This window comes from Sesamum indicum, linkage group LG2 (genome assembly GCF_026168435.1).
Source record: "Sesamum indicum cultivar Baizhima isolate 11 linkage group LG2, ASM2616843v1, whole genome shotgun sequence".
Classification (NCBI taxonomy): Eukaryota; Viridiplantae; Streptophyta; class Magnoliopsida; order Lamiales; family Pedaliaceae; genus Sesamum; species Sesamum indicum.
The window spans coordinates 21,197,982-21,266,670 of NC_142658.1; the positions used below are offsets into that span (position 1 = coordinate 21,197,982).

At 36.0% G+C, this 68,689-nt stretch overlaps 10 protein-coding genes across 13 annotated transcripts; 5 read left to right on the forward strand and 5 right to left on the reverse strand.

Moving 5' to 3' along the window:
• Positions 1–439: 439 nt before the first annotated feature.
• LOC105156428 (MIZU-KUSSEI-like protein (Protein of unknown function, DUF617)) lies at positions 440–2,026 on the reverse strand. Its single transcript, XM_011072549.3, has one exon. It carries the CDS (start codon positions 1,525–1,527, stop codon positions 733–735), a length of 795 nt encoding a protein of 264 aa, XP_011070851.1. The 5' UTR covers positions 1,528–2,026; the 3' UTR covers positions 440–732.
• A 2,714-nt stretch (positions 2,027–4,740) lies between these two features.
• NUDX1 (nudix hydrolase 1) lies at positions 4,741–6,285 on the reverse strand. Its single transcript, XM_011072550.3, has 2 exons — positions 6,058–6,285; positions 4,741–5,328 (listed from the first exon to the last, which is right to left on the reverse strand). Exons 1-2 carry the CDS (start codon positions 6,191–6,193, stop codon positions 5,033–5,035), a joined length of 432 nt encoding a protein of 143 aa, XP_011070852.1. The 5' UTR covers positions 6,194–6,285; the 3' UTR covers positions 4,741–5,032.
• Positions 6,286–8,002: 1,717 nt separating this feature from the next.
• LOC105156430 (mediator of RNA polymerase II transcription subunit 25) lies at positions 8,003–11,699 on the forward strand. The gene is made up of 7 exons (XM_011072552.3): positions 8,003–8,407; positions 9,002–9,055; positions 9,295–9,323; positions 10,329–10,397; positions 10,516–10,597; positions 11,055–11,141; positions 11,264–11,699. Exons 1-7 carry the CDS (start codon positions 8,186–8,188, stop codon positions 11,513–11,515), a joined length of 795 nt encoding a protein of 264 aa, XP_011070854.1. The 5' UTR covers positions 8,003–8,185; the 3' UTR covers positions 11,516–11,699.
• An 854-nt stretch (positions 11,700–12,553) lies between these two features.
• On the forward strand, positions 12,554–24,738 carry PPC4 (phosphoenolpyruvate carboxylase 4). The gene is made up of 21 exons (XM_011072553.3): positions 12,554–13,051; positions 13,920–14,083; positions 14,516–14,630; positions 14,734–14,811; positions 14,914–14,982; positions 15,073–15,151; positions 15,217–15,293; positions 15,366–15,461; positions 15,635–15,776; positions 16,641–16,769; positions 17,324–17,397; positions 17,516–17,797; positions 19,148–19,273; positions 19,363–19,464; positions 19,541–19,687; positions 20,655–20,753; positions 20,902–20,990; positions 21,653–21,779; positions 21,854–22,060; positions 22,690–24,436; positions 24,538–24,738. Exons 1-20 carry the CDS (start codon positions 12,896–12,898, stop codon positions 23,512–23,514), a joined length of 3,183 nt encoding a protein of 1,060 aa, XP_011070855.1. The 5' UTR covers positions 12,554–12,895; the 3' UTR covers positions 23,515–24,436; positions 24,538–24,738.
• A 576-nt stretch (positions 24,739–25,314) lies between these two features.
• Positions 25,315–31,303, reverse strand: LOC105156433 (putative isoprenylcysteine alpha-carbonyl methylesterase ICMEL2). Of its 2 annotated transcripts, none has more exons than XM_011072554.3 (11): positions 30,687–31,299; positions 29,470–29,546; positions 29,224–29,293; positions 29,020–29,100; positions 28,366–28,440; positions 26,971–27,072; positions 26,749–26,886; positions 26,545–26,610; positions 26,316–26,459; positions 26,053–26,143; positions 25,315–25,759 (listed from the first exon to the last, which is right to left on the reverse strand). In XM_011072554.3, the coding sequence occupies exons 1-11, from the start codon at positions 31,094–31,096 to the stop codon at positions 25,598–25,600; spliced, it is 1,416 nt and encodes a 471-aa protein (XP_011070856.1). In that variant the 5' UTR covers positions 31,097–31,299; the 3' UTR covers positions 25,315–25,597. The 2 variants fall into 2 exon arrangements, with proteins under 2 accessions (XP_011070856.1, XP_020547825.1); XM_020692166.2 differs by having other exon boundaries at positions 25,593–25,759; positions 25,932–26,143; positions 30,687–31,303.
• A 4,194-nt stretch (positions 31,304–35,497) lies between these two features.
• On the forward strand, positions 35,498–40,510 carry PHO1;H1 (EXS (ERD1/XPR1/SYG1) family protein). Its single transcript, XM_011072555.3, has 13 exons — positions 35,498–36,082; positions 36,175–36,475; positions 36,785–37,193; positions 37,271–37,319; positions 37,415–37,486; positions 37,772–37,901; positions 38,431–38,551; positions 38,658–38,907; positions 39,014–39,163; positions 39,263–39,415; positions 39,498–39,776; positions 39,991–40,127; positions 40,199–40,510. The coding sequence occupies exons 1-13, from the start codon at positions 35,858–35,860 to the stop codon at positions 40,287–40,289; spliced, it is 2,367 nt and encodes a 788-aa protein (XP_011070857.1). The 5' UTR covers positions 35,498–35,857; the 3' UTR covers positions 40,290–40,510.
• Positions 40,511–46,431: 5,921 nt separating this feature from the next.
• On the forward strand, positions 46,432–55,735 carry SUA (suppressor of abi3-5). 3 transcript variants are annotated; one of them, XM_088876120.1, is made up of 17 exons: positions 46,432–46,595; positions 48,141–48,271; positions 48,468–48,508; positions 48,808–49,017; positions 49,150–49,588; positions 49,674–49,745; positions 49,863–49,955; positions 50,034–50,113; positions 50,645–50,798; positions 51,191–51,275; positions 51,354–51,445; positions 51,522–51,590; positions 51,875–52,054; positions 52,746–52,935; positions 53,538–54,485; positions 54,797–54,981; positions 55,310–55,735. In XM_088876120.1, exons 2-17 carry the CDS (start codon positions 48,224–48,226, stop codon positions 55,490–55,492), a joined length of 3,069 nt encoding a protein of 1,022 aa, XP_088732246.1. In that variant the 5' UTR covers positions 46,432–46,595; positions 48,141–48,223; the 3' UTR covers positions 55,493–55,735. The 3 variants fall into 3 exon arrangements, with proteins under 3 accessions (XP_088732246.1, XP_088732247.1, XP_088732248.1); XM_088876121.1 differs by having other exon boundaries at positions 50,648–50,798; XM_088876122.1 differs by having other exon boundaries at positions 48,141–48,508; positions 48,808–49,036.
• A 477-nt stretch (positions 55,736–56,212) lies between these two features.
• LOC105156436 (Zim17-type zinc finger protein) lies at positions 56,213–58,963 on the forward strand. The gene is made up of 4 exons (XM_011072557.3): positions 56,213–56,530; positions 56,772–56,904; positions 57,812–57,940; positions 58,713–58,963. The coding sequence occupies exons 1-4, from the start codon at positions 56,334–56,336 to the stop codon at positions 58,818–58,820; spliced, it is 567 nt and encodes a 188-aa protein (XP_011070859.1). The 5' UTR covers positions 56,213–56,333; the 3' UTR covers positions 58,821–58,963.
• On the reverse strand, positions 58,867–59,934 carry AGP19 (arabinogalactan protein 19). Its single transcript, XM_011072556.3, has 2 exons — positions 59,257–59,934; positions 58,867–59,169 (listed from the first exon to the last, which is right to left on the reverse strand). Exons 1-2 carry the CDS (start codon positions 59,932–59,934, stop codon positions 59,065–59,067), a joined length of 783 nt encoding a protein of 260 aa, XP_011070858.1. The 3' UTR covers positions 58,867–59,064.
• A 1,873-nt stretch (positions 59,935–61,807) lies between these two features.
• On the reverse strand, positions 61,808–67,715 carry TADA (tRNA arginine adenosine deaminase). Its single transcript, XM_011072559.3, has 4 exons — positions 64,175–67,715; positions 64,013–64,100; positions 63,393–63,520; positions 61,808–62,260 (listed from the first exon to the last, which is right to left on the reverse strand). The coding sequence occupies exons 1-4, from the start codon at positions 67,558–67,560 to the stop codon at positions 61,987–61,989; spliced, it is 3,876 nt and encodes a 1,291-aa protein (XP_011070861.1). The 5' UTR covers positions 67,561–67,715; the 3' UTR covers positions 61,808–61,986.
• Positions 67,716–68,689: the final 974 nt, after the last annotated feature.

Here is a 68,689-nt window from a genome sequence, read left to right on the forward strand (position 1 = left end):
CTGAATTCTACTTTTTATATTTGGCAGAGAAGATATGTCTGGTGAACAACACAACTTCTGGAGACGCCCAGATGAACTCTCCGCAGGAAACTAAAAACATTCACTCATTTAGTCAACTTTCTTGACACCTAACAACTAACCAGAGAAGATTGCAAATTTTAGTTCTGGTGAGTTTGGTCTGAAAGAAGTTTGCAAAAATGTTGTTGTATTAAACTTGTATGTAATTAATATATAATTTAAAGACATCGATAGAACATATAATATATTTTCGATGTATCTGGTTTTGGCACGTTAATTAGACCAACCTGAGTGGTAAGAATTTTTTAAATGGAGGATTGATTGGCTTGTATATCAATTAGCCAAGTATGTATATGTCAAGTATAAGACAAGTATGTGTATAAAGTGTAAGTTTGAGATAAATTATGAAGAAATGGCAAAATCAGCGGAAGTTTGAGATAAATTATGAAGAAATGGCAAAATCAGCGGAATCAAACAGGCAGACAAAACAACTTACTGCATTTGTCTCTTTCTTTGACTGATAGAGAAGAGTATTAGAAACCGGAACCTATACACAAATATACCACCACCCCACTAACCAGTAAAATTTTGACTTCATTTCTCTCCGTACAATTCTTGGCTTCATCATTCATCACGAAAACTAACTCTAAACATTAACACCGAGGCTGTAATAGATCAAAAGAAACTTAAGTAAAACTATGATGTAAAAACTTATTAAACTCTGAGCAAATAGATGCTGAGTTCAGGGCCTCCATTTCCATCAGGATTCATCATGTAAAAAGCCTCTGAATCTTTGCTGCCCACAACCCTCTCAAATTTGGCCCTCATGTACATCATCTCCCCGTCCGATTCCGTCCCGTTTCCTGTTCCGGGCAGCACCCCTGCCCCCATTGAAATCGGGCCTATGGAGTTCAAAACGCTCCACTCCTCGGGCCCGCAGTCCCTCCTCATTGCATACCCACACTTCTTCCCGTTGCAGTAAGTCCTCCAAATGGGCTCTTCCAGAAGCTTAAACCCTTTCTTCTCAACCTTCTTGTCGCATTCCAATGCGATTCTGACCAGCCCGGATGCCATTTCCTTAACAAGAACGCTTGTCGGGGTCGCCAGTTCCACTAGAAACGCTGGATTCAGTTTGAAATCTTCTTGGAATGCGAAATGGACATGGCCGCGCCTGTGCCCGAAAAGGGTCCCCACAACTTTAGTCCCCAGGCCCGAGGAGAAATGGTTTCGGGCCCTGCCTATAGCCAGGGCCGATCTCAACTTCGAAACCGCCACAACTGAAAGCTTCTTTCTTGGAGGCGCTCCCCCTGAGCCCGTGGAGAGTGAATGCTGCAGTGGGAAACTTATTACCTCCTCGGATTTCACCTTTTCTTCAGATTTCGAGGAGTCGAAGTTCAGGATTTCTTCCATGTCGTCGTCTTCATCTTCAACAACCTTCTTTTTCCAGTGGAAGTATCTCCTGGAGAAGGAGAAGGAGTCGTGGGGGTTTCTTGCCATGATTGTCTTCATCTCTAACAAACGAGAGGAAAGATTAGAGCTTTTCTGTCTGAAAGAAAAGGGAGGAGATATATAGAGGAAGGTTTCTGGTTCTTCGATCTGATTCCTTGTTCTATGTTGTGTGCTGTTCCTTTTTAAGGTGGGATGAATTTATTTATTCTTGGCTTCTATTCCCTTATCTGTCAGGATCGGGGAGATTGAGGGAGTATAGCACGGAGAATACTGACAAAAGATGGTGAGCAGCCCCACCTAACTGAATCAACAAAATATATATTACAAACAAGAACAGATACAAAGGAACACACTCAGTACGCACAGTGACAAATAAAGACCACAAACAGAAGAGATCCGACGAACTGAGAGGAAAAAAGAAGGCAACGATGGAATCTGAGGAGACAAGGATTTGATGCTTGAATCAATTTTTCAATGGTGGGACTGATTGTAAGAACAAGAAGGGGAGAGAGGAGTTGGTGTAGGAAATGGAGAGAGTTTGACTCATTTAAAGAGTTGCATTGGAAACAGTTCAGTATAGGTAAAACCACACCTAAACTCTACCCAACCCGGACCCCCCACCCCCCTTACCCCCACAAAGAAAAAAGAAAAAAAGGAAAAAAACAGTCATTATATTTGGTTCACGAATATTAATGAGTGGCAGCAGCAGCATCTTCTCTTGTCTGGGGGAAGACATTTAACCAAAGGTGGGAAGGAAATTATTAGTCTGAAATCGGCTTGTTTATGTGCTTACAGAGTGAGTGGGTATTCCGCCTGGATTACTTTGTTCTTTGGCTTGAGACAACAAATGATTACCTCTATTGTAACAGATTGTAGTACTAAATCAAAAGAAATTACAACTACTCTACCAATATCCTGAGTTAAAATTACATTATAAGTACAATATATTTTTATATAATTAATGATAGTTTAAAAAAAATATTAATTACATAACAAATATATCATATTTATTTTGTAATTAATTTAATTAAATTAAATTCATAAGTGACAATTTATATATTTTATTTAACTGAGTGTTATTTACTATAATTTTTAATTATACCTAATCATAACGACTTTTATTTGATTTCATGCATATAGCATTTGTAAGGGAAAACATTTTTTTGAAAAGTATTAATTTTCTACTATTTCATAAAAATAATTGCCTTTCAAGCACACTCTCCTAAAAATACATTGACAAAATATAGTTCAATATATGTATATATTATTATATATATATATATAATACAAGAAAAATGAGCAAACATGAAAAAAAAAACACTTGAAATGGATTTACAAAAACAATCACAAGACACACAATACCTTAATTTCATCAGCTCCACAAAAAAAGAGACCCAAAATGTCAACAATGTGAAAAGTGAAGTAATGATGAGAAATTACATCGAGCCAATAAAACCTTAATCTGCAAAAGAATGTGCTGGAAAGTGCTACCAACAATCATTACCCACATCCAATTTGGGAGATTCTATTAGTGATTAAATTTTATCATGTCTGAATTAAATATACAATAAATATAATATATATATTTATTATGTAAATAATATATAATTTAAAATAAATAATCAATTATATAATAAATATACTCGTTACTAAACATCCTTTAAAAACACAACATAAGAGTTTGCTCCACGGAGGGCCCCTCCCTCCATTCATACACACCATATCCCAATGCAATCAATCCCTCAATGTCAAAATTCATTGAATTTTAGGGCATCATAGTACCAAAGTCTTATCAATGTTTCTTTTTATAATATTTCTTTATTTTTAAGGATGGGTTCAGAATTCTACAAATCAACTAATCATCATCTGCATCCAACAAACTATACATAGCCAAGACTAGGTTGCTTTTTAATTAATTTTGTATTTACCAAGAATCATGAGTCCATCATGCTTCCATCCAGAATCAACATCTCTATAACTCAATTTTAAATTCAGTTTAAGATATTCTAAAGTCACCCAAGATTATAGAGTGGTGATTCTGTTTTCTTGTTTTGAACATTATGAAAAATTAATATAAATATGATAAATTGATTATTGTGACAGGAGGTTCTATAGGTTACATGATTATTCAGATTAGGATAAGGGCCTCAACAAGACCCTTAGGCCCTCTTAAGACCAAGACTGCCAAGGCTTAGGCCCAATTTGGAGTGTGCAGAATTCGGTTGACAGTCTAAAAAAAATTGTTTTTTTTTTTTTTTTTTATATCGTTTTCCCCGGTTGTTCAATGATCGAATCGAATTAAAAAACTGAATTTTTTATATATTTTATTAATTATATTAAAATATATTATTATATTATATATTTTACTTTAACTTTACTTTTTGTCCTCTCTCTTTCTAACTTGTTCCTCAGTCTTCAATTCTTCATTCTTCGAATAGTTAAAATATGGTATTTTAGTTTATGTTATCTAATCAACAATTGAGTACATTTTGATAATTTTTTTAAATAAATATGTAATATAATGCACATGAATTTTCTCATTACAATTTCAATCCATTATGACAAAATGATCTATTCACTAAATATTAGAGTTTATGCTAATATTGGGTGTATTGTCATGCTTTATTACACTCTTCAAATATGTCTATTACAATCATTCTCCTAAAATTTGAATTTTTATAAATTTTTATTTGAAATAAATACTACTCAAAATTTATAATTTTTATAATGAGTATAGAATCTATATAAAATCTATAAATTTTATAATTCTCATATTTTTTTAAATAACTTTTAAAAGAAGTGCATATTTTTTGCTTGTGTTGTTATATGTATATTGAACTATTTTTAAAAATAAATTATTGATATAATTTTAAAATATTACATTGAACATACATATATATATATATATACGCTGTAAAATATGCAAATTTATAATATTTTATAATTTTTTGAATAATGATATGATATATTTTAATTATGTGTTACTTTTTTTTTATATAAAATTATATGCATTATGTACCCAAACCTATACTAGAAAAGGAAGCTAAACCCATGGTGCCGAATAACCCCTTAATTTGTCGAGTAAATAATTTATACATATTTTTCATGTATTTTTTAACGTATATAATTTACTTTATAAAATATATTTCCTTATATTGAGCTTGTAAATTTTTTTTATATTACATAATTTATAAAAAGGTATAATTTTAAATATTATTTTGAAATAATATTTGAGTAAAATTTAAAATCACTAAAAGTAGTTCTGGAAGAGAATTTCAACAAATCACTGAAGACGGTCTCCGCAGTAGGAAAAGGACTGATATTGCAACAACGCTCAACTTCCAAGTTATTGCAATAAAGTTCGTACGAGGATCATTCATAAGCTCTACAGCCTTGAATTACTGGGCTGTTAGAAGCTGCAAAATAATTCCCCCAATCAACTCTTTTTCTGAGAACCATACACTAAAAGTGTGCAATAACGATGACCATGTATAAAGGATATCATACTTGAAATTCCGACACAGATAGATAGTTAGACGGCATTCTTCAGTCGATAATCATTGCTCTAATTGGACAGAAATGGATTAAGGCCGCGTCCTATTGCAGTTTTCAGTGGTTCAAACAATGGTTGTGGAAGATCATCCCAGTCATACCAATCCCAGCCATCACATTTCTCAGGTTCAAGATTGATGGGTGCCTGATCAGAATCAGCCAGTGCTGCTCGCATAAGAACCGCAATCAACTGTACTGGTTTTGGTTCTGAAACAACGTTGTTGGTAATTGTCATATACTCAATTCCAGTAATGTCTAGCCCGGTTTCCTCCTTCACTTCCCTGGCTGCACAAGCCTCAAAGCTTTCCCCTGGAAGTGCCAAACATCAGATGTAGGTTTAGTTTTCTTTCCGTTCCTAATTTGACGACATGGCTCAAGGCTGATGCTAGTAATAACAATCACCCATAAGTTTGATATTCTTTTTAATTGGATGTAATTCATTACATCATTTGACATATCCAGACATCCTACATTTCAAAGAAAATAGATAATCCATACCTTGCAATGAAAAGTAGCTGTATACCCATATTCATGGGACTCGAATCGACAAGCTTATAGTTGTGAGGCCTCAATCTTACAATTTGAACAAAGCATCATTGGTAATAGTTTGATATTGAATTAGTAGTAGCCCGAAGATCAACAACAGTACATAGTAACTATTGATTGAAACAGAACATCATGGATTTATACACAGTCATCGAATACCAACAAAAGAAACTGTCTTTATCTACTTTCTAGTCTAATCTTAGGTGTTTAGTCCCCGGCCCGACATCGATTTTTGCCTGAGCTTTCAGCTAAACGTAGTGAAGGTTTTTCCTCCTGTCGTCCCAATTTCATTAAACTATTGATTGAAATTGCATAAACCCTCCATGGATAGTTCAGCTTATCCCAGAATTTGGTGAAGAAATTATCTTTTCTCAAAATAAAAATTACAAAATCTACAGTTTGTTTGTTTGAGCCCTAACGTATGAAAATGCGCAAATAAATAAATCATAGTATCAAAGCTATCATCAGAGAACAAGAGAAGTGAACGCTGACCGAACTCAAGGTGGCCACCGGGAAGCGCGAACGTGCCACAGCCAACGGAGGTGCGGCGGCGGCCCAGCAGCACTTTATTGCCCTTTAGCAGAAACACGCCCACCCCAACTTCTGGCTTAGGCGGCGGGGACGACATAACTGGAAGAGATACAAATCCCTCGACCCACCTCGTATATTTGCTAAACCAACGAAAACAATGTCATTTTTCTGCTCGAACTCCAAGATTGAATTCCAAGTAGCATTTAACACATGTTCTCAATCATTATTGTTTTGGGATTTTTCTAAAGTTTTGTATAATTACACGTAAATTTTTTTATAATTTGAGAAAATTATATGTAACATCAATAAAATTTACTTTTATATAATAAATAAGTTCTTCCATGAGTTAAAATTCACTGAATTTTGATATTTATAGAAAATTAAATAAAACTTGATATTTACCATCGATTGATTTATTACTACTTTATTGTGGCTCAAACTATTTGTTTTGACTAAACATGGATGAAGATATACTTCCTTATATGTATTTATGTGTGAAGATGTATGAAGGTAATTTAATCATAATAAGATTTATTTAACCTGCAATAAGTCAGTAATAAGTTAAGTGGGAAAATATAGATTTTTTTTATTTTTTGTTCATATCAATAAATTCAGTGAATTTTGACTAACGAATGGACTTATTTGTTAAACAAGAGCAAACCTTAGAGATGTGAGATATAATTTCTCAAACTATATGAAATTTACATGTAAATACACCAAACCTTGGAGATAAAAAGAATAATTATCTCTTGTTTTTATCAACAAAACTGTATCTTCCTATTCCACTTTAATATATTCATCAGTGTGTGTGGTCCAAATTGAGTCCGCTCAAAGCAAAACTAATTGAATGGTATTGGTCACTTGTGAACAAAAGTTTATTTATTTATTTATGTTTATTGTTGAAAAATTATGGCTCATGATTCATTTTTGACAGGCACAACCCATAGCACCCAACCTCTTACCTAGATGGCTCAGCTCAAATCCACCACCTTGACCCATTCCATATATTTATTCTCTTCTTTTGGCATGTGAAATCCCTAATCCTTATTTCTCGTCTCGTCTCTTTTGCTCCTCTCTTTAATCTCTTCTCGGTTTTCTTGCCTCGCCGTCTCCCTCTCTCCGATATCAATGCCTACATCTTATAAATATCCCAGTGATTTTTTTGATAAGTACAACCCAATGAAAATTTCTAAGTTGAATTCTTCTGAGTAGTCCTCTATAGTTTTAAGTGAGAAATTTGAGTGGTTTTAATGGTCTGTGTGGCTGAGCTTTGATGGCGTATTTGGGTGTTAGCAACTGTTTGTGGTTGCCGGCCTTAGTGGTTGTGGGCTACCCATACGGAATACAGCTCCCTAAGCAATTTATCATTTTTGTTGTTGTTTTTTATAAATCTGTTGATATTGTCTCTGTAATGATATTTGTTAATGGTCCATGTTATATTATTGTAATAATTGGTTTGTAATATAAGGATTTTCATAACCTACAATTCTTTGTAATAGTTGTTTTGAGTTTGTTTATTTAGGCTCATCACGTTTTCACCCAACATTTATGTTTTGTAGTTGTTTTATATTTATATTAATAATTAAAATAATCATTTCTCTCAAAATATAAACTTATTTATCAGAATTAGCATCGAATTTGAAGCATGCACTTTTCATTTGTTATAACAATATATATAATTAATTAATATTAACCGTATACATCCAGTACAAAATAGAGTTAAAAAACGAGGGACCGAAATGCAATATAGTAGTTTCAAAATCTGAAGCTACCACTTATCCTGCCAAACTATATATGTTGCATTATCGGTTTCCCTATAGCTGAAAGTGATTTGTAAGTGGTGGATTTAGTGGAGCTCCTCCAGCAATCCTACAATGAATTCCACCAAACGCTTCCCCGTCACTTTCAATAATGCAATTTTCTTAAACCCACATGTGGCGTCAAAATATAGCCCAATGGGCAGATGTAATGTATGGCCTAACCCAACTCTTTTGCCCCATATACGATCGACTTGTGAAGAAATTGAAACGGCAAGAGTAAGAGTCGTCGAGAGAGTGAGGAATGCAGGGATGGCGTGCTAGAGGTAAATATGAATCAGAATATGTTGAGTGGCAGTGGTGCTTCCGGTATGCCTTCTGGAACTGGCACGATCATGATTCCAACTCTAGGGACGTCTCAGCAAGCTGGACAACCAGGAATGCAGCAGCCTGTTGGTCTGAATAGCAACAACTCTGGGACAAATATGCCCTTGAATCAGCAGCCATCAAGTACAATACAGTCAGCACGATCAAAGTATGTTAAAGTCTGGGAGGTAAAATATCCTTATCATTGTATAAATTACAACAAAAGCGTGGATTATTCTGGAGATACTGTTTTTCTTCAAGCTTGTATCTGGTTCTGTTGAGCAGCTGTTTGAACAAGTGCTTTTTGTCAGATGTTCAGTCCACTAACCACCCTGTCCTAATCTATGTTAGATCTATGATATTCCCCCGCTCCAACAATTTCCTAACATAAAGTCGAGGCAAAGGATATTGTCAAATTGATTCCCCGTTCAGAAAGTGAATTTTTTTGTGGATCTTGAAGCTTTTACACGAAAATGATATTGCATGCTTCTTTGTTTGGAATTCAACATTTGTCTTTACTATTTTGCCTCCTCTTCACCTGTTAAATAGTAGGGTTCGGTCTCAAAACTCACAAGGTTGTAAATCGAATTAATTGTCTACAAATGCCTGGTTTTCGCTGAAAAAATCACCTCGAAGTTTGTTAAGAGGAAATTAAGATAAGCAGCATAAAACTTCTAAAAACAATCATTAGTAGATGATGACACAGGAACATCTCTGGGCAGCTAGACAATTTTAATTTGATTATCAGCAGCCTCTAAGAGTTTTTTGATTGGATGGTCCAGGGAAACTTATCTGGACCGAGACAAGGCCAGCCTGTTTTCATCACCAGACTTGAGGTATGCTTCAGTACCTGGATAAGAAGGGTGTGTGATCATGGATAATTGAATGTGGTATTATTTCAGATAATTCAGTTAGAAAAGAATTTTTGTTTAAGTAGGTTAGTCTTCCAACACTTGTGTTGTCATGCCTTATGGCAAATTATACAGGCTATTCTCTTGTATTCATTAGCTTTCTTCTTCATACATTTTCTCATCTTACTCTTTAGTCTTCTTTTAATTCTTTCTACTTCTGCCAGGGATACAGGAGGGCATCAGCTTCTGAGACGTAAGGCTGTTTCTCATTGATGCTCTTATTTTGAGTTCCCACCTTTTTGCTGCTTTACTATGGTGTTGTGCAATTTGCTAAACCATAACCATCCGTGTTGTTGGTAAAATAATTTTACTTATACTGAAAACTTCTCCTTTGGAGGCACTTAATATTTCTCAAAGAATTTATAATTTGGGCACGTATATCTTTTCAAGTGTTATACCTCATTAGGACTCAGGCTCACCACATTCCGAGGAATATTATTTTTGGGATAAATCCCAACAGAGATTAAAGAGTTAACTGCATTCTACTTTCTCTTAAAATTTGTCTCAGAAACTCATAGAATGAATGGGTTGTTCCTGTTGCATAATATGCACACAGTATTTACTATTGGCTTCAGATCCAATATACAAGTCCGCATGGCCTCTTCAGCTGTTGCTTATTGATGCTCAACATGCTATGTGTCAGTGTTGAGTGCTCACGCCCCCATCATCGGCTAAGCGTGTTGGCTGGTCAAACTCACAGCTCCGTCATTGTCTACTATATATAATATCAGTCCTCTGTTTGACACGGTTCAACAAATTGCATGCAATGTAATATACTTCCCTGCAAAATTATTATCCTTGCAGTTTGTTCTCAATATCATAATATATGGTCAAACACTATGAAGTGACATATGTTTGTCATTTATTTGTTGACACAATCACTTGAATTTTTTTCACATCTACTTTCTGCATAGGAGATAGTGCACAGAGTCCAAATATGTTCTCCAGAAACTTATCTTAACTGTCTTTCGTCAACAATCGAGTAAGAATGGGAATCCCATGACGATTAGGTCTGGAAACCGTCTCCAGAAAAAGCATGATATTATGAATCAGATACAATCATGAGTGAGGGTTTTTTAGTGTTTGGGAATGTTCCCTTGACATCACCAGAAAATTTACTGTAACTGCTGGTATATAATAGAAAATTTCTTCCTTTAGTAGTTCTTTTGTTATCTGTAACTTTTCACTCTTCTTTCAGGCTTGCCGCAAATTGGCCTCCGGTAATGCAGATAGTCCGCCTGATATCACAGGATCACATGAATAAGAAGTAATATCTGCTTGGAGAATCTATAATTCTTTACTGGATGTACTAATTATCATGCAAAATTCAGCATTTCTAGTTGTATATTTGAATAGGGGTTTGACTTCTCTGACCATTATGCTAGGCATTATGGTAAGACTGATTTTCTAGTATTTCGGGCAATGAATCAGCATGGCTTTCTTGGGGAGCTGCAAGAAAAGAAGCTTGTAAGTCTTGGCAACGTGAACCTTAATTCCCTTCTAGCATTTGTATGCATGAGATAGTTGTCACTTGTATTTCCTTGAACCAACCATTTTGGACTGGCGTACCAAAGGGGAACTTGATATCTTGATCGTAAGCATCAAAGTAAGGAATTTTACTGAATTTTTAGTGTTTGATGAACTTTTTATTTTCATCAAAGTATTTTTATAGTCATGGAATAACGCCCCCACCCCCAACCAAAAGAAGTTAAAAAAAAAAAAACAAAAACAAAAACAAGGACTCCACCCAGCCACTTCCATGCCCATTTTCTCAGTGAAGAAAAAGTTGGTTCAGGATTATGTTGAAGCACTGGTGAACATGGATTGTTTGTGACATCCCAAGAACTGTGTTAATTAATGTTGTTTCAACGTTGATAATTTTCAACGTTAATTCTCATAGTTCTCTTTTTATACGATTGTCCAGTGTGCAGTGATACAGTTACCATCCCAGACATTGCTGCTCTCAGCTTCAAGCAGAGCATATCGGTTGTTGGCAGTGCTTTTCACCGGGGTAAGACCAGATGTTGTAGCTTCAACTTGTATTCATCTGTAATCGAACATTCTATATCTTCGAACTTTCATGTTCATACCCAAGTTTTGTAAGTGCTTCTAACTATTCACTCCCTTTTCTAGGATATGGTTGCATTTAATCCGCAAATACCAAATCAGCAGCAACTGCAAGTACAACTACAGCAACAGCAACCGCAGCAGCAGTGTCCACAAATGCAGCAGCAGCAGCATTCACAACTGCAACAGCAACCCCTTCCTGTTAGGCAGCTTCAGCAGCAGCTGCCGCTTATGCTGATGCCGCAACAGCAGCAGCAACAACAGATGGTGGGAACAGGGATGAATCAAGCCTATATTCAAGGTGGTGGAAGGCCTTAGATGTTGTCCCAAGGACCAACGAGCATGCCTAAAGACGTCTTGGATACTCTCTGTTTAGATTTAATGATGATCAATTAATGTAGGCTATGAGTATTGTTTCCATGAATATTAACTGTGCTATATTTGCTGAAACTGAGATCAGCTTGGCCTCGCAGTAATCGGAAACCATAACTTTCTGGCTGTATCAAGGGATTATGCATGTCTATGGGCTGACAAAACAAAAATAAAAGTGAGTTTGCTGAGGATAGGATCAAAAAATGACCTGGGGATGTGAACGGTCCCAGTAACTACTCTGACACTTTTGAATACATATTTAGGCTCTTAATTTAAAGGTCGCATTCTGAAATCTGGGCTGTTAATTAAGCAATTAATCTACCTCTGTCGTTGTTTTTCATTATTATTCGTCTTTTTAATAGAATGATCTCCAATCAAGAGATTGTAAATTTATATTTTGAATAATTAATCTAATCATCTCTTAAAATATTACATCCAGATATTGTAGGATAGATATGATGTACTTCTCTTGAACATGTCATATAATGATACGACGTGGTTAAATTATTGGACCCCCAACCCCCCAATCAGTGGCCATCTGTCTTAGAACAAGAAAGGTTATCCAAATCTTGTGTGAGACTTTGACAGTTTGATCGAAAATGAGACACCCTCTTTATTCTGTTCAAATATCTCTGTTGTCTACCCACCCTCCAACCATATTTACACATGGAATATTCAATTTTGAAGAATCTTCTCAAATTATCTTTCTTTCTTCATATCAGTAGCATAAAAAAGCTGTGATGTTACCATAAAAATATTAAAATAAAATAGCACATATCATCTTAAATGTCAAAATTCACAAAAGTATTTTGTTTCCTATACAAAATTGTCGGTATCAGTGTGCAATCATGGCAAATCAAATAATTAAAGAATAAAACCTTATTCTTATCAAGTAATTATGAAAATGTGGGGGCCATAAAAGCAAGGAGTAATTAAAAAATCAAGTGAAGAAATAGACAAGGCAAGAAGAGTAAGAGTAGAGAGAGTGAGGAGTGGCGCAAGGGTAGCGCATCACTACTGTTATACTGTAATCCCCATCATAAGAGAACAAAAACGTTGCCAATAACTGTGCTGCTTTCGCCACGTGTCTCCATCTGGTTTCCTCCTTCCTCATGGTAAAACATCACAGCCCCACAATTACAATTGCTCCCCCTTCCATCACCATTCACCACCAAAACTCTCTTCCTCCAACAAACCGAAACAGAAAATCATACATCGTCTCGTCATACACAACACACACTGCTCTCTTTCTCTCTCTCTCTCTCTCTCTCTCTCTCTTTATTCCATCAGAATACCAATTTACGTAGGCACAGTGAAGCAGTAAGCATGACGGACATTACAGATGATATAGCCGAGGAGATATCGTCCCGGGGATTTGAAGATGACTGCAGATTACTGGGAAATCTTCTCAATGATGTTCTTCAAAGAGAAGTCGGCCCCAAATTTATGGAAAAGCTCGAAAAAACCAGAATCCTCGCTCAGGTTTCTACTGTTTCCATGCTTTTCTACTTATTTTCTGACACTGGATGCAGGTTGTACTCTGGATCTCTCCATTTCCTCCGATTATTTCCGTTTTGTTTCTTTAAGTATTTGTTTCTCTGATTTCTATCTTTTAATGGTCATTCGGGATTTGCTTGCATTTCCCCATCTTGCAGCATACGAGTGTTGCCAGGTTCTTCTTCTTCTTCTTGTTTTCTTTTTGTTTCTTTTTGGGCGTGTAAGTGTAATATATATATATATATATATATCTTTGTGTGGTTTCTTTTTCTTCCTCGTAACAGTAGTATCTTGTGTGTTTGTTGCGGTTTAAGTGTTCCGATAAATATATTATGGATTGTGCAGTAACCTTTGGTTCATTTAAGGTGTTTTTCTGCATGCATATCATGTCGTTCATGTTGAGTGTAAATGGTTTGACTCTTCGTTCTTATAATGCCTCCGGTTTTGATCTCTGGTAATGATTTCATGTTAAAACTTATATGCGCTGACCCTTTAATTGCAGAAATAATTGGAGTTTTAGTGGATTTTTGTGTTTATGTGCATGGTGCCAGTGTTTCTTCTCCAACTTATATATGCTAAGCACATTGCTCTGTTTACGCTGGTAGTTGACATCTTTAGCTTCAAACTGATATTTATATCAGTTAGCGATATTCGGTTGTGTGTATGTGCATCGACCGAAAGAAAATATTGTGGTTCAAGTACTTTGGTAGCTAAATCTATTTGTGGAATGAATCTCGTGGAGTAGTTCTTAAATGTCTTAATTTGACGGACAGAAGCGTTTTCTTATCAATAAGTGTTTGTGGGGGTCTATTTGCTTGATTATAAGTAATGAATGCATTAAATATGGATGTAGAGTGCATGCAACATGAGAATGGCTGGAATTGAGGACACAGCAGAGCTTCTTGAGAAGCAACTGGCTGCAGAGTTGTCAAAAATGACACTTGAGGAAGCCCAATCACTTGCACGAGCATTCAGTCATTATCTAAACCTGACAGGGATTGCAGAAACTCATCACAGGTATACTAAGCTTTTGCCTGTTTGAAGACACAATTATGTGTTGTACATCTTTTTGTTGAGTATCTGGTTCAGATGTATCAAGATACCTGCAAATCAGAGCAACATCAGTGGTTATCATGTTTTTGTAGATTGCTCGGCAAATCATTTTTCTTGTGGACTCATAAGTTATTAATTTATAAATGTGGGAATGATGTCCTTGTTATAGCCAATACATATATTAGCACCATCTAGTACAGAGTGTGAGAAAGATCAAGCCGTAAAGGCATGAATGATGTTTAATGCCGGCTAGTTTGTACCTAATTTTGAGGCTCATCAACAACATATATGCGACTTATTGATTATTGTCGCTTATTTCATCCTTTATTTAGCCTCCAATAAGGATGACGACATACTCTAATGATGTTTAATCATATGCTTAATTCCTTTTTGCAGAGTAACCAAGGCTAGAAGCTCCTCAAAATTGTCAAAATCTTGTGACGACACCCTAAATCAGCTTGTGCAGTGTGGTGTTTCTCCGGATGAGCTTTATGATACTGTTTGCAAGCAGGTATGCAACTGGTGTTGCTTTTTGTCTAGTTTTTAAGTTCAATAGTTAAAATTAGATTAGATTTGAAGCGATGCTGACTAATTTTGACTAATGTATACTCCAGGAGGTCGAAATTGTCCTCACAGCACATCCCACACAGATAAATCGACGAACCTTGCAATACAAACATATCAGAATTGCAGTATGCCATTTACCAAATTCGCAAAGTCTGCTAATTGGATATATTAACCACAAGAATGAGATTTTCACTTTGATCTGTATGTTACGTTGTTATCTTCTGCAGCATCTTTTGGAATATAATGATCGGCCTGACCTTGGGGATGAAGATCGAGAGATGTTGATTGAAGATCTGGTAGCTGCTTTTCTTTGAAAATTTTGACCAGTGTGAAAAAGAATAAAACTTACAAATTCCTTTGCTACATGTGTCTTTTGAATGTTGTAGGTGCGAGAGCTTTCTTCAATATGGCAAACAGATGAGCTCAGGCGGCACAAGCCTACTCCAGTGGATGAAGCCAGGGCTGGTAAATTCAATAGGGTTGGATGTGTATGCCTTTTCACTTGTGTAAAATCTTGCTTTTCTTTCCAGGCCTTAATATAGTAGAGCAATCACTTTGGCGAGCTGTACCTCATTATTTACGTCGTCTCAGCAATGCTCTAAAGAAGGTATTCTCATCTATTGTGCAAATCTTCCATTTAGTTTATGGTTTTGTCTCAAGATTGGGTCACTTTTCTCAGCATACTGGAAAGCCACTGCCTTTGACATGCACTCCAATAAAATTGGGATCTTGGATGGGGGGTGATCGAGATGGAAATCCTAACGTGACAGCAAAGGTGATGTCTCAGTGACTTCTTGTATAATGTTGAAGGGAATATTCTACTACTAGAGTAATGATTGTAACGTTTTGTTTTCTTTCTTTCTTTATAGACCCCAGAGTTCATATAGATATTGCTAATCTCTCATCCATCAGAATGCTAGTAACAGGGTTTAATTTCTGTGGTTTCAGGTCACAAGAGATGTATCTCTTTTATCCCGGTGGATGGCTATGGATCTCTATATGCGTGAAGTCGATAACCTCAGATTTGAACTCTCCATGAACCACTGCAGTGCAAAGTTATCGAGGCTGGCACATGAAATTTTAGAGAAAGGTCTGGCATGCCTTTTTGCATACCAATGGTTATACTTAACTTCTATGGTTCAGAATACCATTATCTTTAACTCTTGTACTACATAGGTGTAGCAGTACATATGTCTTTTAACTTTCTACTACATGGGGAAGAGCAGTACATGTACGATCATAACAAAGCAATACAAGGATAAGTCACTTTTAGAAGGAGAACTCTACGACATGCTATAAAAGCAGAAAAGTAAATCTTGGACCTATCATCTTGATTCTTTCTGTACTGGTGTCAATTCTAAATGCTGTTTGAGCTTGTTACAACTTGATCAAATTTGACTTTCTGACCCATTATATAAGCTAGGTGGTCTCTCTACTTCCTGCCAGTAGGTTTGAGATAGATGCTTTAAAATGGTTTCAGTGTTGACTTGTGATGGTAGTGGGAAGTCTCAGCATTTCTATTTTATCTCTTAAAACTCCTTTGCCCCTTTTGAGTCTAATAATAGGTCTTGAATAATTGTAATGCATCTCCACGTGCTTATGAGGGTCAAAACTGAAGTTATGGTCCATATAATTCTGTCCATCCTTTTGCTCTTTGATAAATAAGAGTAAAATAACATCAATTGAATTTTGAAATGTTTGAATGATTTTGGTAATCTTGCTGTGATCCTGGAGCTGATGTTCGTGCAAAATGCTTAAGTATACTGTCCTAATGCCGTTTTGCATACTGAATTAGCATTACCTAGTTAGGGACAACCGAATTGTAAACCAAGGAGCATTGCCATTTTTCCTAGGTTTTATATTGGTAAATGGCATGCTGTTCTTGAGCTATCAAGAATAGGTTGGATCGTTAACTGAAACACTGGTGAGTTACTCCTAATTTTCTTTTTATCAGAAAAATTGGAGGATCGGCATGAGAGTTGGAGCCAACAATCAGATCGGGTTCAATTTAAGAACCACAGCAATCATGCTCCACCTCTTCCACAACAGCTTCCAGCAGGAGCTGACCTACCCTCTTGTGCAGGTTAATTTCTTGATCTTGATAGCTTGGATGTGTATATGGCCTTATACCTTTTCCTTTCCAACAGAAGCAATTTGTGCAATACTTTTCATTTAAAAAAACACTCACTTTTCGCTTGTTGACTAATGCCAGTGATTCTTTTGTCATGCATACACTAGAGTGTTTCAACATCATCCTACTCTTGAATTTGTTAGCAATGTGCTCCATATATCCCTTTCTATTCTTCAAGCAATCAATATGGATGATGATTTCCTAGTGTTTTAGTTTTATTACCACACAAATGATGCAATCCTTTGTTAACTTTCCTCATTCTAACTGTGTGAATCATTGTCTTTGGATTCAAAGGTTTCTTGTTTTTCTTCCTTCTAGGCCTGTCCATTGCACTGTTTTGGGCATTTCATATTTCATTACATCATGAACTTGCAAGATCACTGATCCGCTGCCTCCATTTTGTTTAGAGTAGTTTGTGTTCTGATGTCCCAGAATCTTGTCAACTTGTATTTTAGAAGTGCTGATGGGAACTCTGTATTTCTCATTTTTTTGTATGTCTTGGGCAGAACACAATGACGTGGACTCTCACTATCCACGATTGGATCTTCCTGGATCAGAATTCATGCCATTCAATCGTGAGGTAAAGTACTATAGGGAAATAGTTTGACTTGTTCCACCTTCCTCAACACTTATCACCTATATGTTCTTTTTGTTTCTTATGTGTAATGCCGAGATGCTTCTTGCCTTCCTCCACACAGGATAGTCAGGAGAACTTGATGCTGAAAGAATCTTCTAGTGATATCCGTAAACTTTCCATTAAAACACATGGAAACGGCAATGTCAATAATAGTGCAGGAAATGCTCAGCCAGTTGTGACACCAAGAGGATCTTTTACCTCAGGTCAACTTCCCCTTCAGAGGAGACTATTTGTTGAATCTCAGATAGGAAGAAACAGTTTCCGGAAGCTTCTAGAACCAAGCTCTTCCCAGATACCTGGAATGGCTCCTTACAGAGTTGTTCTAGGGAATGTGAAAGAAAAGGTGCTGTTTCTGGTCCAACCTTCTGAAATAATGAAGATCTCTATATAGCTTGTCAGTTGCTGTATGCAGTTTATCTCTAACCTGAATGAAAGTCACTTTTCTTGGGAAAGTTTGTGTCTTTCTGCAACATATGTTTGATTGAACTTAGGGGAACAAAGTTCTCCAAAAAATTCTCCTATTAATACAGTCTTAGCAAATGGAATAGGTGTGACCTTTTAGATGGCAATTCACTCAGTCTGTTTACTCTGTAAGATCTGTTTCATTCTGGCATTTGACCTATTAGATTTCTTATTTTCATTTTTAGCCTGAGATATTTAGATGTTTGAATTCCAGCAATGTGGTGGGTTGTTACTTGCCTGAAATTTTTGCAGACACCTTACTGTATATGGTTGGGTGAGAACCATCTCACCTTGTGGACTATGAGACAGAATATTCTAGTTATGGATTTCCATTGGATCTATTCCATGTGAAACTTGCATTTGAAATAGCTTACTTACATAATTAGGTCATTATATGTTGTTCCACTTCTATGAAAAGATTATTGGTTAAATCTTCTGTGATAAATTTGAGAGACGGTAGAGATAAGTTCCCTTTTCATTTGTCTTCACTTCTGGATTTCTTCTATCAGCTGTTGTCCTCGGTATACTAAAATGAACACATAGCCGACCAAAGTTGGTGATGTGTTTTGATCGCAACCAACCTATTGCCAACAGTTTGTTGCTATCACCTACAATTTTCTTGAGGAGCGCAAGTGGAAAGATTGATAGAGAGAATTTAAACAGCAACTTCTGATTTACTAGAGAAACATGTCATGCCAGAGGAAGGAACCTTTTCAGGAAATCTAGGATTTTATTTTGTACTTAGCAAATGAATATGACATATAGAACTAACTCGTAAGATCTTCTGTTAACATTAGAGTTATCTGTATATAATATTATTGGAGCCATTTAAATATGACACTTTGGAAGCTGCTACCACAAAGATAGGTGCCGCAGATTATATGGATCTCTAATTGATTAATTTGTTTGGCATTTTTGGAAATTGCTAGTAAATTAGGAGAAGTTATCCAAAGGGAATTAAACCTGGCCTAGCAAATATGTGGGAAGTTCCAGCATGACTTGCTTTCATTCTGTACTGTCCCTAGTTATGCCCTGTAAGAGACAAATCTCCTTTTCTTTTTGTGTTACTTTTTCCCTTCCATGTTATTGTGTGCCTTGCCTCAATCTTGAGGTGATGATGTTGTGCTGGCGAAACTATTTTATTGTTGAATGATATAGAGTACTAAACTATTTTCTTCCTTTATGGTGCTTCAGTTTATCTCCTTATAAGGTATCTTTTGTCTAAATTCAGCTTTTGAAGACACGGAAACGTCTGGAACTTCTCCTTGAGGACCTTCCTTGTGAACATGATTCTTGGGATTATTATGAAACATCAGAGCAACTTTTGGAACCTCTACTACTGTGCTATGATTCACTGGTATTTTCTCTTTATAACTTCCTTTAAATGATCTAGATACTTAGTTTGTTTTAATACCATCACATACTGAATGATTGTAACATTGACAGCAATCTTGTGGGTCTGGAATCTTAGCTGATGGTCGGCTGGCTGACCTAATTAGACGTGTTGCTACTTTTAAGATGGTGCTAATGAAGCTAGACCTTCGTCAGGTGATCCCACTTTTTTGTTGCAAGCAACAATTATTTGTGCTGTCACTTGTGCTAACCATTAGGCATAATGTACCAGGAATCTGGTAGACATTCAGAAACACTCGATGCAATAACCCAATATCTGGATATGGGCACCTATAGCGAGTGGGACGAAGATAAGAAACTTGAATTCCTGACAAGAGAGCTGAAAGGGAAGAGGCCACTAGTTCCTCCAACCATAGAAGTAATGCTTCGCTGTTACTTGAACCTATTCTATTATTGCTTTAGATTGTGTCTCACCCCATTAGCATGTGCCACCCCTGGGTAGTAATTTAAAAAAATGAATAGTACGTACATCATATTTTCTAAACATGATTGCAATATGGCAGGTGTATGATCGATGTAATGCATGCAGGGGGAGGAATTTTGAGGTTGCAGTGCAGTTAGTTTAGACTAAAGCATAAATACCCACCCTCTACTTTTGCCAAACCATGAAAATATCAAAAGCTGATTTGACATTTGAAATGGAACTATAAATTTGTAATTCTTTGATGAGCATCAATCAAACTTCTTAAAGCTCACACATATGATGCATTGTAATTAAGCTGGTTAAAAGAGGGAAATATTAACCCATATCTCCAGTTAGGACATATATATTTTGTATCACTTTGTTTTTGGTGAGGTTTGAAACCTTGATATCTTACTTTTCTTCTATGGATGGTTGGATTTCAAACTACATGGTCATTCTTTTGGTTGATTTGGGGGTTCAGGCTATTATATCATACCAAGGATCTAGGTACTCCTTTCATGTGACAACATGACAGCTTGGATAAAACATACAGTAAAGCACCTTGACAAGATTTTTCACTTCGATATCAGAGGAGAAAGAATAGTCGAATCCGGGAAATGATGTAAATACTTTAATATGGATAATTGGTAATATAGACCAAGTTATGCTATTACAAGTTCAGTGACTTGGTGTATTAAGAGGTTGCTTTTTTCATTTTTCTATGGCTAACTGTCTTCATTTTATCAAATAAATGAAGGCAAAAAACTCTCTGATCTTGGTAGTCTTATATGGAGTGAACTATATGGAGAAACAAATAACTCAATGAACTGGAGATCTTTGAGACATGACAATAAATTAGTATGTAGAGCTTATTAAGTGACTTGGTTATAACTGGTATTTTGTTACTCTAATTTCCTTTCAGGTTGCCCCTGATGTTAAAGAAGTATTAGACACCTTCAGAGTAGCCGCTGAACTGGGAAACGATTCACTTGGAGCATATGTGATTTCTATGGCCTCTAATGTATGACTTCTGGTGTACAGCCAACTCTAAATGATCCTGTTGCTACTACAGTGACCATTCTGCAAAGAGTTGAACATTTGATTATTTTTATTTTCGTTACTTTGATCTGGTGAGATAATTGCCTTTTTTTGCCTATACAAACTGGCAGGCTAGCGATGTTCTGGCTGTGGAGCTTTTACAGAAGGATGCTCGCCTTTCCGTTGCGGGAGAACTAGGCAGACCATGTCCTGGTGGAACGTAAGATGTCTTCATTACTGCTGAAAATGCAACCTACTTAAATATAATGTGAATTAAGTTGACTGTTAGCTGCATATTATAAGGAAATAAGTTGCTAGATCCAAGTTGGATGGAAACTTCTGCTTCACATTTTAAAATTTGTCTTATCCCAATTCCATCTCCCTTTTGTATTGGAGTGAAACTGGATATATTTTTATATGGTGCTATGTGGCAATTGTGTACGATGCGCCAACTAATTTTGTATGCCAAAACCTTTTACATCCTTGGGCTTTCAATGACGAAAAATTTACATTGTTTACCAGCGTTGATATTGAAACAAATGGTTAAAATACTAATAGAGAATTTTCACAAAAGCGGCATAAAGTTTGTAGTCACCTTTCATGGACAACAAATGATTGTGCTACTAGATGAGTGTTTGCCACAAGTACAACTTAAATTTAGGCTAATCTTGTTCTTAAAGAATGTATACGCGGAACCTTTTACAGCGTTACCTTAACACCTTTAAAGTGCTGGAGGACTCAAAGTACATTTGCAAAGAATAACTACTTTCTGCCCTGGAAACAGCCAATAACTTGAAATTTGGCTTGTTTCTCTACCTCTTTTCAGCTCCTTTATTATATAAATTGAAGCTCTTTGAAAAAAATTTCCCTCCCTTGTGATAGGCTTCGGGTTGTTCCTCTATTTGAGACTGTGAAGGACTTGAGAGAAGCTGGTTCAGTCATCAGAAAGCTACTATCGATTGATTGGTACCATGCTCATGTTATTAAGAACCATAATGGACACCAGGAGGTATGGGTATTAGAGTTATTTTCTCATTGTGGCAGTTGATGGTGGATCTAACCTTAAGCAATATCAATGGACAGGTGATGGTTGGATATTCTGACTCAGGTAAAGATGCTGGCCGCTTTACTGCTGCGTGGGAACTTTATAAAGCACAAGAAGATGTTGTAGCTGCCTGTAATGAATATGGCATAAAGGTTACTCTCTTCCATGGGCGTGGAGGCAGTATTGGGCGTGGTGGTGGTCCCACACATCTTGCCATTCAATCCCAACCACCTGGTTCTGTTATGGTGAGTGCAGCTTTTCTCGGTCTCCTGTTAGCTAAATATTCTTTTCTTTTTCCTTTCTTTTGTGTGTGTGTGTGTGTGTGTGTGTGTTGGTGTGTGCTTGTGGATGTAAGTCAATGAGTGTGTGTATATGCGTAAGATTAACATTTTTCAGATTGTAACTTTATAGATAAGAATACTACATAACTGTTGTGCATTTTTGTCACTTTCACTTTAATTCCTTGGGCAATGATTTTCACACATTTGTCTGAATCACATTACGAAGCAAAGTGAACAAAGTAGCCTACACCACTTCGGGGAAAATATAGAGCCGCGAAAGAGTATGAGAGGAGAGGAAGAGCATTTATATTGTGGCAAGAGTTTTTCCTCAGAAATGTAGATTAAAGAGTAGGCAACCTAAAACAGATGAAATCTAGAGATATAAGAAGCAAAGTGAACAGGCAATGTCAAGTTCTGTGAATGCATATTTCCGTAATGATTTTTGCACCCTATCTCCATCTAATTTTGTGCGACTTTGAAGGATTAGATATATGAGTTTTCCCTTCATTGCTTCTATACTAGTTACATATGCCTTTCACCTACTAATAAATCTTGTCTCAACAATGTCAATGTTTGTCTCCATGAATCGGCAGGGTACTCTAAGGTCAACTGAACAAGGAGAAATGGTGCAAGCCAAGTTTGGACTTCCACAAATGGCCGTTCGGCAGTTAGAGATCTACACAACAGCTGTGCTTCTTGCTACATTACGGCCTCCACAGCCACCTAAAGAAGAAAAATGGCGTAGTCTAATGGATGAAATTTCTAAAATCAGTTGTACTACTTATAGGAACACAGTGTATGAAAACCCAGAATTTCTTGCTTACTTCCATGAGGCCACGCCTCAGGCTGAGCTTGGCTGTCTCAACATTGGAAGCCGTCCAACACGAAGAAAGACTTCAACTGGAATCGGACACCTGAGGGCAATTCCATGGATTTTTGCCTGGACTCAGACAAGATTCGTTCTCCCTGCTTGGCTTGGAGTTGGTGCTGGCTTGAAGGGTGTATGTGAGAAGGGCCATACTGAAGATTTACGAGCAATGTACAAAGACTGGCCATTCTTCCAATCCACTGTTGATCTAATAGAAATGGTTCTTGGAAAAGCAGACATCCCAATGGCCAAGCACTACGATGAAGTTTTAGTGTCTCCAAGCAGGCAACAGCTCGGGGCTGAGCTGAGGATGGAGCTTTTAACGGCAGAAAAGTTTGTTCTTTTGGTTACTGGACATGAGAAGTTATCAGAAAACAACAAAAGCCTGAGGAAGCTTATTGAGAACAGGCTCCCTTATCTAAATCCAATGAATATGTTGCAGGTGGAGATACTGAAAAGGTTGAGGGGGGATGAAGATAACAACAAACTACGAGATGCACTGCTTATCACCATAAACGGAATTGCTGCTGGGATGAGAAACACTGGTTGAACACCATTAGTCACGCCTAAAGTTCCACCTTATCAATCAAAATACGTACTTCCATATCAATGAAGAAATTGCTTTTGTTTACAAGCTTGGGTACTAATGTCGTAGGAATGAGCAACGGTACACTGTTGACCAATCTTCTTGCACCGATAAACCACTTTTTATATGCAGAAACTCTTGTAAGAGATATATATATATATGTTGGTGTTTGCATCATCGCTTAAAATTTATAGTTACATATCCTCTTGTTCACTGTTCCTATTAAACGTGAAATCAATTGTACCAGCCTTTCTATTTCCTTTTTTTTTATAATAATTTTCTTCAAAAAAGTAAGAAACGTAAACCTTGTTTTTCATTAATTGTATTCTGTTAATTGTTTCCGGTCCGTACATACTTTGCTTCAGTATCCCATGTTGTTTAGCTGAGCATCATTATATTCTAAAACACAAATCTTATTTATTGGACTACTGATCAGTGATGCGATGGTAGCACTATGCTTGATTTGTTCTTTAATGATATCAGAAAAAAATTCTGGGCACTTGGGATAATGCTGAAATAATAAGAGCATACTGTCTATTCCAAGCATCTGATGCTGCACCTCAAGAAAAGAGAGGTCTTCAGCTGAGTTATTCCAGTTTCTTGGATGGCATTTAGTGCAAGTTGGACAACTTCTGTTATTCCATCCTCGTACTTTGGAGACTAAACTATAAGTACCTGCACGTTAACAAGAGTCGATAAAAATCCGAGCTTAGCAAGGTAGCAATTTAAGGTTTATCAAACTCTTAAGACAATGGCATCAATCAAGTCTGAGAAACCTGGAGGGTCTCAGTCAGTTGGCTCAGCCAAGAAAGAGCCAGCCAAAGCTCCCGTCTCCAAACAGGGCCCTGCCAAAGGCGAGCAGAAGCCTCGGGAGCCTAAGAAAAAGGTAATTTGTCTATGTTTTTTCTCTTCTGTTTGATGGGAAAAGAACAGTTGTAATAATCAAGAAATGTTAATCTGACTGAGATTTCGTTTTTGTGTTTGTAGGGATCAGGTGCCAGAACAGGAGGAAAGAAATGAGAAGAAGTTAAGTTGAAGTAACTTCACGTGTGCAACTATTATAAGCAGCCAGTTTGTTGTGGCTTCTGTTTAAGTACTATGAATGTTATGTAGTTTGCCTTGTGATTATGTAACCTCTTGTCTGTCGCTTGGCCTAATAAAACAGTGATATGTGGTTAAGGCATTAAAGTACTTCATTTCTTTGTGTTGAATCTCTATGAACACCTCTGTGCATGTTTCTTCCTTTCTAACTTTCTCCGTTGAGTTTTACTATATATTCTAGCAACACAAGATCAAATGCAAAAACAAACAAAATTAATTTGATCTTTGATTCTTGTAAAAGGTTCTGGGAGAAAATCAAACAAAGAAAAAAAAGGATTCCATGGCAGAAGTTTGAAAATTATTCTTGGTTATCTGAGGCCATTAGGCTGCAAGAATTTCTCTCCTTTGAGCTCACCTGGGACAAACAATTCATCAAACAAACATTCAGACACAATAAATTCAGTACCAGTTTGTAGTTAATTTCATTGACAGGAAACATCTACCATTGTTTCTGTCATTCGGATTATTAGCATTTTACTTGATTAGTTCAAGACCGTGCATGGCTTGCAGTCCAGGGTTGAAACAAGGAAGCCTTGAGATCGCCATCTACCAAACAAAATTATGGAACAAATTGTGTGTCAACGCAAATTTTTAAGGAATATTTTGAACAAATCCTGCAAAACAGTATCAATTTTTTGCCATACTTAGTGTGGCTCAAGTTGGTAAAACAGAATGATAAAAACTGATTTATGACAACTCTAGGAATCTACTCCTGGAAATCACAATTTAGCATGGTGTTTCAACTGCCTACTGGATCACATTGTTCCAATTGAATGGAATAAATCCACAGAGTCTTCTTGATACTTTGTGTCTAAGTACTACACAGCATCCAATCCCAAGAATGCCCAAATGAATAGTTTACTTACGCGACAGATGATATATACACAACATTTCTAACAATATAAGTAGTCATCCGTAGTTCCAGCTAGGAGATTGATAAGAATGATTAGAATGGGCTGACACTGCGAGCCAACTTCAACATAAATTCAGGGACTAGGCGTCTTCTTGGAGGTGCTGTAGCATCCCTCGCCCGAGCTTCCGAGTCACCAGCATGAATTATGGCAATCACATCTTCGAACATATCATCTTTGCCACCTCTCATCGGATCCTGAATTTGTGCAGATGAAGAATGTAAGAGGAACAAATAGCTGAACAAAAAAGGTAGACAAACTTCAGAAGCTTAAGTGGCCATAGATAAAAGTACATTTTGCTTTTCTTTCTTTTACCAAAAACAATGAAAATAAGATCCACAGAGTAACATGGAAACATTTGATCCGCACCATCAGATGACGATGTTATTACAGAAAAAGTCCTGGTTATGTTTATGTTGTGTCTCAGTGAATAGGACCATGTAGGGAAGCTACATGACATAAGGAGAACAGATCCATGCCAGCCAGGTACCTGAAGGAACAAATCTGTGTGCGTCTTTCCTTCATATAGAACCGATTCAGCTTGAACTCCCAAGCTCCGAAGAGTCTCAGCAAAACTTTTGCTGTAAGAACAGTAACATATCAGCCTGATTCTTGTAGATTATATGCAAAGAATGATCTGGGGAAAAAAGTGGGGTGGTGGTGGAGCTTCTATAGAGTGCTGAACTTGGACAATAATCGTGGTAGCAGCTTCTATTGTATAAAACTTTTGTAATAATCAAATGGAATTCAGACCTGGAATCGGAGGGAATTGAATAGTCTGCAGTTCCATGGAAAAGGATTATAGGAGGTAGCAGTGAAGCTGCACCTCTATTGTTTGGATCCTGCATCATTAATTCTGGAGAATGTCTTCGTAGAGATTCTTCCCCCTCCATTATGCTGTGCAGTTGAGATAAAATCATCATCCATATTATGTAGGAGGCTGTAAAGATAGGCAGTGATAGGAAATTTACAATACTCATACCCTAGAAAAATTGAGCGGTATAAACCTCGACTATGAAAATGATTGATCAGGTTCAAAAAATTGTACCTGTACATGAATGTTTTAAAGGAAGTCATTTTAATATCAATACAGAGGGAAACTAAAATTAGCTGACAGTGAGAAAATTATGAGAGGTTTCTAGTAATTAGTTGATATCCTTGAATACGGATCTGAAGACAAGCTCACCCTCCAGATAAACCAAAATAAGCTTTGATTTGAGACACACTCCAGGTACTCTTCTCTCCCCCAGCCTCTTTGATTGCCTGATCTAATAGAGCACAAGCAGCAATATGGGCACCAGCTGACTGCCCCATAAGGTATATTCTACGGAATTAACAAGCAAAAAAATTAATTCTTGTTAGATAAGTAGCCTCATAAAATAACAATAATGCAAAAACAAACAACCACCTGTTAGGATCCCCTCCATATTCAGCAATATGATTGCACACAAATGATATACCTTGAGAAGCATCTTTGACCATATCACTAATGGTTCCCTGAGGAAAGTTCCTGAAAGCAGACTAACAATCAGAGCGAATTTATTTAGGTTGTTGCCTATTATGCACATATTTTATTGCATGTGCATGGTCTTCTAATAGAAGAACAGCAACAGCTTATTATTTTGATCATATAAAAGTTTGTTCGTGTGAATCAACTGTAATTACGCATTCTCCCAAAAAGAAAGAATTTCTTAAAATTTGAAATTTGGAGTATCTTCATGTAACTATTTCATGTAATCGGCTCTCTGTACATAAATTTTATCTTCATATATAATGATAATTTGCAAAGCCGTTGTTCAGAAATCCACGGTCGCTCAATGCTATTTTTCAGGTTTTTCAAGCTGCTCATTGATTGAATGTAGATTACAGAAACAAATGAAGCAAGCTTGCTCAATTTCTTTTGGAGCCAGAACCTCTTTATCTAAACTCCGCATACTTTTCACTCTAGTAAACCTTATAGTTGATTTTTTGTTTAAGCTTCTCCACCACAAAGTTTGCCCTTTGCCTGAGAGAACCCCGTTGTTGCTTTCTGAAACCATATTTTCCATAGAAAGTGTGGTCTGACCTATGATCAAAACAGTTAAATACAACTTTGTGACCATGTAAAACTGAGTCCACTTGAACCCTTAACATGTGATACCTTCTAGCCATAAGAAACAATCTCATTTCTTAGAATAGCCAATCATAGCATGTATAAAGAGTTGAAATGTGCATCACCATTGCATTTGTCCAAGGTAGGCGGATACAGATATATATGACACCTGATTTTACAGCATCATGATAAAATTTAAGCAAAATAAGTCTTGAATCAGTAGTATTAGATGTTGGATTAAAGTTTTGTGAATATATTGGAATAGCTTGACTGGGCAGAGCTCGTAACATAATGGCACATCATCTTTTCTTGTTCTCTGGTTAATATGTGTCAGATTGAATCTAAAAATTTCTTTATAATTTGCAATAGGTTGGACATACCAATATATGGACTTAACTGCAGGTGATTGACAAGTAAAAGTATTTCTTTCAGCAGACGCTATGTGCATGAAATTAAAGTTGGTTGCATGCATGATGAAATGATGTTGTCCTAGAACCGCCTATAGATAAATTTAAAAAGAATCAAGTGTTCAACATGTGCATTCTTTTTTGCAGGCTCAGTGTTTCAAAATGCATGAATTCCCAGATAAATCAAGTACCAGGTGTGTCCTCATAGTACATGTGAAAAAACACTGTGCGCATGGCATAGAAATACATGCAGAGGTTTTACAATATTAGCATCAATCAACTAAAGAACAATAAACTCATGTACCTGTAATCTATACAAGCTACTATAACATCTCTTTCTGATAACTGTTGTCCTAGAAGAGAACCCCAGGCTTTATAACTGTATCAGCAAAAAATGCTAGTCAGAATTTGTAAAGAACTTATAGATATGATGCTTAGCTAATGAACAAATGCTACGTGATTATACTGAAACAGTTGTATAATCCACATTAATGAATATAAGATGGGGAGTACTTATTTTGGTTCATCTCAATGAGATCTCCAGCAATGAATTACAAAGAAATCTGGTTCATGGGTTCGGCCGTTGACATTTTAACATTAGTTATTCTTATCTCCTCTTCCATACTTCGGTAAGTCCATTTCATTCATTGCAAACTAACATAGAAAACCTTGAAACTTCAAAAGATCCAGTATTTTAACTGTGCTAATGTTGGGTACCTTTCTGCACAAATTGATCAGGGAAAGAACTTTTTCCATGGTCTGGATTCAGATAAGTGGTCTGCATTACTTTCTTAGGACCTATTTATCAAAATAAACTAATCTTGCTTATTATCTGAGTTTAGTTCTATTGTGTAACTAAATTAAAAGGCGAGAAGATTATCTGTACCTTGAGAATTCGAATAATCTAAAAGCATTGAAGGTACTATATTGTTGAAAGGGAACAAGAAGAAAAGCATACCCAATAATCCAGGCTCCACCTGTTACAAATGCAACAACTGGCTTTGGTCCCTCAATATTTCTTGGCAAATACAGATCAAGCCTGTACCGAAATTCTTATCATGTAAAAAACAATAAAACATAAGAAGACAAAAAGTTTCTACACTACCCTACTTTTGGCAATTGAACTTAGAATACAAATAAATGGAACTTAGTAAAACCTCACCTATTTCTGGGTTGGTCTCCGTAGACTATACCTCTACGTATTTGCTTAGAGAAGAAGTAATAATATCCAACTGTATAGAGAACAAAATAAATTTATGTGATGAAACTGCATATTTGACCAATATTAATGTTCCACAGGCAACAGAGAGAAAAGAATGCTCAAATCCAAGAATAATACGTTTGGAACATACTATAAAACCATAAATGTGAACAGTTGATGAAGCAATATATGATTATATCTGCATACCTTGAAGAAAACCAGGAAAAAGAAGGAAAGAATAACAGCCTAGGGCAAGAAATCTGGTGATCCATCTGTAACCTACCCTGAAAAAGATGAGAGCTTAGAAAATGAAGAAGTTTACCTGTCAAAAATTCAAATGGGTCACAAAATCAAATGACCTAACAGGATAAAGGGTGAATTTACTGGTATGTCCGAAAAGAAAATATCAGAAGATGATACTTCAATCTCGGTTGGTGGTGAGATTGTAATTCTATGCTTCCTTGATCAGGAAACTCGAATAATTAGTCTTTGTCGAAGTTGTTCTTGAATTAAGACTGTTTGAATCTTCACTTTAAGTAAGTCGAATAGTTTTCAAGGAAGCAGGACATGTATTTGCAATTCAAGTTCAATTAATGTCTAATTTTTCTCTCTGATTACTTCCTAATTTCAAGCACATTGGCTTCCAAGAAATGATTTTCACCCTTCCGCCAAACTGCTACTGCTTGTAAAGACTCCACTAAATTTGAGTTAACTATAGTTGTTGAGCTGGTATAATAAAGATTCCGGAAGACTGATTTGAAAGCTATGCAGTTAAATAAACTAAAAAGAGTAAGAAAACTTCAAGACAATGTTGTTTTGCTGATCGAAAAAGATAAAAAACGTAACTTTTCATCCAGTTACAGAATAAGAAAGGCCAACAAGCAAGTCTTCATATCTCTACACCTCATATGTCATCATTGTACATGAAAACTTTGTTCGAATAACTTCATATCAAATCTGTTACTGCAATTTGAAGCCATAAACTATTCAAGATAATGCAAACTGCTTGACAAATAAGAAAACATGATTAAGAAAAGACGCAACAAGAAAGTTGTATATCTCCTACTATACATTACTCAAGTATCATGCACAAGAGGTTAATGTTTGGTTATCACAACACGTCATATATCCTGGAATTTACAAGGCATCTCCTATTTCTTTGACAAAACTATCCACATTTTAACAATTTCAATTCTTCTTTTTCTTTCTTGATCAGGTACTTTTTTTAATAATTTGTAAATCTACAGCATATAGTAAGATTGCTCACAAGCACAACATTCGAACCTGTAATACACACATCAATTTTGAAACGGCCAGAAACACAGAATGATGCTCAAATCCACATATACCAAGATATCAAAATCTATGCATTTCGCGCACACACACGTACACTATAAGGAAAGAAAAACAGAGAAAATATTTACCCAAGATACCCCAACAACTTAAAGCTAAGGCGAGTAATCAAATAAGTATCAGCCGCAGCTCTTCCCACGTCTTTCCCGAAAGGCTGCCGGGGGTCAGGACAAAGAGTCAGAAGGGAGTTATCACTGGAGACGCGGCGGCGCCTCTTCTGGTGATACGCATTAGAATTAACGCCGGCGAGGGGAGCGTCCGTGTAACTCAAGGTTCTTGAAATTAAGGGTCTCTTTTCGTTCTTCTTGTCCTCCTCAAGAGACGGAGGCATGAAAATCCTGGTGGCCGCTGCGCCCAAATCATCTTCTGATCTGATCAGCATTGTGGCTGATTTGATCATCGGAGAGGACGAAGATGAGGAGGTCGCGGGGGCGGATGGAGGGGTGTTGGGATTGGATACAGGGAGTATATAGGAATGCATATTTATTTATACGTACAAATTTGGAGGAAGGAAGAGCTGGATTTGAGTTGGGACGTAGAGTGTGTGTGTGTGTGAGAGAGAGAGAGAGACCAAGATTTGCAGTAGTTAATGATTGGAAGAAAGATTTCGGCAGATGGAACGAACTGAACACCAACCGGAAAAAAAAACTGTAAGTCGGAGACTTTTTATGGAAATCTCCAATCTGAGTTTGAATTCAGAGACAGTGGGCTGATTGGGGATTCCTGATTGGACGATAGGATGTGGGCCCAGGTTAGCTTGCGTGGCACGCGCTGTCTTGTGATAACCCCGGACTCGGATGTAGTATTTTGTCATCTTGTTGCTTCTATGAATTTTGGGCCGGCCCAAAATAAACAAATGTTTGTGTTGGGTCAAGCCCAAAATGCAAAAGTTTAATTCAAATACTAGAGGGTGCTTGTCTAATTTTTCTTTTTTCAAAAAAATAATCTTAAGTTTTTGTATCCTGAACGAGAACTTATAATATGTTTTGAAAAATAAGTTACTAAAGTACTTAAATAAAATAATAAATTTAAAGATAATAGTAAAGGTTAATTTTATAATTAATTAGTACAGCCAACGTTAGAAGTTTCTGAAAAAAAAAATTTAAAAATTTATGATAAAATGTTAATCCTAAATATTTTATTAAGTAATTAGGCTTAAATATATTTTTTATCTTGCAACCTAAGTCATTTGACAGTCTCGTCCTTTAACTTTTTAAGGTAGTATTTTGGTTCTTCGTTTTAATTTTTGTGATTTTGGTTCTTTTTTCGTCAGAGTTCACACTTCTCGCCGGGAAAATGCATGTGCATCTTACATGACTTTTTAAAATTTGAATTACTATTTAAGATAGCATTTATGTCCTGTATTATTTTAATTTTCATGATTTCAGTCCTTGTTCTCCCTGGAGTTCATCTTTCTCACTAATACAAGTACATGAACTCCCACGAAAAAAAAAAAAAAACTGAAATCACAAAAACTAAAAAAATACACGACCAAAATGCTAACTTAAAACATTAGAAATCGAAAATACTAAAATTGCATTTAACTCAAAAATCTTATCAACTTATTTTCTATAAAATACCCGCAAGTATCGTATGTTATTAGCTTCTAAATAAATAAAGAAAACTGTTTCAGACAGCTTCTAAGCTGATACAAATACTCTCTGCATGATACCATATTCCATATATAATTAAAAAAATGTATTCTGATTAACGTTAATGCACGTCCAGAACTGGCATTAGGATGCCTAGCAAGATAGCCCAAATCACTTTATATCCTCCTTAAGCGTATCGTATAATATACAAATAATGTTATTTAAACCAAACATATTATAACTCCTCAGATTAAATAAAAAATAAATAAATTAAGGAATTCTTTTCTTTGTAAAAAGATCCTAAAGTCATCCAACTTCTTAACGCGTCATCTTTCTTATCCAAAAAACGGCAGTGGAAGGTATTTGAATTGAGTAAACAAAATATTATATAGTTGTAGTTGCGTTTCAAAAACAATTAATTACGTAATTTACAAATTGATAAAAGTTCTGTTTCTAATTTTTTTTCTTAGTATTATATCAATTTAATTAATCAATATACTAATATACTAAGAACAGTTAACAATAAGTTATAAATTTTAATTCAACTAATATATCAATATTATAAATAAATTATAATAACTCATACAAAGTGATATAAATATTCGTATAAAATAAGATAAATACCTATATATTCGATAAATTAAACTCGAATTCATGATCTTGAATATTTTCATGAAATCTTAATTTTAACCTTTATTAAGTGACTTTTTTGAATTATTGTAAAGGGATAAGTATACATTTGTGATGAGTTCTTGATTAACAGCAGCAGCCCCGGTGGGCAATATTCTTATACAGAAATCAAGATTGTGTTGGGGATCATGAGATGTCTGAAAGTTTCAATGCGTACATGCCGTGTGGTTCTCTTTTTTTATTTTCTTTTTTTCTAACTTTAAGAAAAAAATTGTGACAAGAAAGTTCAGGTGATGACTAATTAGCAATGTTTTTGGACATCTTACTTAGATTGGTCTTGTGTGCTTGAATTCAGATTTAAGTCTGGAAAGCACATACACCCCTGCACGAAATAGGGCCTTCTGTCAGTCTAAATGCTACATTTTTTTTGGTAAAAATTCTTGTGTGAATTAAATTTTGATAAGGGAAACTTGTATTTTTCACTGGACTTTAGTCCTATTATTTATGAAATCTTTAAAAAAAGTTACGTAATTTTACGGAATTATCACTTAACTTCAATTCTCCTATCAATTTTTATTAAAAAGTTGATAGAAAAAATTGTGTCCAAATAATGCTGTCGTTTTCCTCTATCTAAAAAAACAACGGCCACATGACTTGCACGCTTTTTTTTTTTTTTCACTCCTAGTAAAAGTTTAAAATCAGTTTGAAATGAAATTAATTTATCTAGGGGTAAAAATTCAATAAAAATGGATAATATCTCAGACAAAAGTGTTGGATAAAGATGAACAAAATCAAACCCGGTGAGATTCATGGGAATCGGGTATGCGTTTCTCAATTCCCATGTTTAGGGTGGTCTCGGATGATGTTGGATGTGCTAATACCGTCGTACATTTGTATAAGCCCCGAAACCCTTTTCCTTTTTCTCTAATGAATAATTATTTTTAAGACAGTCATGATGTTTCGATTAATGCAGATAATATCTCATCTCAGAGTGTCAGATTGACATGGATAAGCATGCACCAGATCAATTTTGTTGTTGTTATAATGTTATTCATTCAATTTTGTGAGAGAGTCTAGGTATTGCTAATCATGCCACTATAAGAAATACAATTTTTTAATTTATAATTAATTATTACTATAGTTAAAATCAAAAAATCACGGTGAATACTAATTAATTACAGTTGTGTAGTGGCTATTAGCTATTATTTCTGCAAAAAAAACCAAAACATTTGCCAGAACTAAAAACCATCGCAAATATTTTGACTATTATTAAATTTATGGCAAAAATTGATTAACTATGATCAAAACTTAAATTTTTACATCGATTTTATTTAACCATAATATAAAATATTAATTTGCCATGAGTTTTAAGCTGTACTCACTCATAATTTAAAAAAAATCAATTTTTTTTTTTTTTGGGGGGGGGGGGGGGGCGGGGGGGTTTGCAATGTATCTATTTCATTGCAGGCCACTGATCAAATCAGATTTATTCTTGTACTACATAATCTTATGTGGTTGTTGACACTTCTCCCAGAATAAATCCAGATCACCCATGCTTTTATTGTGGGATACTATCATCTAGCAAAAAGATGCAAAGACAAAAGCATATTATATACTTAGCAGAATTTCATGGCAGTGGTGGCCATTATTTAGTTATTTGCTGTAGTATTATGACTTCATGGATTAATACAGGAAGACAAGAGTTTTCAAGAGTAGTTAGCAGAAGTATATGCCCAGACTGAATCCTAAATCCTTGGATTTAGGCATGGCAGAGATGCTCCTAGTCCATTTTTAAGATGAACACTTTCTGCAATAAAACTGGGATATTCCCAACTGATTTCAACATTTGCCATTAATATATAACATGGAACCTAAATCCAGAATCATATGCTCTCACAATTATTGTACATTGTTGGAACTTGGAAGCTTAATCCATACACTATTAGTCAATACATAGTGTCCAGACAGTTTGGTATTCTTCTCATAAGAGCGAGAGGAATAGGGGAAATGGGGACAGAAGGTGGTTTACGGGTTCCGAATTTTGGTGTTCTAGTGGAAGGTATCATGTTCACAACTTGGAACTGGAAGGTGGAACTATTAGCAGGAATATTACAACTACTTAGAACCTTCACCCTCCAATAATTACTACTACTACTACTAATAGCATCTCATAAAGCACTCTTCACAATTACCTTAAACTAGTCGGTAAATTTAAACAAGTTGTTTTGAAATTTATCATAATTACAATTATTCTCTTATTATTTGAAGAATTATAAATACTCTTTTGGGATTGGGTTATTATTGTTTTTTTTTTTCTTTGTTTATTTAAAGAAGTTTTGGGCTTATTAGTATTTTCACGGGGTTAAAATGCAATTAACCCAATACAAAAGTATATGTGTTTGTTGTTTCGTGCATGGACTCTAATGTGAGTGATGTCTCTTATATTAAATAACAAGTATAGATCTTTTTCTGAGTGAAAGTGGGAGAACAAAAATTATTGCACAGCTTTTTGTTATCCTGAATTCAGTGGAATTCAGGCTGGTCTAATTAGAAACAGGCTTTGTGAGTTGCAAAAGATTCAGCCAATGAGCTCTCAATAAAAATGAGCATGTCTCGACTTAATAACAGTGCAGCATTTGCTAATCTCTGTCTTAATTTCTTATGCTTTGAGAATATTTAACAAAAATGGGCTAATATTTAGGCCCCATTTCTCATCCACAAACCGCACCTTTTGCAATAAGTCCTCATACAGACCAGCACGCCTGCCGGCGACAGTTTGGGGATTCTTCGGCGAACCTAACAAATATGCCAGTAGAAGTGGAATGAGCATAGGATAAAGATATGCAGAGGATATAATAGAATGTGCTGTCGAGCATCAGTACGCGCCCCGTCAATCAAAATTCCTTTCTCCCTCCTTAAATAATGTGTGATCGTAGACCTCTCCATTGAGACACTCACAGCTCACTGAAATTCAGACACACACATCATTTAGGCCTGTGTTGCCTGAAAAACAGCACAAGATGGTGAAATTCTCCAAGCAGTTTGAGGGGCAGTTAGTGCCTGAATGGAAAGAAGCTTTTGTTGATTACCGCCAGCTAAAGAAGGAGATCAAGAAAATCCATCTTCTCAACGATCAAAACACGAATGCCAAGAAACGGAAGGGTTCTTTACCAAACGCTATCGTTTCTTCTTTAAGAAAATACACTTGTCTTGAACATAAACAAAGAGAACCAAGAGTCATTCAAGTAACTATCTGCTTCCTCTCATTCTGTACTATAATGCAACAGTTTGATCATTTTTAACTTGGATGTTACGTCGTTTCCCTCCATTTTGTTAGGTTCATCGGAAGCTTACAGACTCAGCCAGTAGCACGGACTTGTACGAGACTGAGCTGCTGGAGCAATTTGCTGACACAGATGCTGCAGTTGAGTTTTTTGCGTGTTTGGATCTTCAACTCAACAAAGTGAACCAGTTTTACAAAACAAAAGAGAAAGAGTTTCTTGAGCGAGGCGAGTCGTTAAAGAAGCAAATGGAGATTCTCACTGAGCTTAAAACGGTGCTGAAGCAACGACACACTAAAGGGACTCCTTCGCAGGACTCAAAGGAGGAGGATTCGATATCGGGCACCATATCATGTGGTATGATGCAAAAATCTCCAGTTTATGCATAGAAAAACATGCAAGTTGACAACATTTTAGACATTTATTCATGATTGCTAACTTTACCAGTACTTGGATTTTATCTGTCAAGATATTAGTGATAAGATCATGCGTTCTTGATAGCTCCATTTTTACTCAATACGACAATCTAGTGCTAATAAGACAACAAAAATTTAGAATCTTAATAGATTTTGGATCATGGGATTTCTTGGGTGCTCATGCTTTATGGACTGTGAACTGAACATATTTTTGGAATATAACTGATAAATTTCACTCTGTTTGTCGCAGATGACGAGTCAATTAAGGATGCTATCGATGTAGAGCAGGGGCTGGAGAACTTAACTGAAGAGTTCGATAAAGAAGCCATAAAATTCTCTGAAACTCCCAAGTCCGGTGAACTGGAAAGATCAATGAGGGTGAAGAAAGAGGACGGGAAGTTCAGGTCGCTTTCTGGTCGAGTTATCAACTGCCAGGGGAAAAACTTGAGAATTCACATTCCTCTTACAAATCCAACCCGCACGTTTTCAGCCATAACTTACTTGCTTTGGGATGATTTGGTGAATCAGTCCTCTAAGAAAGGTGGCCCAGAGGGTAATAAGTTGCATATTAACAAGAAAAAGCTGCATCATGCAGAGAAAATGATCAGGGGAGCGTTTATCGAGCTCTACAAAGGATTAGGATACCTTAAGACTTATAGGTATAATCATCTTTCTTATGATTTTGCCTGATGTTAGAAAAGGAAAATTGTTGATTATGTCCTTCGCATTGTCTCAGGAACTTGAACATGCTTGCTTTTGTAAAGATTTTGAAGAAATTCGATAAAGTGAGTGGCTGCACTGCGGCCGATCTTTTAGTTCTGTGGATTTGCACTATTTCTTGCTTCCCTCGTCTTAACAGAATAACTTTACGTGCTTTCAGGTGACTAACAAACAAGTTCTTCCCATTTATCTAAGAGTGGTCGAAAGCTCCTACTTCAACAGCTCAGACAAGGTACCTCACAGCTTAAAAGTTACAATTTCATGCAAAATATCTGGTGAACAAGAAAACATGATAATTTTGGAATATTACGTCTCAGTGTTGGTAATCTGACTGGAAAATGATTGGATGAGGGATTGCGAATATAGTCCCATTATCGGATTAATCTTAAAGTGAGGGCTTTCTCTTCAACTTCAAGTTTGCACTTGCCTGGATTTCCAATCATGGGCCTAAGATTTGTGTCTCACACCATGTTGTGAAACCAATTCAGTAACCTAATAAGTTGAACTGTTTTGACAGGCTTTAAAGTTAGCAGATGAGGTTGAGGAACTTTTTGTCAAGAATTTTGCTGAAGATGACAAAAGAAAGGCCATGAAGTACCTTAAACCGTCCCAGCGAAAAGAATCGCATGCTGTGACATTTTTCATTGGTGAGTTTCTGGCAATTAATTCAATGCCGCGACATTGGACCGTAGTAATGAAAAATGACTAGATTTTATTCAAAATTTATTTCCTTTCAAGAGCAGAGAAGAAAAACATTAAAGATTAAAACACGAAATTTGGTTAACAGGGCTGTCTGATAACCTTTAATTGGCCGTGAAATCCTGAAGAAAAAGGGTCCACTTTTTTGGGGTGCTCTGTAAAGAAAGGCCCGTTGAAGCCATTATTAGCTTGAGTGACAGCATGAATAAAACTTCAAAAGACCCTCAATTTTGAATGTCATCTCACCTTTAGTGTCAGAAATCAAAGTACAGTCCGTGTCTGAAATGGAGTGAATTGTAGTTCAAACTATAGCTCGTGGCCTCATCTCTATCCTTAAAGAGGAGCAAGAATGGAAAAAGATTTGACATAGTTGGGATAATCATTATTGACATATGTTCATTACCTCTCAATATTGTTCACTGGTCTTGGGTAAAATTAGCCAATGATAAACAGCTATTTCTATTCAATAACCTGCAGGTTTGTTCACTGGGTGTTTCGTTGCACTTTTCGTGGGATATGTGATCATGGCTCATATTACCGGAATGTACAGATCTAATTCAGACACGATGTACATGGAAACAGTCTACCCTGTCCTTAGGCAAGTGCTAAATTTTGAGATATTATTATCATGTTTAATATAGTGGTACTTGAATTTTCCTGATGTCTGCAAATCAGCTACCTGAATTTCTGATTCTAATTTGCAGCATGTTTAGCCTATTGTTTCTACATTTCTTCCTATACGGATGCAACATTTTTATGTGGAGAAAGACGCGTATAAATTATAGCTTCATCTTCGAACTATCCCCAACAAAGGAGCTTAAGTATAGAGACGTGTTCTTGATTTGCACCACATCGATGACTGCTGTAGTTGGCATCTTGTTTGTTCATCTCTCGCTCGTGGCAAAAGGGTATTCTTATGCTCAAGTTCAAGTCATCCCAGGACTTCTACTGCTGGTAATCACTGACCTTATTGAAGCCCATCGCCACAAATATTAAGATCAATAAGCACACACATGTTCTTGTATTAATGCTTCCTAATAGCATCAATTCTTTTCTGCAGCTTTTCATTGTAGTTCTGCTTTGTCCCTTCAACATCATCTACAAGTCAAGTCGTTACCGTTTGCTCACAGTACTAAGAAATATCGTCTTATCGCCTCTGTATAAGGTTGTGATGCTGGACTTTTTCATGGCTGATCAACTTTGTAGCCAGGTAATGCATCCATCAAAAACTGCAAATTCATTCCGAGTAATTGTGAAATTTTTCTAAGTATAGTACTATAACCCGTTTGCGTTATGAATTGTCCATCAGGTACCCATGCTTAGAGATTTAGAGTACATAGCATGCTACTATATAACTGGAAGCTATAAAACTCAGGACTATAACTACTGCATGAGAACCACATACTACAGAGACCTTGCTTATGCAGTCTCCTTTCTACCGTATTACTGGAGAGCTATGCAGGTTTAGCATTACTACATTTTTTTAAGGCGAGCATTTCTTAGCTTGTTGATAGAAAACTTAAACGCATCTTATTTGTTAACAGTGTGCTCGAAGATGGTTTGATGAAGGGCACAAAAGCCACCTCGTCAATCTAGGCAAATACGTGTCTGCAATGCTGGCAGCCGGAGCCAAAGTGGCATACGAGAAGGAAAAAAGTGTTGGATGGCTTTGCCTAGTTGTAATCATGTCAACTGCCGCAACTGTATACCAACTTTACTGGGATTTTGTAAAGGACTGGGGCTTGCTCCAGTTCAACTCCAAGAATCCATGGCTAAGAGATGAATTAATGCTTCGCCAAAAGTTTATATACTTTTTCTCTATGGTATATGCCGATGCTCCTCTCTCCCTTTCACTATTTAGTCCACCAGTTTACATCAAAGAACACTATCTTTAAGTCTGGATCTAATTCTTTATAATCCAAACGAAAAAATCCGCTATATCAACCGATCACCAAGATTCTTGCAAATACATAGTTAAGTACAAGAATGCTGGTGGTTTTCCAGTTGAAACTGAAGAAACTACATTACTTAATGCAGGGATTAAACCTTGTACTCAGGCTAGCTTGGTTGCAAACAGTTTTCCACTACAATTTCGGAAAAGTAGACTACAGAGTGACCATGCTGTTCTTAGCAGCACTTGAGGTTGTCAGAAGAGGGCAGTGGAATTTTTACAGGTAAAAATCTGATGATGTTAAGATTTGTGATCCATACTTATCCCAATGGTCTAATGCATCTGTTTTTGCAGGTTGGAGAATGAGCATCTAAATAATGCAGGCAAATTTAGAGCTGTGAAGACAGTGCCACTTCCTTTTCATGAAGTGGATGAGCAAGACTGAGAGCAATTTGCTACAGTTGCATATGGGTACAAAATAGTGCTAAGTTAGGGCCATGCACCTTATTCTTCTGTTGTACAAGTTGATGCTCAAGATATCATCAACTTAATCTTTTAATTTTTCTTTTTCTTTCTTTCATGATTCGAATTAAAGAATAAAATATACTTGTATACCAAAATTTTTGCACGTGTCGACAACGCTAAACTGCTTTTCTGCAAGTAAAATCGATTGGATTTTTTATTTTAAATTAGTGGTTTATTTTATGTCCTATGCTGTTTAAAATGTGTATTTTATGTACGTCGAGTGCATATGTGAAATGAAATATAAAATAATGTAATGATTTAACTATACAATTCACACAGTACACCAATTTGAAATAACGTTTTTCTAAAATATATTTATTTAAATATAATAATACCAAAAAAATATGTAAAATATTTATAAAATTGTAATTTAAATTGAAAAACCATAGTGAATATTAATCAACCACAGTTATGCAGTGGCTATTAGCTGTTGTTCTGCAAAGAAAGTCAAAACATTAGCCATAACTAAAACCATCGCAAATGTTTTGACTATTGTTAAATTCAAGGCAAAAATTGATTAACTATGATAAAAACTTAAATTTCTGCATAGATTTTATTTAACCATAATATAAAATATTAATTTGCCCGAGTTTTAAGCTGTACTCACTTATAATTTAACGAAAATGTTTTTTTTTTTTTTTTTTTGGGTTTGCAGTGTATCTATTTCATTGCAGTCCACTGATTAGATCAGATTTATTCTTGTACTATCATAATCTTATGTGGTTGTTGACACTTCTCCCAGAATAAAATCCAGATCACCCATGCTCTTATTATGGGATACTATCATCAAGCAAAAAGATGCAAAGACAAAAGCATATATATATATATATATATATATATATATATATATACTTAGCAGAATTTCATGGCAGTGGTGGCCATTATTTACAGTAAAATCTCTGTAAATTAATACTCTATAAATTAATAAACTCTTTAAAATAATAAAATCCTCCGGTCCCGACTTGGGCCTTTGTAAAAAATCATCAAATTCAATAAGATAATAAAATAATAATTTTTCAGAAAATTCTTTTATAAATATTAGGTCCCATTAAAACTCTAAATTAATAATTCATAAATTATAATTATAAATATTATGATAATTTACTAAAATATGAAATCTGTAATGCTTTATGCATTTGATTATTCATGGATGATTTTGCGATGCCTTTTAGATGAGAAGACATGGTTGGGTGTTACGAATTATTTTATTATCATATTGAGATTTATGTAGTATATGTTTCATTCATCATGCATGAATATATTTAATTGGTTATAATAGTTATTTAAGTGCAACGAATTAATGTAAACATGTATATTTAAGTAATTCCAATGAATTGATACATGTGTCTATGAATATAATAGTTAATTGTTGCATGAATATAATCAATGAAACATATATGAATTTATTTATTTGCAATACATATGTACTAAATTTATTGAATTTAAAAAGTCTCTCTTTTAATTAATAAAATATTAATTTATCGGTAAATTAATATTTCTCTAAATTAATAAAATTTCATGGTTCCAAGGTTATTAATTTATAGAGGTTTTACTGTAGTTATTTGCTGTAGTATTATGGCTTCATGGATTAATACAGGAATACAAGAATTTTCAAGAGTAGTTAGCAGAAGTATATGCCCAGACTGAATCCTAAATCCTTGGATTTAGGCATGGCAAAAGATGCTCCTAGTCCATTTTTAAGATGAACACTTTCTGCAATTAAAATGGGATATTCCCAACTGATTTCAACATTTGCCATTAATATATAACATGGAACCTAAATCCGGAATCATATGCTCTCACAATTATTGTACATTGTTGGAACTTGGAAGCTTAGTCCATACACTATTTTCATTATCATTTCATCACAAGAGCATATCAGGACATTATGGGACGACGATCTTGAATAAAAATGGACAGAATCAGCATAACTAATTAGATAAATAAATTCTTTATTCTTTTCTGCTCGATTTTTTTTTCTTGTCCTTGACCCGGAAATTTAAATTGAAATTAATAATTCAGATTTCCTTTATAATATATACTTCAGTGAAGCTCGCCTCGGCTGTGCCTGGACAGAAAGTTCTGCAAAAACCTCTTTCCGTGCATTAATTATTATTGCTGAAACAACAAATACAAAAATTGAAGCAAGAAAATTGAAAAATACACAATAATTTGGGAAGTTCTACCAGATTGGTCGGACATGATAAGTATAATGTAGATTAGAAAAAGTGATCAATACATGTATATCACACTTATGTGATGAGGAGAAATTTATATGGGTTGATAAAAGCGGCCACATATTTACGGACAAGAAGACACAATTATTATCCTTTTCGTAGAAATGATACGGAGTACATTATGAAACCCTAAAGTCGCTTACATGCATAACCCAATTATTAATTCGGGTTGCTCCATTTATTTAAAAGAAAAAGGCAGTCCATATAGAGCCCGTACCCATACCCACAATAGACATCAGAAAATTTCCTTTCAGTAGAGCGTCTAAAAATTTGGATTGAATCTTAGTTCAAGCCATATAACATACTCAAGACAGTCAACATTTTCTTTTCATAACTTAAGTCATTCCGCGTTTTTGTCTTTTAATTTTTTAAGATATCATTTTGATCCTATATTTTTTTAATTATCATAACTTCAATTTTTTTCACTAGAGTTCACATCTATTGGTGAAAAAACGAACTAAAATCATGAAAATTAAAAAAATGTAGAATGAAAATGTTACCTTAGAAAATTAAAAGGATAAAAATACTGACAAAAATGAGTCAATAAGAACAATAATCCCAATTTAAAATGGTCAAGTGAGATACATATGCATTTTTTTGGGAGAGAATAGTAAACTCCAAGGGAGAAAATGCTAAAATTATAAAAACTAAAAAAATATAGAATTAAAATTAAATAAAGAAAACGCCAAAAAAACCCTAAACAAGAAACCAAAATGTGTATAATTTAGACTTGGTGTAGTTGTAAAATAATTAGTGTATAGAAACATCCCACGTATATGACCTTTAAAATTATGAGACCTCAACATCGTCATCTAAATTAGGCCTTATTAGACATATCTATTTTCTTGAAAAGATATTTCGTAGAGCCCAAAATTAAAATCCGGACTGGGAGTAGTTTAACATAGATTTATACGAAATTAGTGGAGAGGAGGTGAAAGGGGGAGAAATAATAGGTGGGGCTAGGTTACGAGGGCGCACCATAAGAAAATGACATCCTACTCAGACCATGATTGTCATAATTTCTTATTGGCTCCATTGTCTACTAATAAAGCCTTTAGATTCGTGGCCTCTTTCCCACCTTTGCTTTCTAACCTTTTCTTTGCTTCATGTAAATGAAGTTCTACCAAACTAAAAAGTGTTGCCAATTCACAAATCCAAAAAATCTTGTTGAATAGACGCAATATCACTTTAGATTTGAGTTTGGATTACCTTTCCTACAATACATCACCCCCGAATCTCGTACAAAATTATGACAATCTACGACTATATATTGTCCCAAAAGAAGTAAAAAAAATCTCAGAAGCACACAGAGCAATTTCTTTTGGATAAATTAAAATTTGCGACAACCATGAATATTTTATCGTTGTTTGAAATATTACAAATATTTTCTGAAATTAAAGGTTATCTAAAAAATACCTTCTAATGACAGCTCATTTTAGAGATATTTGTTAGACGTCTGTTAATTCTAAGAGAATATTTATATTTTTTTAAATAATAAAAGAATGACAAATTGAGTTCATTGTAATTAACTCCTTTTTTTACTTTTTAAAGAAAAACAACTAATCTATACCATTATAGTAAAATATTAATAAGTAGTTCAAATTATTACGAATAATAAAATAACACAATATTCACATTTTTGACTAAATTCAAACTAATAATCACAAAAAAAAATTGCGAGTCTGAATTATAATTAATGCGACAAATTGAGTTGAATGGAAGATATTTCAATGTAGGGTGGGTGATCCCTAATCCAACAGTGCTTTCTTCCAAGCCTAATTGTGCCCTCAAACACCTACTTAAAGTAAAATTTGACAAAATTTCCGACATTCTACAGTTGAAACAAGAGAATGTGTCTGAATCAGCATGTGCAATTATTCATTCGAGATGCTAAAATTGCAGTGAGAAGAAACATTCATCCTTCTTCAACTGCTCAAGCATTATGCTGGTTTTATACCTTGTAATAGTTACTACATTCCCTTTGAAAGTTGTACTAGCTTTGGTCCCCATCTATACAAATTAACTGAATTCTGACCATCTTCTCAAATCCCATGTCTGCACAATATTGGAAACTTCCTCCAGCGAGAAGTCATCAATGGCGAACATATATAACAGCCACATGTTGAGATATTTATTCTTCATTCCTTATTTGAAACTGCCGTAAAACAACCTTAAAATTTACTTCCCTTTCGGGATACCTATAATTGTACCGATAGATTTTTGGCAATAATATATTATCTGCACTATTATAAAAAAAAAATTGTTTTCGTGTCAATTTTTGAATATTCGAATTTACCTTTTAACTCATTCTTTCCGTTTAATAAATTTAATCATTATAGTAATTTTAATATTTTTTTAATGAAGTACTAATATGCCTATCAGACTTCCTCAACTTCGGGCATTCTTACGTTTCTGAAGTTACGATTCAATCATTGATGAGCAACTTATCAATATAAATATAATTATTTATAATTTTTAAATATTTTGGCACACACATCGAACGTAAAATTGAACAATAAAGCATTTCAATAGATACATCAATATACAAAATGAGACAAACACCTAAAAACCAAATACATAACTTATTGATTTAAAAAATATTAGGATATTCCTCAAATATAATATCCTAATATTTCTTAAATATAGTTTTCAAATATTTTTATGAATTTTCTCAATTCCTGGCTATTATAGAATTTGATTAAATAATTATAGATTTAGTTAATAGGCCCGATAAAATTGAGTAAATTAACTATAATAATTATTAAATCTAACAAATCAAGTAATTCTAATTAACGAACTATAATATTTTTAAACCAAATGTGATATTTAATTAGTCAAATTCATAAATTTTTTTGGTTAAACAATACATCGATCAATATAATTATATTAATAAATGGACTAATCAAATAATATAATTATATAAATTAATAAATTTTTGTAAAATCAAAATCTTACCTTCGGTTTCTTCTCCCGTAAATATGTGTGCGTTTGTGTGTGTAATTTATGTGTGTGTATGCTGCTGCCCACCCTTTTCCCTTTTATTTTATTATTATTATTTTTTTAATTTATTTAAACTTTTTGATAACTCCAATGACGTTTCTTAATATTCTTAATTAATATAATCTGTTCTTAAATATTATAATAAACTCTAATTTACTTCATTCAAATTATAATATATTTCAATTTCAACCAATAATTTATTTATAATTAAATAAATATTTTATCAATAAACAAATTAATCTCCCAATTATATATAAAATTCTATGAACGTCATAGTAATATTTTAAAATTAAATATATTATGTATATATTTATTTTATTATGTTTATTATAATTTTATTTATTTAATTAATTTAAATTTTTTAAAACATTCATTATGTTCTACCTAATTTCTTAATTAATATAATTTATTTTCAAATATTATAATGAGTTTCAGTTTACTCCATTCAAATTTTAATATATTTATATTTTAATCTATAATTTATTTATAATTAAATTTATTTTTTTAATAAAATTTTATAAACATCACACATATGCTGTTAATCAGTCACAAAATTGGATATTAGTAAAATTCGATACTATACTAAAAATTGAAAAATATTTTATATAGAGACTATAATGATAGTTATCAAATTGTGTATAGTAAATAATAATATAATATGATATATTCACATGAAACAAAATAAATAGATAAATCCAAACGCTTGAAAGCCCAATAACAGTCAGTTTGTTTGGGCCCAAGAAGTTGGGTAGAGGCCCGCCTTTGTTGGGCTGCTAAATTTAGAGACCAAACAATATAAGGCTCTGAAGCCCAGGTTCTCTTCTCCAGTCTGTTAACAACACAAACGAATTAGGGCAAAGAATTCTCCACTGATCGAAGTCCCAAAATCCCTAATTCTCATCTTCACAAGCGTTGAATGCGAATCCTGCATTATTGGGGGCTAAGATTGTTGGTGATTAATAAGGAGTATTCATATTTCTTCGGCAGAGGTATGTGATTTATAATTGAAAGCTTGTAGCTTTTTTGTGAATTTTGGACAATTGCTGTTGATGTCTGCTGGACGTGTTTCTTGTTCTCAGATATCAGTCGTAATCAGTAATACTGAATTTAGGTCCGAAATTCTGCCGTAGGTATACGCTTGTGTTATCTTTTCTTTTCTTTTTGCGGGGGTGGGGGCTATTCACTTCATTGGAATTAATATCCAGTCTCGTTAGAGTACGCCTGAGGTAATTATGGCATTGTATGGTACTTGAGGGACAATCAGGATTCGTGAAGTCAACATTATTTTCTAAACTTTTTCGTCAAAATTTTGGATTTTGCCATCTTGCTCTTGTTCAATGCTAAGTTTGCTGGTTTTTGGAAGGTTTACTTGTTGGCTGACTCTTATTATTGGATCATAATGGGGCCCTTGGATATTGTGGGCCGCACATTTATCCAAGGATGATAAGAGGCTGGGACTATTGTACATAGGTAGCTTGCCCACCCTGCAACCCTTTATTGGGGGAAGATGGTGCATGCATTAATATATTGTGGCAGTAAATTTTGTGCTGGTGTTCAGAAGCTTTTGTTAATTAGGTTATGCATGAATTCTGCGCTGCCACCTCATCTCTCTGTCAGTCCCTGAATTTCATTCATGTATATGCATGTGTATGATGTTTTATAAGATATTATTTCTTATGCCTCTGATTTTGTTTGGATGAATGAGCTTGTTGTATGTTTATGATGCATTCTAGATTCACAAATTGATTTAAGCATAACAACTTAAGCTTGCTGCATATATACAATGCATGCAGCTAGATTTCACTGCAGGACTTTTCTGTAGGATGGACTTGTCTATCACTCTTTGAGTTCTTTTTATTAGATTCATTGAGTTATCTTTCTTTATCAACAGGGAAAGAAAGTGCAATTCTGAAAATATACATCTAAAATTTTCTTTTTTCACTTAATTGAGTTCAGTATATAATGTAATAATAGCTGTACTTAGACCATGATGGAAAGTGGTTTTTGTCTGATAGTGATGAAAATTTGAGAAGAGTTTTCTCTTGTTATTTTCATATGCTGCTGTATGGTTACCACTTACTCGCACTGTATGCTTACCCCCATTTGAATTCATCCTTATAAATTTATTGACTATTTAAACTAGCTCTACTTTGTAACAAAACGACATACTCGTACACACGGAAGGAAAAAATTTAATCTTGTGGACATTTGAAAACTAATTGCCTCTTTTTACTTTGTTGCAAGTTATAATAGTTGTAAAAATAAAGCGAAGGGTCCATCATAAGATTACCAAAGTGATACATTTGATGTCATAATGCTCTTTGACGATCATATCTTAAAGAGTAGTATTTAACCTCTTCAATTGCTGATAATATCAATAACTTTGATGATTTCCACCTCAATGCCCTGACTTATGAGCTAGGAGAGTCTGAAGATAGATTTCTTTACAAGGTTGGATTTCGAGGGGGAACCCAACTGATGAAGATTGTCTCTTGTTCATGATGGCATAACTTCAGTTTGTTCATGAATTACAGGAAAGGTTTCATTCATCTTGCTTCTGCAACTTATCAACAATTAGGAAGAGATTTTCAGGAAAAAGTTGACACTCCCTGGAGCGATGGATCCTGGCCGCTATGGTCTTCATCAAGGATGGGAAAATAACAGCGTAATTGTGGTTTCCTTTTCATGACATATATGGGATGATATACGAGAAATTAGGCTCATGTGATTGTCCATTTTTTCCGGCATCTCTTCCTTAAAGAACATGAGAGAAGCCATGGGACAGTGAGGATGTGGAATCGTTTGCCTACATTTAGCATGATTATTACTTGCTGACACAGCTTATTCTCTTGAATCCACAGGCTCTGGAGGGATATGGTGCCGTTCATGATTCAAACTACCGGTGAGTGCGCAGTGATGCTTATCGCCGAGAGGGTAATTGGTTTCCTGTGGTTATGTTGAAGGACTCCAGGCGTTGATTTGATATATATTTTTGTTGATTGGTTTCAGATAGTCTTTGAGCAAAAGTGCATGAGAAATTATTTTCCTTTGCCCCTCATGTAATTTGTTTTGTTAATGGCATCTAGATTATTCAGTGTTTTAAGAGTTACTTTTTTCGTATTTTTTGCTTCTTGTATGTGCTAGTTTTTTTCAGTTCTTTTCGTTCCTTCTATCCCTCCTTGGCTCATATTATTTTGGCAGGGATGGTGGATCTTACGATGATAGGAGGTTTATAGATGAAAGGTTCCCAAGGGAAAATGTCTACCCTAGGGGTGCCTTTCATCGAGACGTATTGGAGAGGGATAACTATCCTCCACAGCCATCATCAGTTGGTATGTGGCCTCAAACAAGGCGGAGAAACTATGAAGAAGAATATTCTTTTGAGAGGGATTATAGACGGCATGAGAAGCCGTATGTTGTTTCATACTATGTAATTCATTCTTTTGATGAAGCTCTAAATATAATGAGAGTGAAACATTCTGCATGCGTAAATTGTGGGGTGTTTATCACCATATTGATAACAGTCATGATTATGAATCACAGGCCTGCTAGATATGGAGGGCGTGATCGAGAGGATTATGGATATGATGATTATGATTATAGATCCCGTGCCCCACATCAAAGTAGGGAGGACAGCCGTGAAAGGGATTATGACTATGGAAGACAGAGTTATGATTCAGACTACGACAGAAGCAGTAGGAGAGATGGTAACTGGAGAAAGCGTGAATCTCGGGACCGTGAATGGGACAAGAGAGGCCTTAGTCGGGAGAAGGACGAGAGCCCATATAGGAGACATGAGCATTCTCCTTCACGGTCTCGCTCTCGTTCTCATGGCCGTGATGATCGGGCAAGGTCAAGGTCTCCTCGAAGCCGGAGTCATGGTCGAAGTCATAGGGAAGACAGTTATGATGACAGCCGCTATGACAGAAGTGATAGGCGAAGAGAACGTGATGATAGACGTCAGCATGACCATTATTCTGTTGTATGCTCCATTTACTCATATTGGTTTTCCATTGTTTTTCCTGTACTTGATAAATGGACTGAACCATTGTGCTATCTCTTTACAGGCTCCATCTGCTACAGTTGTGGTAAAGGGCCTTTCTCAAAAGACAAGCGAAGAAGATTTGTATCGGATCCTTGTAATTCGTCGAAACTGATCCTTTTTTTTCCTTCAAAGTTTGCTGAAAAACCACTTTTTCTTGATTTCTGTCAAAGCACCTTGGTTCACATGCTTGATCCTTGTTCCTTGACGTCAGGCTGAATGGGGGCCCCTTCGTCATGTCCGTGTAATTAAAGAGCGAAATTCTGGCATCTCACGCGGATTTGCTTTTATTGACTTCCCCTCTGTGGTATGAAAGCACAGGTATCTCGTCGTGATGCTTGATATTCGTTAAATTCCATTAAATGGAGTCATTCTTGTAAAACAGGATTCAGCACAAGCAATGATGGATAAGCTTGGGCATGAAGGTCTTCTTGTAGATGGTAGGAAGCTCTTCTTCGAGTACAGGTATATATATATATATATCATTTTTTTTGCTGGTCCTTAACAATTCAACTCACCTAAATTCAGTTTATCTGCACTATTTGATGCTAATTGAAGTATGCACATAGTTGTTTAAAATGTAAAACCTAATAATTTGTTATTATATCATATTGATACAAAATCTACGTTCCTATTTGGAACTTTGAATATCTTTCAACTCAGGTGACCTCAACTAAACCAATAATAAGTTTTTGTATTTGGATTCTGATCTGAAGTTTGAATTCTTCCGTAGCAGTTCACACGTTGAGATTTGAGATATTGTTAACTCTGGTCTATCTTGTTTTCCGCTCCTGTACTTTCATCGTCATCTTTATTTCAACTCATCTGTTCTTTTGTTGGTTTCTGGAGAATTATATTTGTCACTATAGTTTGTTACCTGAATTAAGTTCTTGCTTGTGATAACATAATGTTGATTCTGAACTTAAAAATTGGCAAATGAAAGTGTTGAAAAACTTTCTTAATGGCTGCCATTGTAAACTCTGAATTTTGTTGCAGTAGTAAGCCAACTGGTGGAGCAAATGGATCTATTGGAATGGATAGTGCATCAAGATCAGGCCATGGTAGTCATAGAAGTATTATGGTGCCATCTGATTGGATGTGCACCATATGCGGCTGTGTCAATTTTGCACGGAGAACATCCTGTTTTCAGGTTAGTTTTTCACCGCTATTTCCGTCTATCTTTTACTTACTAATTTTCTGTAGCAAGTGTTTCTGGTCTTGGGTTGCTAGCTGCTCTTGGAAGAAGCTGATTTCTAGATATAATTTTCTTGCAAGCAAATTTAACAGTTGTGATTAGTTTATGTCTCTCTTTATACAAGGATACTAGGTAATGGGTGTTATGTCTAGGCTTGGTGCTCATATGTCCAAAGTCCAACCTTACTTCTGTTACCTTAAGTTCTTGCCAATGCACCCTATGCTGCAAATAGACAAGATGTTAGAAGTCGAATTATTTTTACCTAACTCCCAACTCAACGTGTCTTACTCAGTATATAGGCTCTGGTATTGCGTGCTTAATTGATATCTCTTTCTTTATTCTATAAGTGTAATGAGCCGAGAACAGAAGATGCTCCCCCAGCTGATATGGCATCATCAAATCCCACCCCTAGTGGCAAAAGAGGAGAAGCAGGTTAGTTTACTTTGCTACAATTCTGTAAGCTGGCAGGGTTCTTATATTTTATATGAATTTTGAGATGATATGTTTTAGGTCCTACCCATGTTCTTGTCGTTCGTGGATTGGATGAAAATGCTGATGAGGAGATGCTCCGTTATGAATTTTCTAAGCATGCTCCCATTAAGGTGCAACATTTGTTATTTTATTTTATCTTCCTTTATCTATGATTGAGGATCCGTAATAATTTCAAAAACCTTGCAGGATCTGCGACTTGTTAGAGACAAATTCACACATGTCTCTAGAGGATTTGCATTTGTTCATTTCTATTCAGTAAGTAATTTTTCATTTTGTTCATTTCTATCCAGTGTGTAACTTCACTCGTCTCTCAATGCATGGTGGTGAAGTCAAGTATTTGGTGCTTAAGCATTCAAAATTGACTGAGGTTTACATTGTTTTAATATTATGTTGGCAATTTGATGCTCAGTTATATGGGTCATACTTTGTTCTGTTTTTCAATTTAGTGAAAAGATCACATGGTCTTGGGCATACTTCGCTTAGAGGGCATATTTATTCTATGGATAAATTGTGTTTCTTATGGGTACTCCGATCTTCAGGTTGAGGATGCTACTAAAGCACTTGAGGCAACAAATGGTACTAATTTGGAGAAAAATGGTCAGATTCTTCGAGTTGCGTATGCCAAAAGTATTGTCGGACCTGGATCAGCAGCTTCTGGAGCTTCTCAGTCGAGCAGTCTGGCTGCTGCTGCAATAGAAGCGGCAACATTTGCTCAGCAGGTTTGCTGTCTAGCCTTTCTGGGTAACACATTGCATATGTGCACTGTCAACTGTACTCTTGGCCCAAACATCCCTGCTGGCCACTTTTTTTAATGTTTGGATTCTAGATGTTGATAGCCCAAACTTGGATGCCGAGAAGTCATAGTATGTGCTGCTCCTCCTATTGAAACAGTTGATTGTTGGTCTGCAGACTTCATATTACCTACTATGTAAATGATTGTGTCTGCTACTCAATTTCCTTTTACTTTAGCTCAGTGCTTTTCTTATTAATATGGCTGTCTAAGAATGAGTTGAATCACTGTAGTCGCACGAACTTGGTGAATTGCTAACCAAGCCAGATTTGGAGAAATAAAAAGAATTCAGATCTGCTCTCTATTGTTAAGTTTAATTGTTTCACTTTATAGTGTCCTTGATGGCATGCTAATACTGAAATTAAAGTTTTCAGGCTAATTTTATTTGCCTTTTAAAGATATTATTGAGTTCTGAGAGCAAAGGTTACTTCAAAGTGTAAGACGGCACTTTCTCATGCGTTGTCTTGCATGGCTTATTATCGTTCTCCAGCTGCTTGTTAATCTTATGCAAGTGGATAAATTGTACTCAATTGATGTATACATTGCTTGATATTGGTGCTCGGCTTCTTCTGTTGGTCCGGTATAAGTACATGACCTGTGTTTTTTTCTGTATATTTTAGTATGATGCAGTCGGTTGGGCACCAAAAGAGTACAATCCAGAGGATAAACAATCAGGTGCCGTCCAAGAGCACAGTGGACAAGTTGCAGGTCAAACCGATCCTTCTGCTCCGCAATCTGGTTTTGTATGGGACGAAGCCTCTGGCTATTACTATGATGCCGCTTCTGGGTTCTACTATGACGGAAATACAGGTTATCCAACTTATTGCTTTCTCTCTGTTTGAAGCTTCCCTTTATATCTTTTTTTTTTATGACATAATAAGCTCCTTTTATATTGATGAATTTTGTAGATCAGCTTTTGATGATAAGAAATTATAGCATGTTGCTTTGTATCATGGGTTGGTTATACTTAAAATGATGATGGTTTGTGTGAACTGCCTGTTTGAAAAGCATTTCAGTATTTAGTCTCGAAATTCCGGAAAAATATATCTCCTTTATATCATTGTCATTGTCATTATTTTTGTTTATTTTGTTGTTTTTAGCACAACTGCTCCCCCCTTTGTCCCAAATTTGTATCTCCTATTTCCTTTCCATACCTAAATTGAATGCTTTGCCCCCAACTATTCTTTCAGTTAACCAATGTATCTTGTATTAGTATCTTTGTGATATGTATATACAATGCCAAACTTGCCAAGAGTCGTCTCTGATGTTTCTTGGTGGAAAAAAAATGCGTAGTTCAAAGGTATATTATCTATAATGATCTTGGGGATGTCTATATATGTGGGCCTACTGAGTCCTCTCTGTAAAAAAAGCTGAAAAAATGATGGTTATTTCCTGCAATGTCTTGTCTGCAGGTTTATATTATGATGGCAATAATGGTCTCTGGTATTCTTTTGATCAACAAACCCAGCAGTATATTCCTTGCACTGATCAGAATGACAGGACAGCTGAAAAACAAAATGAAATTTCTAAGCCATCGGATGGTTCCAACAGTAGAAAAGTTGTTATTTCTGCACCTGCTGCAACAGTGACATCAAATGAGAAAGCTGCTTCTTTACCAGACGCCGTCCAGGCTGCTGCTGCTGCCGCAATAGCTGCTGAGAAGAAAGAGAAGGAAAAATTGAAAGAAACAAGACTGGCATCCAAAAGTAGCATCCTGGCTAACAAGAAAAAGATGAATAATGTCTTAACCATGTGGAAGCAAAGAAGTCATGAAGGACAAGCACCACGCGTCTCTCTTGATGACAACCAGCTTTCCGCTTCATTGGAAGAGAGATCCATCCCGTCATCTATGAAGAGCAAGTTCAAAAATGAAGGGCTGACAACAAAAGAGAATGCTATAGCTTCAGCAGGATCTATAAGTGCCTCCCAATCTACTGGTTTAGAATCCCAAGATAGGGCAAGGCCTGCCATTGGCAGTTCTGGGGGGACTTTAAAAGGAGTAATTAGGGGTTCTGGAATGGGGGTGGTGAAATCAGACACCATTTATACAGGACCAGGAGAAGGTGCCTCAGCATCGTCGTTTAGTACGTCTTCAGCAGGATCTTCTTCACTGACATACACAGAAGCTTCCACAACAGCGATGCCATTCAGAACGGATGCATCTGCTTTAGGTTCCTACATACCACCTGTTACTGCTGGAACTGGTAAGAGAAGGTTCTCTGAGATGCCATCCACTTCCGTTGCAAATAAAGAACAGTCCCAAACTACCTACAGAGATCGTGCGGCTGAGCGGAGAAGTTTGTATGGTTCATCATCTGCTTTTGGGGATGACTTATCAAATGCAGGAATTGGAGATCCAAGTAAGTCTTGATTGTGATACATGACACATTTTATCTTATTCTTCTCTCTCTTGGATTAAATCCTATATTCCAATAAATTGTGGCTAGCTTTTCTTTTTGCTGTATGATTATGGGACTGGACAGAATTTAGGTGTGTGAAAGGGGTAGGCTATAGTTGGAATTGCTTGGCCTTAGCTTCAAGCTTTGACTACTGCAATTATGTGTAAAACTGAGAAGGATAAGATTCCAATGGTCGAATTGCTAGTTTTATTTCTCTACGTACTGTGTATTGACTCGTGAGAAAATTTATGTTCTTATCGGGGACTTCAAAGATCGAGATCCAACACTTAGAAGGGGTGTTTTGGATTCCATGCCTTTCCCTCCTGGTGTTGGTGGTGGACGAAGTACTGGAGATGCAAATAGTCAGAGTTATGAGGTGATCACAGCAGACAGGGCTATTGATGAGAGCAATGTTGGCAACCGGATGCTTCGCAACATGGGCTGGCATGAAGGCTCGGTACCAACTCTAACCCTGCACTTGCATACCTTTCATATTGGTCTATGCAAAAATCAAATGCATATTTTGCAGATTGCGTTTATAATAATACTTTACCTTCCATGTGATCTCAATAGTTTTTCGAAGTAGGTACCCATCTTCATTTGTCAAGTCCAGAAATTTTCCTAGCCCAACACTGCAATTTCTCAATTGTTATTTGGAGCATCAACAACCGTATAAGCTGTTGAAACATATCGATGTAGTGGCCAGATGCAATATTAATGTGTATCTTGATCTGACCTTTTTGTGCCAAATTTTTGTCTGGTTTGTGTGTTGATTCTTTGTCCAGGGCCTGGGGAAAGATGGGAGTGGTATGGTAGAGCCCGTCCAGGCGCAGGCCATAGAAACTAGAGCCGGACTAGGGAGCCATCAGCCAAAGAAAGTGGATCCAAGCCTGGAGGTGCAGGCTGGAGATAGCTACAAAGCTGTTATTCAGAAGAAGGCCATAGCTCGCTTTCGAGAAATGTCATGAGTTGAGTCGATGAGGAGATGGCAGAAGAGAACATTAAGAGATTTGTAAGAGTGTTTTGGGTTATAGCGGTGCCATTTCATGTTGTCGTATATTCCCCTCGAGTTGCACTTTGTAGCACGACATGAAATCCAATGAAATGTAAATCATTAGATTGCCTCTCCTATTCCAATAACTGTATGTTTTTATCTCACAACGTATTGTTTTCATCAATGTTGTGGAATAACAAGTCTGAATTTGTTTCCAGTTCCTAGTTTAGACTGTTGGAAGTGTCGCAGGGAAATGCTAATCGGCTACCCATTCAATTGCAAGTTCTCATGCAAATAGATTTCTGAGGTAGTTAGGAGGTTTTTCTTGTAGTACCTTTAGTATGCATGGTTCTCCCAAGATTAGAACATGAGATGTACCATATAGAAGTTTGAACTATTGGGCTGTGTCTGGAGAAGTAAGAATGGTTATCAATTGGTGATTCATGCGTCTGCGCCTAGTCTATTTCTACCAACTTAGACCATTAGCGTAACTCATTAAAATGTTTTTACATATTTATAAATGATCAATTTTTGGGTTGATTGTTTATACAAATAATTTTTGTATTCATGTAAAAGTATATTTTAAGTTAGTATTGATTCATTTCGATCCAATAATTCATTTAATCTTTTTTTTTAATTTAATAAACACAATAGAAAATTAAATTGGAGCACAGAATATGAATCGGTGTCGTAATAATTAGGAACACATCAAACTCAAGTTTTCTGTCGCTTTAGTAATTCAGCGGACAGAGTGAAAGAGAAGAAGAAAATAGGAAAAATAAAGAACAGGTTTACGGGCAGCCCCTTTTTGATTTATGGGTTTGGTTCCGTTCCTTTCTTTATCGTTGAAAATGGCCGCCGCCAACAGCTGCAAGATTCTTGGCTTTGATTCTTCTCTATGCTCTACACGCAGTGCCCACATTAAAACCAAGCCCCCACCTTCTTCTAATCCCTGTTCTCAGTTGTTCAGAGCTAATCTTGATTCCAGCTCTAAATCCTTTACACTCCCCAGGTCCCTTCGTTAACATTTATAATTGTTTTTGTACATTTTTAGGTCTCCTGATTCATCTGTGTTTTATTTTTCATCTGGGTTTCATGTTTCATTAGCTTTTTCTTAAGTCCAAAGTGATCATTTTCGTGGAGGATAGTGGGGCGTTATTTATTGTTTTCGTATAGTTGTATGAAAAAAATTGTTCCTTTTTAAATTCTCTTGTTGTGTTCTTTTGTTAATTGGAGTACCTATTGTTTAGCAGGTTGCGGATTTCTCACCGAAGAAATAAGGCGCTGGAGCAATGTTATAGGGTGCCAAGGATTTCGTCTTTGTTGGAAGACAGTTATGAAGAATACCAAGAAACAGAGCAGTCTGTTTCAAAGAATTCCCAACAGGTGTGTTTTCTTTCTATGTTAGTTTTTGCTTTTTGTTCGGATTAGAATTTTTAGTCATGTTCTTGTACTTGCTCGTTTGCTATTCGGGTTTGTTATTGTTATGTGATAATTGTGTTGCCAATTGGTTGTCTCATTCTTTTAGAATGTGTTGTCAATTGTGGGCCAATTCCATAATATCACCAGTAATTAAGCATTTTTAAGAGCATTTCTCTTGTGGGGCGCTCTTAGTGTGGGGAAAACTCAAGCAGCAAGCTTGTTGTTTCGTATGTCTGGGAATTATTTGATACGGGACAGATACTCAAACATTGAGGGGTACATGATATGAGGTGATAAAATGACTGCTTCAGCGACTGTTAGTTTAGGAGTTATTTATCGAAGCTTTGATTTTTATGAACTACATAAGTAATTAAAGTGTACTCTTTTAACTCTTTGTTAGTTAGTGACTAGTGAGTTGGAATGGCTCAGCGTTATGCTTCACAAAAGATAGGATGATGCAATTTGATTATTGTCTTATGACCGGATTGATCGTAAAGAAGTGCTAGAAAGTTTTCCTTCTAGTTCATATTTTTTGACATCTTGAATGAGAAAATTCAGAGGAAATTGGAGTTTTTAATTTCCTGTGAACTCGATGATATAGCTTTTACCTGCAAGTGATGCTTGGATTCTTCCCATCACATTAAATAGGATTTTTCTCTCATAAATTGCATGAAAAGAAACTTGGGAATGCTCTTAAACTATTAACCAGCACTTGTATGGGGCATTCTTTTATTACTTTAGTGGGTTTGAAACACGTGTTAACAGTTTGACATAACTAGTTATCCAATCCAATATGTCGTATCTATTAATTAAATACTATCTTAATGAAGTATTTTGTGCTTGGCTCTGCTCCTTGAATTCTTCCTTCCAGGAAGCTGCAATTGATCTGAAGCTCCCAAGAAGAAGTCTGTTAGTGACGTTTACATGTGGTGCTTGTGGTGTAAGATCACAAAGGTTGATAAATAGGTTAGCTTATGAACGTGGCCTAGTTTATGTACAGGTAATTATAGATTGATCTATTCAGGTCTCACTATTGACTATTCTGCCGATAGTATCTTGCATTTTTGTAATAGTCATGTCAATTTGTGCCTGATTTCACTTGCTAGTTGTTGTTTATCGGAAACAGTAGTTAGTGATCTGTTCTGTGGATTTTTTTGTTACCAATTTGTTCCCTATGATTTCTTCGCAAGTGTCTTCAACAAACTGTACAGTAGGCGATTTAACATGTTCCTCGCCTTCATTTGGTCAATACATATATATGCAATTCACTTGGCCACTCAGCGGAATTGGCAGAATTCATCCTCTTTCTATATATGCTGGGACTCTCAAAGTGCAAATTCGGGTTTACTGTTATCAAATTGGAGAACTAGTAATTTTATATTGAGGCAGTAAAATTTAAGGCAAAAGAGTATATTTAGCAGAAGATTTCTCAGCTTAAAGAAACCATTGGAGGTGAAGATATGTAGTATATAAATATTAACAATACTGAACTTTTAACAAAGTGTTTGATATGATGTAAAATGTAGCCTTATTAACTATATATGAATAAGCAGTAGTCATATTGGCTTCCAGCCGCATGAATAAATCTCTTATTAATTACTGTCTGATATTTCCCAATGTATCATGGCATAATCTTTTTTGACTGGATGCTTATAGCCTTCTAATGAAATGTCTTGCCCAGGTTTCACTTTTTATATCCTTCGAGTTATCTTTGTCTTTCTGTGCTTCTGTAATTTTTTTATAAGTGTTAAACTGACTATCCTATGCAACAGTGTTCAGGATGCTCTAAGTATCACAAGCTAGTTGACAATCTTGGACTTGTGATTGAGTACAACTTCCAGGAGGAAATTGATTTGGATGCAAGTACAGATCAAGTCTAGAGAGAGCTTCTATTTGATTTGCATTCAATTCATTCAAACAAAAATATTTTTGTAGGACGACGGCAAATAAAACAATTTTATATATTTATGTAGTGATAATACAATATTTCAGCAAAAAGAATGAATATCATATGGTTAAAATGGAGTGATGCTCTGATCCTCTTCTGTATGCCAATACACCTTCTTCCCATAACAAAATGTTCCCCTTGTGCGTATCTATGGAAGACTGCACGTCCCTAAAAGTTTAGGACCAGAAGCTAGTGATGGCCAAAAAGGTAGCAACTGCCAATCCAGCGGTCACCTGCATTCTAGTTCTTCTCCCTTGTTGATCAAGTGATACACCTCCATTCTGTAATTGAAAGATGAGGAATCAGCAACTGTACCACGTTATACATTTATAAAATCATGTAGTAAAACTTTTCCAGTTATTAGTTACCAAATCTAGGGTTGGTGACGGTGCTGGTGTTGTTCCTTCAGTATCTTGAACTTTAGGAGGTGCTGGAGGGCTTTGAACAGTGGGTGCTGGTGCTGGTGCATGATGATGATGCTTGTGCTTGTGCTTCCTTTTCTTGTGCTTGCCTGGTGCTGGTGCGGGTGTAGGAACCTGTTCTGCTGCTGGGACAGGGGACGCAATTGATGGTGTTGGAGCCGGCACTGGTGCTGCCTTAGGTGGTGGTACAGGTGCCAGAACCACAGGTGCCGGCGCAGGTGCCTTTGTTGAAGGCGCTGGTGCTGGTGGTGGCTGCTGAGTTGGTGTTGGGGATGCTTGTGGCGGGGGCACAGCTGGTGGTAGGGCAGGTGATGAAACAGGCGGCTGTGGAAGTGGCAATGCTGGTGGCTGAGCTGGACTTGCCACTGGTTGACTTGGTGGAGGTTGTGGTGGTGTGGTGGTTGGGCTTGAAGCTGGTGGACCTTTGGGTGATGGAGAAGTTGTTGGGGTGGCTACCGGCACGGCTACAGTTACAGTTGGTGGAGGAACCGTGGATGGCGGTGGTGTAGTTGTTGGAGGAAATGTGGATGGTGTCTTATAAGGTGAAGCTGCTGGTGCTTGGGCATTGATGGTCATCGATAAAATGCAGAAGCAAGAAATACAAACCCATACGAGTGCTGCCATTTTGGAGATGGTTGGAGTTGATTACAACCTGCACCTGTATTTATATATCTAAGAAGCGATGGATCCTGGAGGTAAGAGTTTGGTGATATGTCATGAGGGGAAATGTAGTTTTCATTCATATCAATGCTATTGCTGATCATGGTAATACCTTACTGGCTCCAAATTTTGCATCAATGAATGCATTAAGCTTGTGTATTCATTTCTTCCCTGTTGAAAATTGGTGCTACTGGTCACATGTTGCCGTCAACAATCTTCCGTGTGGGGTTTGATTAGGTCAAATCATTGCTTGACAGCCAGTAATCATATTGAGGTATTACACATTAGTTCATGCTTTTCACTATTTCACTTTAAATGTAAGGACTTTGGAGAAGTTCCTTTGGAGTAAAGGAAAATGAATTTCTGCTATAAGCATGCAAGAAAATGAAGGGAAAGTTGTGAAGAGCAAGAAAAAGTGCCTGTATTTTCAGAACGCAACTTTATTTGCCATCATGATATTACTGAAGCAACTCTCTTTTATGAACTGAAAGGCAGAGGACCCAAATAGCAAATAAATAATCCAGACGGGACTTGCTTTCAATTTTGTCAAACTTTTTCTCTTCTCTTGTTTGTTTGCTTTTCCCAGTTTTGGCCTTTGGGGATGTGCAAACCCAAATTAGAGATGATAAATTACCGCTAAAAAAGGTGATAAATACAGCCAATAAAAGAAGAAGAAATGTGACGAGCAATGAAAGCAAAAATCAAAAGGGATTGTCAATTAAAACGAGGTAAATTATATTGACATCTTTTGATGTTAGGTTTAATTACACAAATAACTCATGTCTTTTGTAAAATTACCGTCCTTTGTAGGTTGTAATTGTAATTACAAGTGTACCATTATTTAGTAACAAAAGTTTACACTAGCATCCTTTAAGGTACATTATAATAACAGCTCTTAAGGGGCAATATCTATAATTTGCAAAAGATCAGGGGTGTGTGTATTTAAACTTAACTTTAAGGTCATTCTTAAAATAAGACAGCAGAAAGGTAGTTGAATAAACTACCTTTCTAATGTATCTAAGAGCATTAATATTTCTAACGGTATTTGGAAGGTAGTTGAAAAAACTGGAGAGCTACGATCAAGACTCATCAACCGCACCGCAAATACCTTAAACCAAATTGTCTGTTTCAACGAAATCCAGATCATGACAAAGGAACAGACTTTGGTATTAAGTCCCAATTAATACTAATAAATAATAAGTTCCTCCCATTGCATTTTCTACCTCTTTTTTGGTTTATGGTACAAGATCGTCGGAATATCACGCCCCAAATCTGGAGCTTTAAGTCGTTAGACTCAATAGACACGTTTTTCCTGAAGAGAGAGGTCTCTAAATAGACATCAGGAATCATGAGAATTTCCAGTGACTGTGAGGCCCTCACGGTCAAGAAAAAGAACTTGAATGTACACCAACTTCTACATGTTGCCTTCTAGAAAGAAAAGGCGTCTAAGTTATACGGTCTGATAGAATCTTCGGCAACAAAAAAAAAAAAAAAAAAGTGGAATTATAATTCAATAGCATAATAGTCTGATCAGTACTATCTATCATTCAAACAAATACTCGTTGCTCTTATGGGATTTGATATAGTTATGCTTGTTCAAAGAGTGCCCGTGTAGTGATAATCTGTTCGCGGTTTCTCTGTATTATCCCCTCAAGCATTCTCTGTATTATCCCCTCAAGCATCAAGTCCAACGATTTGTATAACAGCCCTTTTGGAGGTTCATTATCCCCCAACATTCAGTATGAACACACAAACATATGAAAGATTATGGTGCCTATTGAAACTTGATAAAGACGGTCAAATGAATGAAAATCAAGTGCAAGAGAAAACAAAGATATGCTGCTAAGTCATTTGTGTACCAAAAAAATTGATCCTCCAGAAAAAAGGAATGTATAGATAACAAAATCAAATAAAAGAGCAAGGAACTTGTACAGGAGAAATCTGCCTACTCAGAATGCAGAATTTCTTATTGACGAGCAATTTTATAGCTTGAAGAGAAATTCATTTTCCTGTCAATCACAAACAGAACATGAGGTGAAAGGCATCATGCATCTTTGTGAAGAACTTTGATGGACGGTGTGAAATGGGAAGGCAAGTAGGTGGTGATGAGGGAGCCTCAGGTTTCTTATCCTTCTTTCTCCTTAGCTTGAAGAATTGTTGCATGGCATCTGCACACTCTGCTGCCAGCACGCCTCGCCTGATAATTATCTTAGGATGGAAAGGATGAACTGGAGCAGCTGGCTTATCAGTTTCTTCCAAGTCATTTCCTCCATCTCCACTTGGAAAAAGCCTGCAAATGTTGATCAAGGTTGTTGGACAAAGAAGTCAGTGTCGCATGCTCAAGAAAGAACTTAACGATGTGTTGTTTAAAATGCTTTAAATAATTTCAGCTAAGGATCAGAAATTCCAACCAGCTGACTATTTGGATTAGCCAGATGCGAGCAATATTCTTTTCTAATATGCCCTGCACCTCTAGGAAGTGTCATGAAATGCATCTCAAGTGATGATGTCTGTTACTAGAGTTTGACAATGATAACTCCTTTATGTTAATATCATTTGCTTTTGAAGGGCTAATAAGAAAATGGGTGGCAGATTGATCAACAGATACAGTTAACATTTCAGGTCTTCCATAGGCAGCACTTGAATAAGAACTTGATTTATGAACATGGAAAGCTATTACGGCTTCTGTATGTTAAGGTAAATAGTGGTCAATTTCAGCAGAGTGGTTTCTGGTGGTCTTTAGTCTGTCATGAATAGGGAAATAATAAGAGTCATAATGAAAGTAGAGAAATTAATTTATTTGATCAGTTGGTATTTGGACTCAGCTCACCCCTGGCTACTTATATGTTAGAGTCAAGTTTGAGGTACTATAAAACTACAAAGAAGCTTAAGCTTTCGAAGAGGCGGGGGATTAGAAACCAAATTACAAACACAGAGCTGGTTGACTGTTGAGTTGTAAGACTCTTAAGTTCCATTAATATCTCATAGTTCAATAAAAAGTTCGAAGATTATTTCAAAGAGGCAATATTTTATGATCTGGTCTCTGTAGTCTCAAAAACGTGTAGAGCTACTCGATTAAGTATTTAAGTTTCATGTAGCATGCAACCCTGATTTAAAAATCACTTCTTCCATCAACCACTCAGGTATGAGCCAGATAGAAGAAACATAGTAAAAGGCGAAATGAGCAGCAGGCATGTTGGAACAAAAATGTTCTCATTTATGATCAGCAAATAGTAGTTCCTTCAATATAAAAGTAGCACTATTGTAATGCTAATCAAAATCCAGATCAGCATATAACCGGCAAACAAAACCAAAATGGAAAAAAAAAAGAATCCATATTAGCATAAGAAAACACCATAACCAAACAAAACATGGCAAAGCATGCTTCAAAATATATTCACCGATTATCAACTTCTGCTTACCTAATCCAGCTGCCATCAGCTCCCAGAAGCTTATTAGGAGCTCCCCATACAACAGTGTCTATTCTAGCTTGAAGTATTGCTCCAGCACACATGGGACATGGTTCAAGTGTTACATAAAGTGTAGTTTCCTGTAGATGAAAAAGAACTTGGATGTTTAGCAAAAAACATTGTATTAGACATGGTTTTGCAACTCTAGACGCAAATTGTATAATAGAAACAAGATTAAGGTGGCCTGCTTTTGTTGGACCAGAAATTGACACAATTGAAAAAATAATTGCAGCAATAAGTAAATACATTGAAATAACTCCTTTTGGTTTCAAACGAAAAAAATTATCACCAGGTAATTTCACAAATATGTCAACCATTTCCTGTTGGTTAAAATCTATAGGATTCTGTTAGTTCTAACTCTAGACAAGTATGATGTATAATTCATACTTTGACCAGTTCTGGAACAAATAGAATAAAAAACTGCTCCTGGATCAGAGTTAAGCAAGCTAAGATGAAACTACCTATATCACATTCATCCAACTATATCAAGGCAACTGTTCTACCAAACATCATCAAAAGATTCATATGTCACCAAATAAAGTGTGTCAAATGAACAGAAACAGAGATATTACAGAAAGCCTCCACGTTCGGAGCATGTTTGAACCTTCCCGTATGCAAATCATTTCTGCATGGGCAGTGGAGTCACGCAGCTGTTCCACCCTGAAATAATCCAATAACAAATAACATGGTTTTCATATAACAAACAAGAAACAGAGAAAATGAAGACAACTTACAGATTGCATCCACGAGCAATTATCTTTCCTTTGTGCACTAGCACAGCCCCTACAGGCACCTCCCAGTTGTCAGCAGCTTTTTGTGCTTCCAACAGTGCTTCCCTCATAAACATTTCATCAATTTTTCGCTTCTCTGCTTCGAGCCTATATGCTTCTTCCCATTCATCAAATCTATCTTTTACAACTTGGTTATTCCGCTGAAGCTTCCTTCGTTTCGCCTCCTCCTCACTAACCGCTGATTCTGGTTGCTCCATTGATCCCGTATTTAGTTGCACACTCATGCTATTATTAGATGCATTTGCTTCTCCAGTCTCTGAAACCCCTCGCACAATAGGAGATCTTCGCAGCCGTAGTGCAGGTGAAGGAATTGAGGAGTCAACTGTTGCTGCAGAAGAGGCAGCTCGAGAATTTCCTTCAGAAGGCAAAGAAATGCTGATGGGTGGTGTATCGCTTCCTGGAACAACTGAAGAAGATGGTGCATTTGTTCTCACCTCCTTGAGATGGCCCTCTGAAGTTGATGAGCTGGAACCCTCTTCAACTTGAGAGAGAGTATTGTCCTCTTGATGACTGCCATATACTTGTTTAATGCTTCTTTTTTCCTTTTCTCCAGTTACCTCTTCATTGTCCTCTGCTTCATGACCAGAAAACCATGTTTCACTACTTGTGGACTGATTGGGTGAGCTCCTTCCGCCTGTCTTTCTACCTGAGCTGTGACTTTCAGAATGTGAAGCCCACCGCAGACGAACTATATCCCCAATGATATTCCATAAGGACCTTCCAGTTCTCTTAACAATGGCATTGCCAGCTTTGCTTGTGTCATCTTGGACTTCTGCCTTAGACAGTTCAGGAGCAGACGATTCATCTACATTCCACATTTCATCTGAAGGCCCCTCTGTTCCAGACTGCTGAATATCATGCCTTGACTCATGCTCCTTTGATTGAGAATCTCCAGAACTGTATTGTATTAGATTCTTTTGGTGGTGTTGCTCCTCATGCACAAACTTAGCTTCATTAGTTGCCTTCTCTCTCTGGATTTCAGAACTCGAGATCTCATTCCTTACCTGGTCAACAAACTCACCAACATAGTGTGCTGAGGATCTCTCTAATTGAGCAGCAGATCCAATCATATCTTCATGTAACATGAACTCTGGAGACTGTCCATGAGAACTATTGCTTTTAGCCCCACCATGTAATGCAGTAGAACCAAATTGTTGACTTCCCTCACTGACCTCATTAGCACTTCCAACCTTTGACCCCAGAGACAACTCACCTGTTTCTGGTAAATGAGACTGAGTTCTTACTATTGTCTGTGATTTATTCTTATTTCTATCTTCTAGATAAATCGCACTAGAATCCCCAGAGAAAGGGACTGAAGTTTGGTTCGATTGACCAGATATATTTCTGGAATTATCTCTCTTGATAATTGTGGCATGTGTCTGGGAACGCAGCTCTTTGGATTCTGAAGATGAGCCATAGGCTAACTTCACATTCTCTTCTTGTTTTGTAAATTTATCTGATGGCCTTTCTAAAATTGATTTACCATCTTGTTTGGTCAATTGTTGGGACTTCCCCCTTGATTCCACTAGGCCACTTGCTTGATCATATTGCTGTTGTTGCTTTGCTGCACTATTTATCGAGCTAAGAATATTAGTTGAGTAAGCTTCCTCTTTAACACTAGTTTCATACCTTTGCTGAGAAATGGATGTCTTTCTAATATCAGTCTCTTGAATTTCTGATACTTCAGCTACCTTACGAGAATGCCTCTGATATTCATCTTCTCTGGTGCTAATTCCAACTGCTGCTTGATGTTCTTCAACTATTTCCTGACTTGAACTTCCAACTTTAGCAGACATCTCACTCTTGCCGCTGTATATTTGCTGAGAGCCATAAGATCTTCTAACATCCTCACTGCGGATATCTTGACTTTCCTCAAAGTGTTTATACTTCAGTCTAGTCTCAGATTGTTTTGAAACTTCATCACCTCTTTGCATAAGCTGGTTTTTCCTCTCTTCATCAATTTTTGTGGTTCTAGTTGATTTTTCCTTCCTATCATCATAGCTCACATAATAATCAGATGACCGTCCATAGTCACTTTCATGCGCCATTGAAAACTTTGATTCCTCTTGTGAGGTTTCTTGTCTCAAATCGATCTTTTTCTCTACTACATCAACAAGCTTCTTCTCTGATTTCTTTCTAAAGTCTGACTCAACTATACTTGATCCGGAACAGTGTTCTTTTTCGGTGCTCTTCTTTGTCAAACTAACCCCTTGGTGTTCTCTATGATCCTCACGCCTATGATCCTCTTCTCTAGCTTCCTGGTAGACATTACTGCTTGAATTCCCTTTATGATAACTCGACGACTCACCCAGAAATCTGCCTTCGCTCAGCTCAATTTCATTGTCACTGTCATATTCACCAGTTGAAGACAAGGAGTAATATGATGAGCAACTAGAACCATCTCTCCTCATCTTCTGCCTGTGCTCCTCTCTTCTCAACAAATCTTCCCTCTCTTCTGTCTTTGACCTCACCTTCCAATTCTCCTTACTTAACATAGATTCTCTCTCCTGTTTCTCTTGGGCCTTTTCGCTTGCATTTCTCAACATAGTCTCCCTCTCTTCTTTTTCTCTAGCTGTTCTATTTCTCAGCAAAGCATCCATGTGTTCCTCCTGTAACATTGCTTTTCTATTTTTTTCCCTCTCCTCTTCCCTCCGAGTCCTCTCCTCTCTCCTTCTATTATCCTTCTTCCTCAAACTAGCCATCGAAGCATACTCACATCTCGACTCACTCTCCAAAACACCCAGATCCACTCTTTTCTTTTCATTTCGACACTTATTGCTTACCCCACCATCCTCGCTCTTTTCCAATGTGGGTTTCTTAGCCAATATTCTTGCCTCCTTTCTCACACGAAAACACTCCTCCCCAATATCCTCAGTCAACAAACTAAGCACAGCCTCGGCCTCATCAACACCCCCAAGATCATACCTTTCACTCCTTTCCTCGAACACCATACATTTCCTAAATCCCCCTCTCCTCCTACCCACACTTTTCTCCTTAAAGGTGCAAGCTTTATCACAATAACAACTTCTATCAGCATCACAAACTGGTAATCGCGCATAATAACACCGATCCAGACCACCCGAAATCATTTTTCTATAAGGTGACCATTGAATTAAAGAGGATTGCCTCAACCCGTACAAGCTATAGCAATAACTTGGGCTTGTTGGCACTTTATACATTGAAGTAGAACAGCAACAACAGCAAGTTCTTGGCGATGAATAGGCAAAATGATATCTTTCATTGGACCGGGGTGAGCAATCATTGTATGCAAATGAAAGTGAGCCTCTTGTTCTTAGTGAAATTGTTGAAGTTATACAAGTGTTGTGCATAGCTCAAATCCAGCGAGAGAGAGAGAGAGAGAGAAGATTATTGAAGGGGAAAGTTACCTTGAGAAAAAATGAGAAGAAGTGCCAAGTCTTGTTGCTGATCTCTTGTGCTTGTGAAGTAACAGCACACAGAAATTGAGGATTCGGGCTAAGCTACACTGAACCTCTTTATTGTTTTTCTTTTTTCTGTGTTTCTAAATTTCTTTTTATTTAATTTATTTCGTTTTTGCTCCACTCTTTCAACTACTCAGTAGCATAGTTAATTAAATTTTAAGGAATTATTTATTTTGTTTTTTAATTTAATTTTAAAAAAATCAATAAAGATAGTAATATTTGAGATAATCCGTCTTTCCTTAAAATTTAATATAATTATACAAAAAAAAAATTATAATTTTAAAAAATAAACCTAATATTCTAAAAAATTGATTTTATTTAATAAATAGGCCCTCAATTTATTAAAATTTACAAAATTTATTAAAATTAACAAAAGTATTGAATAAAAATTGATATATACTCTCAATTAACTTAATACAAATTTATTATAAATTAAATAATTTTTTTATGATTCCTGATTAATTAATTACCAAATAATAAATAGTGGACATACATTTCCGACCCAAGTCAAGGCCCAGAAAATTAATTGATAAAAGGTAATAATGGAAAGCCCATAATCTATATAACCCACAACTTGCTCTCTGGACCTTTGCATTGGCCCATAAGTCCACTCTATGCTTTTTTATTCTGACCCAATTCTTTTGTACACAGTTGAACTGCATAAAAAGCAAATCCACAAAGTCAAAAACGCACACATGCATCAACGTTTTTAATTCTAATTTTGTGTTTCATTTGCACTTCTGAAATTTGCCAACTGTACCGGCAGAATTGGAGTTTGGAATGGAGACAAAACATCAGAATAGAAAACAAATTAATATTGCCTATAATTTTAGTTATAAATTAAAGTCATGATAAATGTACTAGCCACATTCATAAAAAATTACTAGCAATCGCTATTGTGTGACCGTGATCAATAACTTTTTATTACGATTAATAATCTTTAACCATGACAATATAAATCATGATTAAATATTATGTTTCTTGTAACTTCAGTTAATAATAATGATTGACAATGACA

Excerpts from the sequence above, each read along its gene's own strand:
- LOC105156436 (XM_011072557.3), top strand. The coding sequence starts at position 56,334 with ATGGGTTTGGTTCCGTTCCTTTCTTTATCGTTGAAAATGGCCGCCGCC. Across the intron at positions 56,905-57,811 it reads TTTCAAAGAATTCCCAACAG|GAAGCTGCAATTGATCTGAA; the intron begins GTGTGTTTTCTT and ends TCTTCCTTCCAG. Across the intron at positions 57,941-58,712 it reads GTGGCCTAGTTTATGTACAG|TGTTCAGGATGCTCTAAGTA; the intron begins GTAATTATAGAT and ends CCTATGCAACAG.
- AGP19 (XM_011072556.3), bottom strand. The coding sequence starts at position 59,934 with ATGGCAGCACTCGTATGGGTTTGTATTTCTTGCTTCTGCATTTTATCG. Across the intron at positions 59,170-59,256 it reads CGTCACCAACCCTAGATTTG|AATGGAGGTGTATCACTTGA; the intron begins GTAACTAATAAC and ends TTTCAATTACAG.
- PPC4 (XM_011072553.3), top strand. The coding sequence starts at position 12,896 with ATGACGGACATTACAGATGATATAGCCGAGGAGATATCGTCCCGGGGA. Across the intron at positions 19,465-19,540 it reads TGAAGCTAGACCTTCGTCAG|GAATCTGGTAGACATTCAGA; the intron begins GTGATCCCACTT and ends ATAATGTACCAG. Across the intron at positions 21,780-21,853 it reads ACCATAATGGACACCAGGAG|GTGATGGTTGGATATTCTGA; the intron begins GTATGGGTATTA and ends ATCAATGGACAG.
- SUA (XM_088876120.1), top strand. The coding sequence starts at position 48,224 with ATGGATCCTGGCCGCTATGGTCTTCATCAAGGATGGGAAAATAACAGC. Across the intron at positions 51,591-51,874 it reads CATTTGTTCATTTCTATTCA|GTTGAGGATGCTACTAAAGC; the intron begins GTAAGTAATTTT and ends TCCGATCTTCAG. Across the intron at positions 54,982-55,309 it reads TGGGCTGGCATGAAGGCTCG|GGCCTGGGGAAAGATGGGAG; the intron begins GTACCAACTCTA and ends TTCTTTGTCCAG.
- LOC105156430 (XM_011072552.3), top strand. The coding sequence starts at position 8,186 with ATGAATCAGAATATGTTGAGTGGCAGTGGTGCTTCCGGTATGCCTTCT. Across the intron at positions 8,408-9,001 it reads AGTATGTTAAAGTCTGGGAG|GGAAACTTATCTGGACCGAG; the intron begins GTAAAATATCCT and ends TGGATGGTCCAG. Across the intron at positions 10,598-11,054 it reads AGCTGCAAGAAAAGAAGCTT|TGTGCAGTGATACAGTTACC; the intron begins GTAAGTCTTGGC and ends ACGATTGTCCAG.
- TADA (XM_011072559.3), bottom strand. The coding sequence starts at position 67,560 with ATGCACAACACTTGTATAACTTCAACAATTTCACTAAGAACAAGAGGC. Across the intron at positions 64,101-64,174 it reads ATTGCTCGTGGATGCAATCT|GGTGGAACAGCTGCGTGACT; the intron begins GTAAGTTGTCTT and ends GGATTATTTCAG. Across the intron at positions 62,261-63,392 it reads GCTGATGGCAGCTGGATTAG|GCTTTTTCCAAGTGGAGATG; the intron begins GTAAGCAGAAGT and ends CAACATTTGCAG.
- LOC105156428 (XM_011072549.3), bottom strand. The coding sequence starts at position 1,527 with ATGAAGACAATCATGGCAAGAAACCCCCACGACTCCTTCTCCTTCTCC.
- NUDX1 (XM_011072550.3), bottom strand. The coding sequence starts at position 6,193 with ATGTCGTCCCCGCCGCCTAAGCCAGAAGTTGGGGTGGGCGTGTTTCTG. Across the intron at positions 5,329-6,057 it reads CGGTGGCCACCTTGAGTTCG|GGGAAAGCTTTGAGGCTTGT; the intron begins GTCAGCGTTCAC and ends TGGCACTTCCAG.
- LOC105156433 (XM_011072554.3), bottom strand. The coding sequence starts at position 31,096 with ATGCATTCCTATATACTCCCTGTATCCAATCCCAACACCCCTCCATCC. Across the intron at positions 26,460-26,544 it reads TACCGCTCAATTTTTCTAGG|CATAATGGAGGGGGAAGAAT; the intron begins GTATGAGTATTG and ends TCAACTGCACAG. Across the intron at positions 25,760-26,052 it reads ACACAGATTTGTTCCTTCAG|GATCCGATGAGAGGTGGCAA; the intron begins GTACCTGGCTGG and ends GCACAAATTCAG.